Genomic DNA, 72089 nt, shown 5'->3' on the forward strand with positions numbered 1-72089 from the left:
TAGTTTTTTCCAAAGATCTACCCCTCCCTGTATCCATCTCCACCACAACTTTGCTCCCATTACCTGATTTAGGATGTAGGGGTCTCAGAGTCCAAGGCCTCCTTCTTTTAGGGATCTGCTGAGCTAGCTCTAGGATAGGAGCACCCATTTCTTTGTTGTGTTGGGTCCTTTCCATAAGATTTTTTTGAACATGTCTACCATTTTCTAGCAGACTGTTTTAGGGGTCGCTTGGCTGGTTAGCTGGTATATCGGAATGGACTGTAGTACTGATTTTAGCAGTATTATGCGGCTTGGGATGTTCAGCGTTCTGAATGTCTAGTTTTGCATTTTCCGTTGGATCTTTCCCAACAAGGTTTTCCAATTGGCCACTCCATTCTGCTGATCATTTAGCTAAATAACTAAGTACTTTGTGGGGAAATTACTGATTCTGAATCCCATGGATCTTGCTAGGAAAGCTTGGGAGGGTGTTGGGGTGTTGAAGAAATATATATCCGACTTCTCTTTGTTTATCTCTGTCCCAGAGGCACTTGTGAAGTCTGTGAGAATTTCCATTATTTTTCTGGCTTCCTTGAGCGTTGCCTATCCGTATAACATTACATTGTCTACAAATTGTTGGTGGGTTAGTGGAAGATCATTCCCCCAGAGTCTTAGGCCCGTATATTTTTTGTTGTAGACTTTTTCTTTGATGTATCTTCCTAGACCTTTTGCTGCAAGGATAAACAAGAAGGGCGATAACCGGTCACCTTGCATGAGCCCTCTGGTAGCATTGAAAGCCTCTGTAGGGGATCTGTTAAGCAAAATTAACAAAACTGGAGTGGTTACCATTGAGATTACCCAACTTATCCACCTTTCATCGAAGCCAAATGCCTTTAGTATCTTTTGGAGATACTCCTAGTTCAGTCTGTCATAGGCTTTGGCCAAATCTAATTTACCAGCATCCCTTTGGTTTTTGATTTTTTTAAGGAGTGGATTGCTTCTTATGCCACCACTATTTCGTCTGTTATTTGTCTGCCTTTGACAAACCCTGTTTACTCTTGGGATATCAAGCCAGATAGTATGGGTTTCAGTCAGTTAACCATTATTGCAGCTAAGATTTTATATATGACATTGCAGAGAGCTATTGGTTAGAACCCTTATGGTTCTTCCGAGTGCTCTGTCTTTGGGATCAGGGCTAGAAATGTTGAGTTCAGGGCCGGTGCATTCTTTTGGTGCATCTGGATTCCTCAACTAATTTCACTAAGTCTTCACTCATGAAGGTCCAAGTTGCTTGGAAGAATTTTGTAGTAAATACATCAGGCCCTGGTGCTTTGTTCTTCGCCATATTTTTAATTACCTCTTCCACCTCCACTTTAGTTATTACTCTTAGTAGCGCCAGGTTCTAATCTCTACTTACTAAATTAGGGATATGTTGACCAAGGAAAATTTTAAGGATAGAAATTTATCTTAAAGTTTAAAAACCTTGGCGAATCCCACTAGTCCATAATATAAAATCTGTAAAATGTTTGGAGATATTTTTGTAAAAATATTCAAATTTATAATATTTTTATATAGTCTATATATAATTTTTTGGCGATTTTTAGGGTAAAATAATTTCATTCTAGAAAATTTGGACGAATCATTTTTACAAAAAAATGGAAATTAGCGAATCCTTTTTTTGGAAAAAGTATAGAAAATTAGCCCATGGGCGAATATTAGCCCCTAAAAGTTTCCTTGATGTTGACTAATTTTGTGAATGTTATCCTCCCTTCTAATATTTGGTTCTATCAAAAGCCCTTTGAAATGCTGAACTAGCAGATTCTCCATTTCTTCCTTTTGAGTTAGCCGATTGCCTTGCTGATCCATTAGGGAGAATATTCTATTCTGCTGTCTATGTTGTACCATTGCTTTATGGAAGAACTTCGTGTTTCTTTCTCCTTCTTTTAACCATTGGATTTTTATTTTTGTTTCCAAAGGATTTCCTCTTTTTTTCTTCTTTCCTCCAATTTGTTTATCACCCATCCCTCTTCTTCTACAAGCTCTTCACTTCTTCCCTCCTCAATAATTTTCTGTTGTATGTGCTTCATCTTTATCTGAAGTATCTCTTGTTCCTTCTGTATGTTCCCAAATTCTTCTTTGTTCCACTTCTTGATCCTCCCTTTTAGGTCTTTTAGTCTGAGTTGAAAGGTGTGCATTTGGTTTCTTCCTTCTATCACATTCTTAGTCCCTTTCCACCATTCCTTCATTTTATCTATAAAGGTAGTTTCTCTTAGCAAGAAAGCCTCAAACCTAAAGGGTTTGTTCTGGTTCTTTTGGTTCATAGCGATTTCAAGTTTAATAGGCCAATGATCTGACCCTAAACATGGAAGGATTGTTGCTTCATAGAATATATCTTTGCCAATGAAGTGTTCTGTTGCTAAGAATCTGTCTAGCCTAGAGGCTATATGTCTGCTTCCTCCCCTTCTATTGTTCCACGTATATTTTCCATTTATGGTTGGGATATCTACCAATTTTAGTTCTTCTTGAAGATCCCTGAACCTCTCCATCTTCGACTCTTCTCTTTGAAAACCTCCTTTTTTCTCCTCTATTGATGTTGTCAAATTGAAGTCCTCTACTATCAGCCAGAGTTTCTCCTCATAAAGTTTTCCTGGCTATTGTATTTGAAGGAGGAAATTTCCTTTTTCCACTGGAATATGAGGACCATATACTGTAGAGACTAGAAACCATTCTCTGTTTCTAATTAACCAGAATCTCCACGTGAGGATTCTTTTCATGCCCATCGAGTAATCTACTGTAATCTCTGTTGGGTTCCATAGTATTGCTATGCCTCCCGCACTTCCTTTCACATCTATAGTCATGCATTCGTACTTTGGTTTTATTTTATTTAGGATTTCCTCCATCCTCCCTCCTGTGATTTTTTTTTCTTGTATCAGCATGAGTTGAGGTTTTTCTTTTCTTAGCCTATCTACTAAGTGTCTCTATTTGCCTTTACTATTAAGGCCTCTTATATTCTAGGATGTAATTATCATTGGGTTGCTTGGTTAATTTCTGGGAATACAGCTGATAGCGGTACTACCCTCCCTGTATTTACTAGCATTTCTCCCATAATCTGTATAGATTCCTATAGGTTTCTTCAGCCTCTTTTCTTTCTGCCTTTCGTTATTTTAGGGTAGTCTTGGGTGTTGTCCTGTTGGAGGCCCAGTTTTCTGCCATCTCCACCTTCCCCTGCCCCTGTTTCGCTTGATACTGCTGGAATGTTTCTTTGTATAGTCATTTTTGGTCTTCTGGAATGAATCGTTCATCTAGATGTCTCCATTCATTTAGTAGTTTTCTCAACACCTCTTCTTCCATGCTTAGTTCTTCTCCCCTACTTGTATCTATTTCCATTGTAGTGTTATCCATCTTCTCCCTGTCTTCCTTCTCCTCCTTCTCTGTCGGCTCGCTTTGGGCTTTCCTCTTAGGTTTTAGTTTACCTTGGCTCAAGCTGCTTTCCTTTCCTTTTCCCCCCTGATAGTCCATTGTTTGGGTCTCGTTGTTATCTTCTTCTTCTTCTTGTAGTAATTCGAAGTTGTTTGTTCTGCTTGGCTGGGCTTGTTGTTCTTTTCCCCCCCACTGGTATTCTCTCTTGCTTGTCTTCTTTTGCTTTTTACTTCTTGAAACCCATCCTTGTCTTCTTGGTTTTTCCTCTGTTGTTTATGCCTGTACTCTTCCTCTTCTATATTTAGTGGGCACTCCTTAAATAGGTGGCCATACTCATGACATCTGAATGGAATATGTTCGTAGTCTAGGGTTTGTTGCTAGACCTCTTCATGATATTCTAGTTCTACTATGTCTGGGATGGGGTCAACTATATTCATGTAAACACATATTCTAGCATATGAGGTGTATCTTCCTTTTTTTGTCGTTTCTGTATTTTGACAAATCTTCCTATCGTGTTTCCTATGCCCTCTAGAATCTCTGGGTCTCAGAAGTCCATTGGGAGGCCAAATAATCTAATCCACGCCGGGGCTGCCAGAAATTTTTCCTTGTTTGGGTCATAGCATTCTTCCCAGTTTCTCATAAACAATCCAACATTATAATGAAAGTAAGGACCATTTTCAAATGCTTTTTCTTTGTCTTTCAGGTTCGAGAATATTACCGTGAAGAAGCCTCTTACTCCCAGCTTTAGCTCGATATGGCCTCGGGGTTGCCATTTTTGTGAATCCATTTGGTGAGGTCCTTTTCTGTCGGCCACACTCCAATGAACTTTGATGAAAGGAGATTTTTGGGTATAGCCAATTTCCCCTTTCTTAACAAAATTCGATCCTGAAGCCTGTGGTTATGACCCACAAACCTATCGGAAGTGCTACTGACAGGCTTTAAGCCTTTAAACACTCGGCAACACATAAAATGGGGACCATCCAACTATCGGAATAACATAGGATTACACGGGAACAACGCGCCCGAACACATAAACCTGACCTCAAAAACTATCCGCACGCATCTATAATTACCGTCGGGTCCCCTCATCCTTCGTTTTTCAATTGCGCTCCTCCTCCGATCTTCGATCGTCGATCGACACTTATCACTATCGGCATATCACAATGTCACACATCTTTGTTCCACTGCCCACTGTCATTTGACTTTTCGATTTGTGATCAACGATTAGATCGCGACCGTCGACCCTGACTCTCGATTTGACGGTTGAAGATTAATCGTAGGATCGCAATCGCATTGTTTCAAGGGTTGGTTCCGATAACTCAGGAAGGTTTCTGCCGATGCAATAAAGTGCGATCGCTCATTGCGATTAGATTTGGACCGTTGATCTTCCAGATCCAACGGATCCTGTGCATCGTTTCTCCAACCTCCTCTTGGACTTGATCTCTGTTGCAATTGATGGATTGACTCCTTTCTCAGGTTTCCTGCCATACTCTGTTCTAAACACACGACACACATATATCGATATCGTTTGATCGTCATCAATCCTACAGTGATCGATGGTCGATCAACACACTTACAAATGGGATTTAAGCCATCCACGTAGATATATATACAACAAAACTGAAAAGGACATAACATAGACACGCGGAAATCCGCAGAACACATAATCTATTCATTATACACAATATTGAATACACGCTAAGGCATTTCAGCCTGAGAACAGACTCCCTCTCGACTACATTGTATCTATTTCTGTTACATAATTTCTACTATTCGCTCTCTGTCCCTCTGAACACACAGGTTCATCATATATATATATATATATATATATATATATATATATATATATATATATATATATATATATATATAAGGAAACATTGGATCAGATCACTGTGAAGGATCCGATCACATCCTTTCCTCAAATCTCTTAACTAAACACATACATGGAAAATTACATTTAATTAAGTCTTCTAGAGACTTATTCGTTCCATCAAACTAGCTCTATTTTAAACAAAATTTCCCCTGTTTTGCTCCGATGGTCCATGTCCTCTTGTTCTCCACTTTGGATTCCTTTTTTGATTAAGGGGGGTCAGATGCTCCTGCGTCAGACTCCTGAGGCACAAAAATTTATGACCTCCTGGTCATATGCTTCTCCTTATCCTTAGCAATTCTACCCACATCCCAGTGTAATTGCCTTTATGATCTTTTGTGAGCTGTAACCAAACCTCTGCAGTAGCAGTCTTCTCTGCTACACGATACCTCACCGAGCTTTCTCCTCTGAGCTTAGTCTTTTTGCATCCTTCTGGTTCTCTCCACTAAAACCAATTGAGCACACCTTGCTCTAGGTTGCTGCAATCTTCTCACCTTCTACTGCCATTCGCTACACGATAGTAAAGACCATAACTCTCTAGTCTTCAACACAACTGTACCTCTTCTCCTTCTTCTTGCACTCTTCTTCCTTCTCGCAGGAAATCCTTTCCCTTAACCTTTCCCTGCTGTGATACCAAATGATGAAAGGAGATTTTGGGGTATAGCCAGTTTCCCCTTTCTTAACAAACTTCGATCCTGAGGCCTGTGGTTATGACCCACAAACCTATTGGAAGCACTATTGAGAGGCTTTAAGCCTTTAAACACCTGGGCAGCACATAAAATGGGGACCATTCAACTATCGGAATAACACAGGATTACACAGGAACAACGCGCCCAAACACATAAACCGGACATCAAAAACTATCTGCCCGCATCTATAATTATCGTCAGGTCCACTCATCCTTCGCTTTTTTAGCTGCGCTCCTCCTCCGATCTCCGATCGCCGATCGACGCTTATCGCTATCGGCATATCACAATGTCGCACATCGTCGTTCCATTGCCCATTGTCATTTGACTTTTCGATTTTCGATCAGCGATTAGATCGCGACCTGATCCTGACTCTCGATCCGACGGTTGACAATTAATCGCAAGATCATAATCGCATTGTTTCAAGGGTCGGTTCCGATAACTCTGGAAGGTTTCTACCAATGCGATAAAGTGTGATCGCTCATCGTGATTAGATCTAGACCGTTGATCTTCCAGATCCAACGTGTATCATTTCTCCAACCTCCTATTGGACTTGATCTCTGTTGCAATTGATGGATTTACGCCTTTCTCAGGTTTCCTGCCATACTTTGTTCTAAACACATGACACTCATATATCGATATCTTTTGATCACCATCGATCCTACAGTGATCGATGGTCGATCAACACACTTACAAATGGGATTTAAGCCATCCACGCAGATATATATACAACAGAACTGAAAAGGACATAACATAGACACACGGAAATCCACAGAACACATAATATATTCATTATACACAGTATTGAATACAGGCTAAGGCATTTCAGCCTTAGAACAGACTCCCTCTCGACTACATTGTATCTATCTCTGTTGCACAATTTCTACTATTCGCTCTTTGTCCCTCTGAACACGCAGGTTCATCATCATCATCATCATATATATATATATATATATATATATATATATATATATATATATATATATAAGAAAACATTGGATCGGATCACTGTGAAGGATCCGATCACATCCTTTCCTCAAATCTCTCAACTAAACGCATACATGGTAAATTACATTCAATTAAGTCTTCTAAAGACTTATCCGTTCCACCAAACTAGCTCTATTTTAAACAGAATTTCCCTTGTTTTGCTCCGATGGTCCACGTCCTCTCGTTCTCCACTTTGGATTCCTCTTTTGATTAAGGGGGGTCAGATGCTCCTGCATCAAACTTGCATATAAGCGCATGGTCTTTCATATAACTTCTGTATTGCTCTAGTTTGTTCATCGGTATGATGAATCTTGGTTTCTTCGTCGCACATAGCAAAAATTTACCTCTGTTGCCGGCCTGCCATCTCGCTCTGAGGACTGGCCCTGGCTTTCTTGTTTCTCTTGCATGCTTTTGGCTATTGGTATTCTAGCATTCCTCTGCCGCCGCATCTTGATAGGAGGGGATCTCTCCCCCCCTTTCCTCCTCTGTCATTCTCCTCTAATTCCTAGTGTCTAGGTCTGTTTCTTTTCAGCAGTCTACAGTTTTTTGGGGCAAAGTACTACCTAGCTCATGGCCGCCTAGCCATTAGGTTTGCAAAGCGTTTTTTCCGTAGTATCCTAATTATGTCTATTATTTATGTGTGGGTTTAAGAGTTTTTTTTAAGGAATTCATGAGATTTTCAAATCCCAAGAATTTCAAAAAATTTGTTATCCGAACCCATTCTATTGGCATTTGGTGGAACAAGCATATCTGTAGTGATTCTAAATGCATAATTGACTTGTTATTTACAAACCCACAGATATTAGACTCGTCTCGCCAGAAGGATAAAGTTATATACATGAAATAATATTTCAATATCTCTTTTTTTAACACATAGACACCTTATTTAAAAGAGCTTTGCCATGGAAAACTACTATATATTTTTTAAAGAACAATAATGCATAAATTTGATAGAAAAATGAAAATTTCCGTTTATGTCATATATTTACCTTGTTATTGATAGAGCCAAATCTACAACAATCCTACACTCCTCTTAGTTAGGAAAACATGTTAAAACAGTTAATGTATTTTTTTTGGATTATGATTTCTGAGTTTACTAAGTGTAAGTGCAATTTGGAATAGGAATGTTTCTTTTGTTTTTACTGGGATAATAAGCAGAATCACTATAACTATTTACATCAATCTTGTCTTGTTGAGTATTTTCTTTATATCAACATTGTTAGTTTTGTTTTGATATTTGGATTAGATATTTTGTGTTTTTTTATTATCGGTGAAGCGCCTTTGTAAACTTTTACAAAGATGTTATAGGGGAGAGATTCCTAATGTTGCGCAGGGACCAGTAATTGATATAGTACTGGTCCCACCAAACCACCATAGATTAAGACTTTTGATACCAATATTTAAACAAAAATAAATAACATTATGTATAAATAAGTATTAATTTATGTCCAAAATTTCCCCATACATTGACTGGGCCCACAATTGTCCATAAATAGTATCTTATTACTTAAGACTGCAAACCATATTGACCCAACTAGAAAACAACTAAAACCATAAATGCCTCCAAAATGGTCTATTTCAAAAGTACAAAGTAATAGTTACTTCAACCCCCACTCATCAAAATTGAAGCTTTGTATCCCAAATCAATATCCCTACTTGCACATAATAAAAGGGAATGTATGTCAGCCATAAATGTTGTGTTGTTCAACAACTAAACCCCTTATGTTCAATAAATGACACCCAACCCAATAACATTTAAACGCACTTTGTTCAATAAATGACACCCAGACCCAATAACTGCAATAAATGACACCCAACTCACTCTATTTCTCATTAAAATAGATCAAAGCACATGGATCAACAAATAACTAATCCCCAACCATTAGATCACATCAAATTGAATCCATACCACACATTCAAAATGAAGCCATTGCAATCCACGTCCACCAATTAAATTCAAGTGCCAAAAACTATAAAAGAAGTCCACCCACTATTGAAGTTGCATCTTATGCTTTCAAACTATTCAGCAAACTTGAAGACAACATCACAAAACAGTTGCGAGTATATCCAGGTTAGTTATATCAATTACAACTCATTCTTCTTACAATTCTGTTTTCATTGTTTTCATTTATCAGAGTTCTTACATAATTTGTCTGACCATAACTGCTAAAAGGATAGTTGGATGGTTTCACAAACAACCATTGAAACTCATTCTTCTTACAGTTCTGTTTTCATTGTTTTCATTTATCAGAGTTCTTACATGATCTGTTTGGCCATACCTGCTAAAAGGATAGTTGGATGGTTTCACAAACATCCATTGAATAAAAAGTAGGTTCTAAATATAGCTATTTAGAAAAGTTAAAACCATTCCTTAAAATAAAAAAAATGAATGCCTTCAACATACTTAATTTTTTTCAGTTCAATTTTTCTAAAACTTTTTATGACTGATAATAAAAATTGGAAACCATATAACCACACAACTGCTTTTTATAGAGTTTTTGTAGAGTTTCTTATTTCAAACTCTAATTTCTCCATTCAATGAGATAAATGTTTTAAAAACCTGAGATCTTTTCTCACGCGTCTTCAGTTAAGTTTTCATTGTCCAACATGGGAATCTTGATTTACGTGAAAGTCTATCATAATGGGAATGAACGAAACCTTTCAACTGCACTGCAACTTCTATCGTAGAATCCTACTTGGAGCCCACTAGCAGATATCCATATAAAAGTTGCTAAACTGATTAACAGGCAAGCAATTGACTTAATTTCCATGTTGTTAGGAAAAGCAAGCTCCAACAATGTGATCATCAGGTGATCTAAACTTATACTTATGGGTCAACCACTTAAAATATTGTGGATATAACGTGGTAGTTTAAAAGATATTGTTTTGTATAATGTTGAAAGTGACGGTAAGTCCATTCCAAGGTTGATCACAGCTGCAAGTTGTTCCCAACATAGAATTTATGCCCAGCCTTACTGTGATTATGACAGGCATAGCACTCTTCTGGAGCATATGACCATATTTTGTTTGAGTTTCCACACTAATTACTATGCATGGAATGGTGGCCATGGATTGCAATGGAGAAGTTGCAGTATTGAGACATTTTTGGCAATGCCAAACAACGAAAAAATGGAGAATGATATTTGAAACAAAATATATGTGCACATTTCACTTGCTTATGCCTTAGCTAAAACATTGTGAGTTTTCAGTATTTTTGCAGATGGAAAGCATGCCAACAAGAAAACTGATGGCAATGGAATGTAAGCCTATGGACTACTACCTACCTTAATTTAAAACAACAGGTTTTTATTAAAAATGCTAGTGAAATGTCAAAATTCTTGAGCTATCATACTCTTAAAAAAACAATCACTACACAGATGATCTTACCAAGAGAGTAGTTCTAAGCCTAAAGCACATCACAACAGATATAACCTTGAAAGAAGAGTAATTCTATGCCTAAAGGCCAACTAAAAAGCATCAAATATCAAGATACCTTCTATAGCTTGGGTGAGTTTACCAATTCTACAGGAACACTATTTGAGATCTTTTACAACTTGGATGAGTTTATCAATTCTAATTAAACACTATCCATCTGGCTAAGCAGAATTGAACACTATGAGAGTGGTCTGTAAACTTTCTAATTGAACACTATGAGAGTGGTCTGTAAACTGTCTAATTTGAATAGATGGTAGATCTGATGGTCCAGACTCCATACACCACTGACAGCAGCATTCAATGCTGTGTAACTGAGTGGATAGTGTTCACTATCAACTATATACAATAATGCATTAAAATAGACAATATTTGGATCCATTTATAAATTAGATACTGACAACTTGAATTTATAGCAGCAATGCATTAAATTTAGACAATACTTTGGGTGCATTTATAACTAGAAACATGCAACTTGGATATACATGGTTGTATGCTAGTTCCTATCCTTACATTAAGGAAGCAGTCATGGAAATGCATCCTTATAAGCCCAGCTTGCTATAAGGGAATTCTGAGCAAAAGCCTTGGAAACTGATTGCTGAATAATGCCTTCAACTGCACTGCAACTTCTATCATGGAATCCTACTTGAAGCCCATTAGCAGATATCCATATAAAAGTTGCTAAACTGATGAACAGGCAGGCAATTGAGAGACTACGAAGTAATTTGCAATGAGAGACTACGAAGTAATGCAATTCGATTTCCTGTAACATACATGTTGATAATTTCCTGTAATAAAGCAGAAGTATTTTTGCCTTGTATGAAAGCATAATTTACAAATATTCTAATGTCTAAATGCATGCAATAATTTTACAGGTTGTTGCATCTATGGAAAAAGGAAGTTATACTGCTCGTACAAAGAGAAGTGGCAGAAGAGTGACAAGGGGTGCGTAGCTGCGTTGCACATCGTCTGATGAGGACAGGACTGCTGATGTCAATGCCAACAATGCACCAGGGAACATTGTTGAGGATGACCATGTGACAGCAGCTGATGTTAACACACCATCAGCCACAGAGCCACCGTCAACAACAGTCCAAGGAGCAAGCTCAACTAAAAAGATCAGTGCTATAAGAGGATGGACAAAAGAACAAATGTTGGTTGCAATTGACGACATAGAGTTTAATGGATACTCAGTTCAGGCATCTGCAAAAAAACATGGTATTCCTCCCTCATCAATACATTATTGGATAAATGGACTGACTCATACAAAACGTAGAGGGCCTCTTACAGTTATGACTGAGGAGGAGGAGGCTGAGGTGGTTGAGTGGTGTAAAGAGATGGCCCAATTGGGACATGGGCTAGAGTTGATACAATTCATATCAACAGTTGCTCAAATCTGTCAAGGGAGGCCAAACCCATTCAAATATGGGTTTCCTGGTAAATCATGGTGGTTTGGGTTTAAAAAAAGGCATCGAGAACTTGTATTGCGTACTGTTGAGGGCCTTGACAGAGATAGAGCATTAAATTTGCGCCCTGCAGTTGTGCAAAATTTCTATGACACACTTTCTAGTGTTTACGATAAACATTCTTATGGAGCAGACCATATATGGAACTGTGATGAAACAGGTTTACAGGCATGGAGGAATTGTGGCACACGGGTAATTTCCAAGAGAGGGAGCCAAAATGTGCCAAAGATTTTGCCTAAGAGTAGGGAGTGGATAACTATTTTATGTTGTGTCAATGCAATTGGTACTTCAATCCCAGGATTTTATCTATTCAAAGGTAAAATCAACTGAAAAACTATATACAGAACTGTGAACCGGGTGCATGCATGGCTGCACATCCCCATGCATGGATGACTAAAGAACTGTTTCTAAGTTGGCTTTTTCACTTTGCTGCATTGGTACTAGGTGGCGTATCGCCTAATAACAGACACCTATTGATATTAGATGGCCATGGAAGCCACATGGTTGTACAAACAATTGAGGAAGCAAACAATTTAGGCATCGACCCGTTGACATTGCCCGCTCATACCACTCACAGACTGCAACCCCTTGATGTTAGTGTGTTTGGCCCTTTCAAGAACTATTTCAGGTCGGAGCGCGTTGCATTGATGGCAAAGAATCCAGGGGTTGAGGTGAAAAGGTTAGAGCTAGCAGAACTTGCAAGTAAAGCTTTTAAAAGGGCTTTAACACCATCAAATATCAAGGTTGGCTTTAGGAGGACAGGAATCTGGCCACTGAACTATGATGCTCTTATGCATGATACTGGTTGTAGCCAAGCGTTTCATGTGGATGGTCAGGAAGAAGGGAATGCCCAAACAGGTGTTGAAGTGCAAGAAGTAGTTGACCAAGATGATGTTGTTGCCGCTGGTAATATGGTTTCCCTATCTCAAGGACACTTATATGCTGAAGATGATGAAACTATATGTGTAACACAATATAACCATGAACAAATTCGCAGTAACATGGAGATCGTTCCACCAACTCAAGAACATGAAATTCCTGTTGCTGATATTATTAATGACATTGTTGAACATGCAGTTGACAATGACCAATTGACATTGCCAAGCCAAGTAACCCCACCTTCATGGCTAGCAGAAGCAATGATCAATATGAATGCACATAGTGTCTCAGCAACCAATGAAGAAAGCATGAACATGCCCTCACAACCAGCATAATTGAATAGTGAAATTGTTCATTTTTTTGTGGACAATAGATCAATGGAAGAAGATGAAGGACATAATGAGGCATCAAATGAAGATAATGATATAGTTCAATCAGTTCCAACATATACTGAAAGGGAAGTACCAAGCAATGACATGCAGGTGGGAGGGGTGGAGAAGACACTTGGACGGTTCCTAAAGCTACCAGTAGAGAGAGTATCAATGAAAAAAAAGCAAGGTGCACCGGGTAGTCTTCGTCTAGGCCGAAGCTCACAGTTACTCACCTCAGAGGACTATATAAACATGTTAATTGAGTCTGAAAAAAAAAAAAAAAAACAAAACAAAAAAAAAAAAAAAAAAAAAAAAATAATAATAATAATAATAATAATAATAATAATAATAAATAAAATAAAAATAAATAAATAAATTTGAAATGCAAGAATTAAAACAGCAAAAGAAGGATCTAGTCAAGGAGAAGAAGGCAGCAAGGATTGTTGCAGTGCAACGTCAAGCAGATTGAAAGAGATAAAGCAAGGCAAGTTAAGGACCAACAAAAGCAAATGGCAAGACAGGAAAAGGAAAAACGAAAGGCACAACAAATGCATGAAAAGGAACAAGGGATGATCAATGATACAAGAATAGCTGATGAAACCAGGATTATTTCAAACTCATTGGACTCCATTGTAGATAATACACCATTATTCCAAGATCTCATAAACATTCAAGTGCCTCACTATCAAACTAAGGGTTTACCCATTTGCCTTGTTCCTACCAGAGTTGGTGTCAATTCTCTGTATGCTCATTACACACCTCCACTTAATGCAGGGGTCAGTAGTGCAAATGTGAGGTATGGGTACTTAGTACCTCCATGGTTGGAAGCTGCAAATTGGAATCAATCATATGGCAGCAATCAACCATTTCCTAATCAACCCTTGATTGGTAGGCCAACCTACCTGGCTCAAGAAGGTAACTCGGGGAGTTTTGGCACTCAAGATTCTCAGGGCCATAAAGAATAGGGGTGTCACATGTTTTTGGTTCTAACCACATTATGATGTGGATTTTGGATGGATTGTATCTTTTTCTTGTCACATAAACATTTTGGCTTACAACCTAGGTTGTTTTATTTCATAATGTGTGTGACATTGTAGCCAACATCCATTTTAGAAGAAACATCTATAGTCTATTAAATGAATAAGTCATGAGAACTGAGGTATATCTTATATACATTGTATAAAACAACTTTTCAATTTGACTAGCCTTTGTGACCAGTGCTCTTTTTATTAGCAAATCTATCTCTAATCTTATGCTACGACTTAAATCAGTTTATTGTAGTTTATATAATATAGAAAAATACAGAAAATATGAAAGTTTGAATGAAAATTATACGTGTACATCAATGTAAATCCAAGATTCCAAACCATTAGAGACAGTTGCTCAAGTTGAACTCTTTGCTTAACTGAATTTATATCCCAAGATGGAATCCTTAACTCATGTTGACCTAGACTAAAATATTCTCCGATGGTTTTATGTAAGAACATTCTGTAGTCATCTCTCTGGTTGATGTTCACAATATTCTAAAACGTGGCTATAGTTGTCCATAGCTTTCAAGTCTATTCCATTGAATCCATGTATGCTAAGCTCTGACACCAAATACTTGGAAGATATGTCAAATATATTCACAGCCAATATTAATAATTCAAGTTGGTTGTTCCATCAACAAAGATAGAGTATTTTGGCCTTATAGAAACATTAGGGATAACATGTAGCTCAATAGACAATTGAATCAAAACAACACCGTAAGATAATCAGTGGCAGGGTCATCAGGCTCTATCCAAAATTCCAAGTCTGGATAGGATATCTAGTCAGCTCATAGAAAAAGGATGAATTGGAGAAAAAACTTACTGAAATATAATTCAAATCAACAGCTAGTTTTAAGAAATTGGTGAGGTTTCGAGGAAAAGCCAGGACCATTATTTGGTAACTCAACCCAGCAGAAGTAAAGATCCTTCAGGAAGCTCTTAACCAAAGGAAAGTTCTTCATATGCCAAAGCTTGAATAAACTGTGCTGGATTGACAAATACAAATGCTCTTTCTTAGTTAAGGACCGTTACATCCAAGCATTGCTCAGGGGCTACCAGTGAAGAAAAAGATTCCTTCTAGACCAGATTTTGGAAAAAGGGGATTTGATCAGAGATAGCACATTTATTGGATTATGCTAATTAGGCTGAGACTTTAAGAGGACGAAGTGATTTCCCAAGAAGATGGACAGGTTAAGGAGCCATAGGGAAAACATCTATTGGAGCTATGCAATCAAGGATAGCTGACAGGTCCCCAGGAGAACAATGGAAACCTCCTTGGAAGAAATCTATAGCCTGAACTTTGATGCAACTGCAAAAGGAAATCTAGAAAAGGTTGCCATTGAAGGGGTATAAGAGACAGTAATGTACAATGGGTGTAAGGAAAAAATAGTAAGGAGGGAATCCATCTTATCAATTGGCTAGCACTATCTATCCCCAAACACCTTAGAGGATGGGGATTTAAAAACCTATCATGGTTTGCAAAATATTTATCTCTAAAAAACATGTGGAGAGCCATGTTCGGTGGGGGTCTATGGAGTCATATTATAAAAGGAAAGTATTTAAATCACAAGTCTATAGTGGACTAGATCAAAGGATATGCAAAAAATCTGGTCAAAGGAGGCTCCATTGTCTGGAAAGATCTCACTACATCTTTTCCCATTCTCTTTAACTAGCTTGCTTGGAAAGTTGGGGATGACAAACAAAGAGTCCTGGGTAAGGACCCTTTCATTGGAGAAGGTCGCGCCTACAAGTTTTCTCTAGAATTAATTAACTATGTTAATCCCAAAGGAATTGTCCATTTACATAATATCAAAACAAGTGGCTCCTCTTTGTCCTCCGGAAACTACTAGCTAACCTCATTAGAGTTGGGAATGGAAGGAATCCCAGCAGAGGAATGGAAGAATTTTATATTAGAGATAAACCTAAATGGAATTAGAGTAAACAATTCTAAGGACCATCTGATTTGGAGTTGGGATACATCCTTTCGGGAGGTAAAAGCCCGATTGACATATGAAGCAATTCTATATTCAAAGGTGGAGCCAAATCGCAGATGGTGGAACTATTGTATTTGGAAATGGCCCATCCTAGCCAAATTAAAATGCTTCACCTAGCTAGCCCTACACAATAATATATTAACCTAGGAGAATCTACAAAAAAGAGATTTTGTAGGTCCTAATAGTTGTAACCTGTGTAGACAACAACAAGAAACAGTGGATCATAGATTTACACTGCAGAAGGAATCTGGACCACACTTTTACAGGATTTGGGCATCCACACAATTCAAAGATATTCTTTTGAGGAATCTCTTATTTTCTAAAACAAGCACTATAAAAGACACATTAACCATCACTCTGAAAGACATTAAAAGTGAACACCATTGCTACACATTTATCCACAAATCAACCATTCTTCGTGATCCCCTGAAAATTGAACAATCACAAAAAACTGAACACCATTGCTACACATGTATCCATAAAGCAACCATTCTTCATGATCCCCTTCAACCTGATGTACAACCTAAAACAATCACCATGAAAGACTCCAAAAATTGAACACCCTACCTGCACATTTATCCATAAATCAACCATTCTTCGTGAACTTTTTCAACCTAACCTACAACCTAAAAAACATTACCATGAAAGACAATAAAAATTGAACCACCATAGCTACACATTTATCCATAAATCAACCATTCATCATGATCCCTGTAATCTAAAAACAGTCGCCATGAAAGACACTAAAAAATTGCTGCACATTTATCCATAAATCAACCATTCTTCATGAACTTCTTCAACTTGACCTACAACCTAAAAACAATTAGCATAAATGACTAAAAATTGAACACCATTGATGCACATTTATTCACAAATCAGTCATTCTCCATGATATTCTTCAGACTGACCTACAACCTAAAAACAATCACCATGAAAGACACCAATGTTGGGCATTTATGTATAAATCAACCATTCTTCATGATCCTATTTAAACTAGCCTAAAACCTTAGATTATTAACTGCAATAAATCATTTTCATAAAAATAATAAATTAGAGGCATGCAAGAAACCAAAACTTTGCATTTATCCACAAACCAACAGTTTTTCATTATCCCCTGAAAAGTTATATACAACCCTTATAAGATTTTAAGGTTGTAGGAAATACAATCGTCCATTATCCCAAACTGTTACAAACTTGCTGTAGGAAATACAGTCATCCATAATCCCAAGCAGTTACAACTCATTTTATTTTCCTTCTCTGCACCAAAAGGATACATTCTAGCTCTACACTGCAAAGATTCAACAAAACCCACATTGCAGAGACTTGTTGTTGCTATAACTCTAAGGATTTCAGATGTAAAGAGATATAAAAGAGGACAAATTTGATTCAAAGATATAATAAAATAAAACAAATTGGATATACACTAATTTCAGCACCTACAAAGAATAACAGGGTATTATGAATGGGTTTGTGGCTTTGGCTGCAGGACTTTGAACCTGCTGAGGACATTGAAATAAGATTTTTCCTTGGATGCAAAGTTAGTTAGCCCAACAAGTTGCATTAGTATGTAGGCCTCTTCTTCTGCTTTTCTGTTTTGAATGGACATGGGGGTTGAATGGGAAGCAGCATGTAGTTGTAATGAATGCACAGAGAGCTTGTGACAGGCAGCATGGTGGAGGGCTTGAGAGTAATGTTAGTAAGATAGTTTAGTTGAAGGTACAGGACTTGAATATTTGCCGAGACAAGCCTGTTGGTGAATTCTTCAGGAACTGCCCCTGTAAAAAGGCTATCGTTGAGGTACAGACTCTGGATGTAGGGTTTCGAGGGTTTGTTTGGGGTCATTGTTGCGATGTTCCATTTTCCCTTTGTCTTTCTGCTCGGGGCCGGTTGTTGGGCGAAGCCCTCCGCCGAAGAAACTGGATGTTCCAAGTGAAACCTAATGACTAAGCCATTTTGGAGGATGATTCAAGAAAAATACTTGACAATGGAGCAGAATTTTAGAGCTATGTACACAGACAACATCGAATAAGCACGCTAATAGCGAAAATTTCACAAATACCAGCATGAAAAGCCACAAACAACATCAAAATATCCAAAAAAGGGATGAAAGATCCCTGTAACCCTAAACCCTCAAAACCTGCCATAGAAAGTTTACAAAAATTCCAAATAGGGTTGTTTGTGTTGAAAAACACAAAGAAATCGCTGGTAGGATCAAAATCCTACTGGTTAGAGGCCATGGATGGTCGCCGACCTTCTCCGGAGCGTGCCACACCTTCGCCAAACCTTCTCCACACCCGCAACGAGAAGAAATAAGCCATTAGACAATAGAAAACAACAAAAAAAACCAACACAGAACAACAAATTAAGCAATTACCTCTTAAAAAAAACCTTTGACCTCGAACTCGGTAAAACTGCAACCGGCTCCTCCCCAAACAACAAAAACTGCGAATAAGACCACCACCAAAGAAACCCTAAACAACTGGCGGTCCAGAACGACCAACAAATCCAGGCGGAAAACCACAAGAAAGCCAGAAGTGATGTTCCAACCTATTGTGTTGTACAACAACCCCCCCATTTCATAAAGTTTTTCTTTGAAATCATAATAGAAAATGGGTCCCTTTTTAAACATAGATATGTGAATAAATTGGTATTTACTTATTACTAGAAAAACCCTCATAGAAAGTCCAATTGAAATATGATTACCCTTTTGAAAACAATGAGAAAAAGGCATTGTTAAAACAAATTATAAAGCTTTTATTATTGCGATAAAGCGATCGCAAGATCGCATATCGCAATAATAAAAGGAACATAAGAAAAGACACATTGAATAACTCCGATCCGAAAAGGGAAATTGCTATCGGATATCGGGGAAAGACAAAGCGTATCATTTATAAAGCATTCTCCCTTTCTCCGATGCGATAAAGGCATCGCTATCGGCAATCGGCAGTGGTAAAACGATGTGTTAATTGTGCCACCTTCAAATCCCCCGATGCGATAAGGCGTATCGCCATCGGCCATCGGCGATTTGCAATGGCATAAATAAAGTGACCCAAGCCCTGCCCCGATTGCGACACATTAAATCAGGGCGCGTGTTTCTAAGCATAATAAAGATTGGCATGCATTGTATCACCTTCGGTGATTGAACGATATTTTGGATTATTATTTAAATCCTCCCTTTCACGACGCCAATCATCAAATGCGATTAACCACCAAAATATAAGCCACGCTTGAATCAATATATGTTATGATGGATGATTTAAAAGCCTCCTTATCATCACTGACAGATGAAGCGGCCAATTAATGAAGGAGTTATGCCGAGATTTTCCACTTAAATTTTATCTACAACAATTTTTATCACGATCTTTTATTATTCATACCTCTTTCATATTAGCTCTTGCTATCTGTTTCTCTGTATCACGCTGGTCTTCCTTCCTTGTGCAGAATTCCGTCAAAGTTTCAAGTTTTAAGCAAATGGGGAAGAAATCTAAGAGGTCTGCTGCGGCAGCGGCTCCTGCAGTTACTATTCAGCCCAGTAGCGACCCAGGACCAAGCAAGAAGGGATTGATTTCAGACACTACATGTCTCGGCCTGGGAAATACCAGTTGGCAAAGCATTTATAATCTGATTGAGGCGGAAGAACCAGAGGAAACAGAAGAAGAAGCTACTGCAGACTCAACCAGCAAATCAGAAGCCTCGCTGAAGGATTTGGCCGACTCGTTTTTACATAGGATAGCAGCTCGGGAGAAAATTCTCCCTTACACTGATGTGGTCAGATGGGTGGTCGAACAAATTCCTGTTTCTAATAGGACCTTTTGCACAGTTGATGGAAGAGTTTTCGGCTCGTTTTAGCCTAACGACTTGAGAAAAATGTACCATTTGCCTAAGCCGGAGAAGAAATACAACAAAGCTTTTCTAAAGAAATTCGCAGATGAGAATGAGACAGAATCAACCCCGATTAGACAGTGGCGACAGAATCCAGCAAAGCATAAACATGAGTCATCGGGTAAGTACTCCGTGGATTCCTTAGCATCTCCTTACTGTTACGCTGGGGCAATGATGTGTAGGATATGGGGGATGCATGATTCTGCAAAATTTGATATCGAAATGGTTCCTTTAATGGAAGCGGCAACTAGTAGTTATATCATGGATTGGGCCAATATATTGTCTGATAAGTTAGCCTCTGCAATTCTTGATTTTAGATTCAATTCACGCAAAACTACCCGGACTATCCCTCCCTTCTATTATAGTGCTTATGTTATGGATATGCTTTGTTTTAATTCTGAATACCCGATACTCGGGTGGAGGTGGACGCCACAGGACCCCAAACCAATTCACATCTACCATCAGATGTTATGGAAGGCACATTATAAAGACCACTTATATCAAATCTGTAATGGTTTTATGTTGCCCATCTATTATGCTATCTTTGATAGGCCTGCCCCAAGGATTTCCGAGGAGGCCGAAATTGATTTGACTACAGTGGGGAATTGGTTCGGGGAAGATAAATTCACGTATATACGGGTGTTTGGCAGTGCCACAAAACCCCATGTTCTCCCATTATATGTGCCCGATAAACTGTTGGCACGTGAATTAGCCTACCAAATCACAACCGCTGGAACGTCCAAAACTCTTAGGACTTCCAAAAAGCAGCTATGGCCCGTATTCCCTTTAAGATGTGGTGTTTACACCATACTTGATTGGAAACATGCTGAGAAGGAGGCAGGCAAAATTAATATGCTCAACCTTGCGACCATCCCTAGTAGGCAATTCGATCCCCGGAAGGTTGCCTACAATGTGCTTGAACAGGCCAAACTCACCAAGTTTGACCATGAAAAAGATCAATTTGATGATTTATTTTCTTCAGCAGAATCTTTGTCTCAGGTTAAAACATTGGCCAGAATGAAATATAATGATGAAGCACTGGTGGAATTCAATAGGCTCAGAGAGCAGAGGTTGCAAACTCTGCCTCTGGACTTGTTGGCCACTACACCAACAACTAAGTCAAGCGAGCCTGGGCAGAAGAGTACTGACGAGTCTCCCGCTACAGAGGAAATTCCCGAAAAAGAAACAGAGCAGGAGAAAGGAAAGGAGCAGGAAAAAGGGAAGAAGCATGACAGTGAAGTCATTGATTTGGAGACTCAAATTGATCCCAAACTTCTCCAAGAGTGGCAGCAATTTGACTCTATTATTAATAATCCCGAGACTCGACCAGGATTCGGCATGCCTCAAGTGATAGTCAGCCAAGAAACAACCACAACTACGATTCCGACAGAAGGAATCAGCGGCCTACCCAGTAGTAAGGATGCAGAAATAATCCCCAGAGATCCATCCGATCAAATTGTTTTACAGGTAGAAGGCATACCACCACTAGACGTCTTTTACAGTCCTAAACACAGGGTTGTGGTGAAAATACAGAGGAAAAGGAAAAGACTTGATCAATCTTCCATTTTGCCAGATCAAACAGGATGGCTAACGTGGTGTGAAAGGAGGAACTGAACCCTTCCGACGACCTTACGAAACTCTCCCAGTATGCCGGAGCATATTCGGCAACCACCATGGATAAAGCGTCGGAGGTAAGCAGTCTCCTCAAGGAAAAAGATCAAATGATTGATTCATTGCAGTCGCATGTGTTCGAAGCACAACGGAAAATAGAACAATTGGAACAACAACTATCAACACAGCGGCAGATAAACAACCAATTAACAGAGCAATTACACAAAGAAAAACGGAGGATAGATTCAAGTGCAGTGCAAAAACAGAAGGAATTGTCTGAAGCAGTAGCCAAATTAAAGGCGATGAACGAACAAATGAGCAAGACTAAGGATGAGCAAATCGCTCAATTGTCACAAGAAGTGAAAAAGTTCAGGAGCCTTCCTCAAATAGCAGAATTCAGAACAGAAGCTCTACAAATCAATAAGGCATTGGTTACACAGCTGAAACTGCTATGTCATAAAATTTCTTTGGCTGAACCTCTTTGTGAAATTACTACATCTATAGTTGATAAGTCAGTGGAAACTAGACAGGAATTGGAACAAGCCAATGAGACCTTAACCAATTTTCTCGCTTGGCAAGACTCCCTTGAAGGACAGGCTTCGGATCTGCCCAAAATTATTGAAGCACACAAAGACATCATGTTCCTAGAGTGGCAGACCCAATTAATGAAGGCAGAAAGAGAAACCTTGAGATGTCGGTTATCTACTAGCAATTTAATTGAATTTGTCAACGACACTCTTTATCTGTCTAATATGATTTCACAGTGTAATCCAGGAAAATTAACATCAGCCAAAGCCTTGGAACAAACATGCAACCAGGAGCTGGAAAAGAAAGGAAGATTAATCGCTGGCATCCAAAGTCTAACTTGGGATACCTTTTGGTTTTTCCTAATCAAGCCATACAGTCAGAGGGCCGCGCTCAAGTGTTTAATTGATGCTATCAGTTGCATGATCCCCGAGATACAAGATGCCACATACTCAGCTCAACTGAATTCTCGCCTAAGCCGCCCCCCAGAGTTGCAACCGATGTTAGAAATCTGCCAGCTCAAGCCGAAGGGAGATCATTCGAAGCAATGAATCATGCTGCCGACTGAAGACAAGCCGATTTTGAGGAGATCTTCATAGCATAGTTGTACCAGCAGTTTTATTTTGTAATTAGTTAGCTTAATTAGTATTTATAGGCTCTTTCATGCATTTGGAAAGGGTCCTCAGTTTTTGTATAAACTCAAATCAGGAAGTTACACTATTGTGCTTCTGATCTATTTTTATAAACACTGGGCCAGTATTCTGATTTTTGACAAAGAAAGCTTTGATGATCTGTGCACTATTGCCTTTTGTGAAAGTGTTTCTAAGTTGGAAAAAGGAATGTGAATGCAATTTATATTTGGAGTGACTCGAATAAACGTATGGTACTATTATCTATGATTTTCTGTCATTTTTACGTGAATCTGCATTCGTTTAAATTTTGCTATCATTGAATATATATATATGTGCTTTAACAGCAAGCCTTGTACTTTTCACTATTGGATGCCCAAGGATTGTTATTCTTCCACTCATGTCTATGTCTATGATATAAATGAGAAATAGTGTAATAATGTTTGCTTGATTGCTTTGTTCAACTATTTGGGCTTAGTAATTATCATATGAATAAACATCTTTGCTTACCAACAAGAGGCATCTATATGCCTGTTTTTGAATGAAAACCATCCAAAGTTACACTAAAAGCAGCAATTTCTCGGGATAGAATAGTTGTTTATATTTTACTTTTAGATTAGATCATTCATCCATTATCGTTAGATATTAGAAAATCAATAATTTATCCATCCCATTTACCAATTATTGGGAAACTAGTCCCATTATATCCAGTCGGAGCCACCATACCAAACGGAAAAGGAGCTGCCTTTAAGGTCCGGACCGGGTGGTTATCCCTGATGTTGATGCAACGATTTTCGAGGCATCAACACAACCATAAACCCTAAACCTCGAACAAACATGGACATCAACACCTGCATACTAGACGAAGCGCGCAGGTTTTGGGGCCGTCCCGCGCCATATTAGGCGGAGGGCTTCGCCCAACAACCGGCCCTGAGCAAAAAGACAAAGGGAAAATGGAACATCGCAGCAATAACCCCAAACGAACCCTGGAAACGACGCGAAAAGTAAACCTAAATACATGACACGATGCCCAACACATGGACCTCCACGATGAACATGTGTCGTACGGGTTTCACGAACGTTCACCTGGCGTTTGGCAATGTGGTGGGGAGGGGGCACAGGTAATGGTGTGTCCCTCCCCTAGGTAACTTTTGCTTGGATTGAATATAAAAAGTAAAAATACAGAAATTTACACCGAGGGAAAAAAGAAAGCAACGAAGATGTTGTATGTAACTTTTACTTGAATAGAAAAAGTACAGATTTCAAGAAAATTAAAAAACATCATTCTCTTATCACATTTTAACGTCACTGAATGCTTTTCTGGGCGCTTCCGTTAAGAAAAGATAAAAATTTAAGATGGGATTAACCCGACAGTTCTGACAGAATGATTCAGAAATTCAGCTTGGCAACGCGGGTACCGTGTGGAAGTCGTGATACGCATTCATGGGATCATATGAACCGTCCGATCATCTGAAACAATCGAATTTTAAGCTTGAATTCCTCCCCGTGAGCATCGATAATGGTGCTTTGAAGCGACAGTTGCTGTGGGCTTAGGGTTTCGTGCAGTCTAAGATCTGTCTGGCTTCCCGCTATGTGTACTTATGGCTTGGGCGGAGTACAGTAAATTACAGTGGAGAGTCGCAAAGCTTGAGGTGCTCTGAAAGAGGGCTCTTAACCAGTAAATTGATGCAGTTTTTCTTCCTATACTATTTGCTGTCTAGCAGTTTAGTTGTTAAGATAATCCTCTGCAACGGTTCTTCTCCCAAAACACATTTTTCCCCGATTTTACAGTGACAATCATGGCTGAGACTGACGTAATTTGAAAAGAATATGGGTGGGAGAATTAAAATAACAAGGTAATTATTGTCCTTAGTTTGATCTTTGGTACAGTATGGCTATTTTTGAGTATTTTGGTGTGTGGAATCGGCACGAGATTCTTCATGTTTGGAACAGAAAATGCAGAATCGCCCACTGTTTTGCATCTTGGAACAGTACTTTAGGAAAATAAAAGTAAGAGATTGACAAACAAACTGGGGTAGCTGAAGGTTCTTGTGGTTCTTTACTTCCTCCAATCTTCATTTTCATCGACTTAGCATTATATCTTTTGAAAGGAGAAAATTATTATCCTGATTCTCTTCCGATTTCTTTATTCCGCTAAATTATTTTTTCCTTACATCGGTTTACAAATGTTCACATGCTCTGCCTTTCTCCGAAAATCAAATACGACATGAAAAGCCGAGCAGAGAAAAATGAGCAGGGTGTTATAAAGCCTGGAACAGATGAGGTTAGCTTTGAATAGAAAAGCCTTGAATGGCCCAGCTTTACCAGATTTTGTAGAGAAACGAATGCTGTAGGATTTTGTATTCAGAAACGAAGATCTTTGGTTTTCTTTCATTGATTTCAGTCCCACCGTATCAAGATTTTACACGATGGCGTTCACAGGATTAGTTTATATCTTGCCACTCGCTGTTATACTAGCGGGCTTTGCCCTTCTAAATGGGAGAACAGTCTCCGCAGGCGTTCCTTCTCAGTACTTTGATTGGACGGTTTCCTACGATAATATTGCGCCTCTGGGAGTAAATAAGCAAGTGAGATTCCTTCAACTCAACTCTAAACTGCATATTTTCATTCGCTGCTTGTTAAATTCATTATCATAAGTGTTCCGGCCGTTCTTTGCGTGATCTTGCAGGTTATAGTCATCAACAATCAGTTCCCAGGTCCCGAGCTCGAGACCGTGACAAACAACATTATCTCAGTAAATGTTCACAATAACCTGGACGAGCCATTTCTTATTACATGGTACATTCATACTGGGAATTTCAAGAAAACTGTGAATAGTGCTTCAATAAATAGATCAATTATTGTGCGTTTCATTCTGAATTAGGATCGGCTAAGCAATCGTCGATTCGATTAATTTATGGATTCGTAGGCACGGTATACAGCAACGACGAACATCATGGCAAGACGGAGTGCAGGGCACAAATTGCCCCATTTTTCCGGGCCAAAATTGGACATACGCGTTTCAGGCCAAGGACCAGATCGGCAGTTTCTTCTATTACCCCTCCCTGCTTTTGCAGAGACTGGCCGGAGGCTACGGAGGCATCAGGGTTCTCAATCGTGACGTCATTGCAGTCCCCTTTGCTCCACCGACAGACGACTTCACTCTTCTCATTAGTGACTTCTACAACAGGAACCACAGGGTATGCGATTCGAAACTCCGCCATATCTTAGCTCATTATTTGATTTGTGTCTGCTAGTGCACGGCTGGACTCGATCTTGAAACCTTTCATTGGGGATATACAGGACATTAGAACTTCAGTAGACGCGGGCGTTCTCCTTGGGCAACCCGATGGAGTTGTAATCAACGGCAGAGGACCCTATCAGACTGTCTTCACCGTGCAGCCCGGTAATTTTTTATGAAACTTTAATGTCGAATACCATGAAAGTATTGCCAATTCCATCCATTGTTAAAAAAAAGAGAAGAATATTCAATGCAGGTGCTACATACAGATTTCGGATCTCCAATGTAGGAATGCAAACGACACTGAATTTCAGAATTCAAAATCATCGAATGCTCTTGGTGGAGACGGAAGGATCGTACACTCTGCAAGAGTACTATGCAACACTCGATATTCATGTTGGGCAATCTTACTCTGTACTAGTCACTGCAGATCAAAGTCCCGCTTCATTCTACATTGTAGCCTCATCTCGCTTTACGGATCCTGTGATTACTGGGATCGCAATTCTTCAGTACGCCAACTCTGCAACGGCCCCTTCAACATCCCCTCTTCCAGACGGACCCAGTCCAATGGATTACAATTATTCCCTCAACCAAGCCAGATCTATAAGGTCATCACAAGTGATCATTTTTTTTTATCAATATTAACATTTTTACAATTGAAAGATTTGTATTAATATTTACATGATGTCGATGCAGATGGAATTTGACGGCAGGTGCAGCCAGGCCTAATCCGCAGGGTTCCTTCCACTATGGAAATATAAATGTGTCCAGGACTATTCAGTTACAGAGCACGGCACCGATTATTGGGGGTAAACAACGATTCGCCGTGAACAATGTGTCGTTTATCTATCCGGACACTCCTCTGAAGCTAGCTGACTACTTTCAGATTAACGATGTATTCACCCTTGGCGGTATCCCGGATTCTCCATCGGTGGTGTCGCCGCCCCGCTACGGGACTCCTGTCATCGATGCGATTAACAAAGCGTTTATTGAGATAATATTTCAGAACACAGAGAATGCTATTCAGACCTGGCATGTGGATGGTTACGCTTTCTTCGTCGTTGGGTAAGCATAAAAGCCTCGGATTGATTCTATCTATCATGGTCTTATACATTTTTGAATATTCATTCCGATCCGATTGTGGTTGAATGGCTAGAATGGATAGCGGCGTGTGGGACAGCACCAAGCAATCCACATACAACCTGAATGATGCAGTTGCTCGCTCCACAACGCAGGTACGATTAGTATTATGAAAAAGTGTAGTGTATGTTTTTTAAGTTGTAAGTAGTTAGTGCAGTGTAGCGTGTTTTTTTAAGTTGTAAGTAGGGGCCGGAACGGGAATAGCACCCACTATCGTGGGTTGTTGACCTTTGAAAGGTGCAGGTGTATCCGTACTCGTGGACAGCTGTGTTGATGGAACTGGACAACGTGGGCATGTGGAATCTGAGGTGTGAGGATGCCGTGAGACGATATCTGGGTCAAGAATTGTACATGCGTGTCAGGGACTTAGACGACCCCGCCCAAAGCCAAGATCCAATGCCGGCCAATGAGCTCCTTTGCGGTAAAGGCCACCCACCTCCACTCAGCGAAAAAATGAATATTATATTATCAGTAATAATGAAATTTTATTTACTTTCTCTAATGGTATTTTGACGGTGCATCTTGCCCCGTCAGAACCCTGACATATTTTATTTCCGTCCATCAATCTCTGGAATGTTTAGGGTTGCACCATATATTTGTTATATTAGATTCATTTTCGTTTCACGACTTTATTAAACTGTCTATACCTCTATTTAATCACCTTAATTACATTTTCGTTTTTTAAATTTTATCTCTATATATATTTCTAAACTAGGTGAGTATAGATTAGTTCAGTCTTAATGTCGTATTAGTGGAATATTATCACAAAAATAGTGTAAAACTTAGTGAAACTTGAATGCAACTCCCAACCTCAACCCCTCCCCTCTCCCCTCACTTGATGGGGAATAAACCCCACCCAAATCAAATTATTTACACCTAGGTAAGATAACGTTTCTGTACCTTATTAAACTATCGATACGCGTATATTTAACGACCTTTATTACATTTTTGTTTTTGTATTTTTCTAAATTTTTAGTGTGGGTCACGCATGTTGAAAAGAAAATAAACGATAACGATACACATGCTGGACCAACACATTTTGGAGGTGGGAACATTAAACAACTATAGGACATCCGTACGAAGTAAATGCGTGCAGGTCATCTTCCACAGCCACGCTCTTTTAGCCCTCTGAAGCAACGCCTCTTAAGTCGTACTGCCCACGACTGCACCAAGGGCTGCCGAATCCTAAATCGTGTAATTCTAAATTTTAAGATAACGAGCACTTGCGAAATCGTGAATTCACAACCATATTTTTCCATTTGATTTGCCTCTAAACCTTAATGTTCAAGATTGCATATTTATCCTAATGCTTTTTTAGGATAGGAGACTTTAAATTAATGTTAAAGATTGCCTATATATCTTAATGGTTTTAGAAGGGACTTTAAATTAATATGTATGTCTGTGTATGAAATCTCTGAAGTAAAGGAGTACAAGTATTTTGAGATTGATTTCAACAACAAACTCAATTGGGAGGACTGCAGAGAGGAGAATTTTAGAAGGGTGGAAAACATTATATGCTGTTCAAAACAAATGTAGAGAGGCAGAGTTATGGGATTGGAAAACGATTAAAGTGCTTTTTGGACTCTTAGTTTGTCAGTGATGCTATATGTGTGAATTGTGGGCTAGCAGCACTCCCGTCTCAAAATGGAAACAAATTGAGAAAATCCTTGGACTCTTAGTTTGTCAGTGATGCTATATGTGTGAATTGTGGGCTAGCAGCACTCCCGTCTCAAAATGGAAACAAATTGAGAAAATCCAAAAGCTCTTGATCATGAGGGAGTTAAAAGTAAAAAGTTTCGTACCTTATGAGATAATGTTGACTGAAACAGGAGCAACTTCCATTGAAGCAATTGCTATGGTGTGGCTCATAAGATACTAAGATACCTAAAAAGAATTGAACAAATGAGAGTAGGTAGATGGCCTAATGTTATCTTCAATGAAGGCATCACTGAAACAAAGAAAAAATGGATGAAACAAAACTACACATGGATGCAAAAATGGGATATCTACCTCAATGCCTGCCCCACAAATAGCAAGAAACTAAAGGATTTTGTTATGGCGAGGTTTCCTAAAAAGGTATGGAAAAAAGAGTTGGGTAGAAAGAAGAAATATTACATTGAGGAATTCAACCCTACTTGTGATTTACAACAAAAAGAGTTCATTGGAGCTAGCATTTCGTGGAGGGCAAAAGTTCTTATTGATCAATTAAAGACCAACTCACATCAACTTACGTGTGAAACAGGACAGTAGAAAAGGCCTAAAGAAGCTTGGGAATACAGGGTGTGCACATTTTGCAGGTCTGGGGCTGTGGAATCTGAAAAACATTTCATTTTGGAATGTGATACATTCAAAGACATCAAAGAAAGTAATGAGAACATGTTGGCATTAGTTTCTTGACATTTTCTTTTTAGCAAGGAGATTGTTGGAAGGTTGGGTCAGCGCATCATCAATTTGAATCAGAAAAACACTAAATTGCAAAGAGCGAAAAACAGGGAACTAATGGTCTCATAAACTATTTTTAGTCTAGTAGACCTTAAAATTTCATTTCATTTCTCATCAAGAAAAAAAACATACAATAAAAAAAAATAAAAAATAAAACTTAAAAAATAGAACTCTCTATTAGAGAGCCATTCAATGGTTTTCGTTCGTGTACCAGAAACCGCTATAGGCATAATGACCCGACTACAGTAGAACAGGCTGCCTTAATAAACGTGAAATCAACTGTGAGTTCTACGCGCTTGCGTTAAAAAAGGTATTTCTGGAATTTAAACAGTAGGCCTACATTGTGTACATTGAAACATTCACACAATTAAATCATTTCTCCAACAATACTTACAAAAGGAATCGCGTCCAATGTTTCGCAGGCAGACTCTTTCCCCTAGATGATACCTGTATGTAAATTATTATCGTGAATTGCAACCCCTTCCCTCCATTCCCATTCTGGCGATCTGCTATGATTTTATGATGGGCTTACATCAAAATCTCGAGTATATCTCTTTTGTGTTTGTCTAAGTGTATTATTTGTTGATGGGGAGGAGCCCATCCAAGAATCGAGGAGCGATAGCGGAATCAAGTGGAGTTAACCGTTGGTGTATTATTTGTTGTGGGTGAGGGACTTGAGCTGCAGCCTGCACCTCAATGAGTATTACGGGAATTCGCCATTTGTAGTCATTGTTACAAGTTTCAGAGGTGGAGCTTACTCTACAATTAACGGAGCCTCAAATTGTTTTATCATACGCAGCGTCCAAGGAACTTGGTATAAGCTACCTTTCCATACATTCCCCGGTAGGTGCAGCAACGTCGCCTTGCAAGTAGCAGGTGTTGAAGGGATCGCGTGACTAGTCTCGCCAAAACGATGGCAATGATAATGAAAAGGACAATAATTTGCGTGGATCCACAAGTAACGTTATTAGACGTAAGGACCAAATACATGACATTGCTGTTTCTCCGTCAATGTGGACAAATCCAGATGTAAAACCAGAAAGGAGTATAAGTGGACAAAGGTCAATGAGGTACAAGTGGGCGACCAATTTTTTTTCTGGAAAGCCATGGTCTGGGTTGATAGGTTTCACCAAAACGACCACGCCTTATTTCACGGTGGAATTCTCTGTAGTGATATTATTTCATTTGTATTTCTTTTCATTTACATACACAAACACGTATGTGAAAGATACAACATTTCGAAAACATATCTATCAATAGTGAAATACTGCCTTAAGACTAAGATAACGCATGCTGCATTTAAGTCTAAGATAATGCTTGCTCATCTTTTTGATAGTTAAGAGTTATAACCTTTTTCTTCCTCGGCTTCCCAACCTAAGCCACGTGAGAAAATATTCTTTTATCCTTTTAACTTATAGTTAGAGTTATAACCTTTTTTATCCTCGGCATCCCAACCTAAGCCACTTGACAAAATATTCTTTTATTCTCTTAACTTAAATGTGTATATGGAGGCATTTTTTTTATATATTACTAGTTATATTAGCGTGTATTTGGAGGTAATTATCTATAACATATTAATAATAGATGTAATAACTTAAAATTAACTTAGTCATATAAATTATGGCTAATAAACATCTATAGGCATCAATCCTTGATAAGCATCAAATGCACATTTTATTATGCACCTCACATTGATATGGATTTATGAAGGAACGAAATGAAATAATGATTTAGACAAAAAACATAGAGATACAACGAAATTGAACTTTAATTACTAAATAGCAAATGCTAAAAACTGTTTACATGCAGAATGAAAGCAAATTAGCTTGAACAGTGATAGCTTATTTCTGGGAAGAGATATGATGCAAAGGCCTTTTTATCATGAATAAACAATGAGAAACCCTAAACATTCAAAGCCCTAACCCTAGGAGATGAAGCACTAATGGCTTATGAGCCTGTGGTAAGTTGGAACGTCAACTTCTCAGGGTTGTAACTTTGACGTATGTTTGACACGCACGATAGATAGCCCGTTAGAAAGGTCTATCCTAGGATAACAACTTTTGACTATGAGCGTCAGTGTTCGACTAACGTTTGCTCGTTTCCCAAAAAAACGTCGTTTAGGGTCTCAAAACGGATTCAGAAATCCAAGACCTAAAAGCTGCCAAAAACATAACACTGTCACAATATGAAACTGTGTTAAAAAATAGGAAATTGATCAGAAACACTGCTGGGAGCCAAGTGGAATAGGTGGGTGACCACCAATATCCACTTGGATCACACATTGCTCAAATAAAAAGAACCATAAAACTTAAGTAAGTGATAACTTTATTTTAAATTATTAGTATCATTAATTATAAAAAAGAATTAATATATTAGTTAAGCATATATACATTTAAAAAAATATGGAACAACATTCTTAACTATGAGATTCACCACACTTTACGATGGAAATTCTTAACTTGTAAGTAACTATTCTTACAATATCATGGACCAATACCATGGCTTACCAATACCACATGTCTTGATATGACATTTTCTTTAATTAAATAATTAAAGATAAATTAATTAAAAGAACATAACTAACTTGGAAATAAATCTTAACCCTTGATATGTGAATATTACTATAAATATTCTAGAGTATTCTATAGAGGTTAAGACTCCACCATCCACCCAATAATTATTGATAATTAAATTATAATTGTAGAAGGCCTATGAAATTAAACTTGGCTAATATTAAAATAAGTTAAGAACGTAAGTATATGTAATAGACAAAGCTTTGATAGATGAAACATAGTTATAATTAAGGTTGAACATTGATATTAGGCAATATAAATGAGCCTAGCATCAAGGATTGAGTCATCATGGTCATTTGGGAAGGTTTCCATCTAGTGACAAGTGATACGCTTGTCTTGAATCATGATTAGCTGTCAACCCTCAATGCTAGTTTTAGGTCATTTTAGTTCCTAGTTGTGTCAAGAACAACACGGGTGGGACTCTTTGCAAATCGATTTCAAACACCAAAACTCCAGAGGTCGGAGTTGGTGATGGGACTTGCTTTTTTATTACTTGTATCTTTTTACACTACAGGTGTATGGGTGACGCCTCTAGAGATTTGAACACGGGTGGGACTCTTTGCAAATCGATTCCAAACACCAAAACTCTAGAGGCCGGAGTTGGTGATGGGACTTGCTTTTTTATTGCTTGTATCTTCCTACACTATGGGCGTATGGGTGACGCCTCCAGAGATTTGAACACGGGTGGGACTCTTTGCAAATCGATTCCAAACACCAAAACTCCAGAGGCCGGAGTTGGTGATGGGACTTGCTTTTTTATTGCTTGTATCTTCCTACACTATGGGCGTATGGGTGACACCTCCAAAGATTTGAACATGGGTGGGACTCTCTGCAAATCGATTCCAAATACCAAAACTCCAGAGGTCGGAGTTGGTGATGGGACTTGCTTTTTTATTGCTTGTATCTTCCTACACTACGGGCGTATGGGTGATGCCTCTAGAGATTTGAACACGGGTGGGACTCTTTGCAAATCGATTCCAAACACCAAAACTCCAGAGGCCGGAGTTGGTGATGGGACTTGCTTTTTTATTGCTTGTATCTTCCTACACTACCAACGTATGGGTGACGCCTCCAGAGATTTGAACATGGGTGGGACTCTTTGCAAATCAATTCCAAACACCAAAACTCGAGAGGCCGGAGTTGTTGATGGGGCTTTCTTTTTTATTGCTTGTATCTTCTTACACTACAGGCATATGGGTGACGCCTCTAGAGATTTAAACACAGGTGGTGGTGAGCTTCAGTATTGTAGCAATAATGCTGCAACTCCTGGGGCTTCCTTCTTTACTTTTATCAACTCGGTAGTTCGTAACAGACTTAGAAGCGACGGTGCTGTATGCACGAGTACTAGCTTTTACTGCAGGTTGTCACTTGATCAACTGACACAAGTTCGCTAGGAGCCTAAGCCAACTTCTATGAGTTCTCAGAAGAAGTTTGTGATGGAAGAAAGCTAACTCTACAGGGGCTATTCTACTTGCAGAAAGAGAAGGAAAACTGAAATGAAACGCAAACCCTAGCAAACCCTAGTTTACCTACTAACCCTACTTTTGCAAGAAAAGAGATGGAAACTAATGAAATGAGTGCCATTGACTATTGAAAAGGTAAATTGCATTTATTTAGGCTACTTCTGAAAATAAATGAGCAGAAATCATCTTTTTGTACTTTTGAGTGTTTTTATGTGAAATTATTATGCTTGTGATTTATCTGGTTATGACTGTGCAGAGGTTTGGTGGCAAAGGAAGATGGAGTTGGCTTTTGCAGAGGGTGAGGAAGGTGTGGAGAGGTCCTAAGAAGCCCCTAGTACCCTTCTGAAGACTTCCATTGCGATCAGACTTCGAAAAATCACTCACAGAAAATTCTACAAGAGGCTGCAAGGGATCTATAGGAGGAGGCCGAAAGCTGTTTTTAGGGTTTTGAAGGCGGAAAAATGATGGAAAAGGGGAAATGAAGGCTAGATGAAGGTGTTGAGGTGTCTAGAACTTGTCAAGGAAGATTAGGGACAAATGTGATGGTTGGATTTGTTCAAATGGCAAGAAAGCAACTTTATGGAAAAAACGCAAAAATTAGGGCAGATTGGCGAAATGTTGCGAATGAGCTAGGAAATCTATGAGAAGTGAGCTGGTGCTGGCTGTTTTATGGAGGGATGGTGAGCTGAGATGTCCTGCAAGAGATCTGCACACTTACTTATCAAAATTGACCAACGAAAGAACTAAAAACAGAATTTTGTCTAGCTTGACCTAATTTCTGACCTATAAACAGAAAATGCTGAACACAACCTTATGAACAGAAAAACATGCGAGAGAGCTATGGTAGAAGAACGGTAAATGATCTAAGCAAATGAATCTGAACCAATATCAACTTTTCCAAGTCAATTTATCACACTAGCAGTTGCATGGAAGAGCAAAAACTGTGTTTTTGGTGGCAGCGGTAGTGCCTTGACCTCAGATCATAGTCCCAGGAAGGGAGAAAGGAGATCAAGACCTACTGTTGGCCTTTTTGAATCTTATTCTATAACTGCAACAACCTACTTGAGCAACTGATACAAAAACAACTATGCTAATCATCAAAAGCAACGTAATTTAACAAAGTGAAATGAATTTATGCAACATAAATTATCTCATGAATGGAAGCAAAAACATATAAATACACAGAAGGAGGTGCTAGGCAGCTTGGGTTGGGCCCTAACCCAGGAGCTTCAGCTCGCTGAAAGAGATCAGTGCTGGCTCAAGAACTGTTTCATCTTCATTATAAAAAATAGCTATTACATTACATAAAATGTTCTAAAAAAGGAACTCAAAAATGAGCTGAACACAATGTTGCACAAAAGTGCGAAAATAAACTAATAACTAGCTAACCTACTGAGGCTCGAAGCCTTCTTATTTATACAAATGGGGACTTCCAATAGTCCTCATAAAATCAAGGAACTCGACTTCCTAGAACTGAAGATAAACAACAGTCCTACTTGACTTGCTCGGCTGCCCCTTGGAATCATCAATGTGGGCTTTTGTGCTCCGAGTTGCTGATGGAGGATTCGAGGAAAGGGGTCATTAATGAAGGAGACAACCCCCTACAAGTCCTTTTCCCCATTTTCCTCAAGTTTTGGCTGCCATTCGCTCATAAATTCCTTGTCTTTGTCCAAAATTGTCCAAAAAATCTGCAATAAACACTCATTAGACTGCATGGCAAAGTGACTAACCCAGTTCACTCTATTAGCATAAATATATTCAAAAACATGCAACAAACTAATGAGAATGGTGGCTTAAGTCGAAATAAGAGGCAGAATGAGCCCATATAGTTACCCATTTCTGGGGCTCATCATCACCCCCTTGCTGAATGGGTTGTTCATCCTCTAAGCAACTAATTTAACTCTTCATCTTTAATGGCTCTGACAAATTCCCTGACATCCCAAGCCTCTGATGTGATGTCTTCTTCTCTATCGTGGAAACCTGCTTTCCTATCCACTTCTTCCCATTGTTTCTGTTATTCTTCCTCCTTAACTCCTTCCAACAGTCCTAGCAGCAGTGGAGGAATGAATTTAAGACCAATCCAGTTGGCTTTCAAATTTTGCATTGAGTGCTTATACAGGGGCACTCTCCTCATGGCTTCCCTCATTTTGTTTGGGGAGTGATACTCCCTGATCCTTAGGCTATGTGGCAATGTATTCCACCTTCTCATGCAGGCATGAAGGCATTCATCGCCAAACAATCTCTCCATATCCTCGAAATGAGCAATAGCCTGTGCTTGCTTGTCAACATAGTCAGGGAGAACTTGAGGATTAGCTGCAAGGTGTTGGTGGGCATAGATGAGAGCCAAGGGTTCTGTTGGTTCTGCTCTAATCATCAGGGGCTCACTTAGCTCTTTTGCCATTATTTTTTGAATTTCCACTGCTCTCTTTTCTTCATGGCTCATCCACGAAGCCATAGCCATTAGTTGCAAGTCTCTTAATGCAGCATTTGGATCCCATAAATTCATGTCGGTAAGTGCCATGTTGTATAGGTAAAATTTTGCTAGCTTTGCTTTATCCTCAGCTGAGCTGTGATCACATAAATGCATAAATTGGCCATAATCTTGAAATGGTATTATGCCCCTCTGGGCCAGTGTCTTAATATGGAATTGGAGCCACTGATCTTTGAGGTACAGTGCATATGATTTGGCTGGCTGTCTGCACTGCAATGCCTCCATTGCCCAGCTGGCCATGCAGGCTAACTGGGCTTCTTTTTCTTGTAGTTGCCTTTTCAAAATCAGCACTTCAGTTTCTGCCTGGGATTCTTTTTCTTGCTACTGTTTCATCAGTGTCTCACTATCTGTCTGGGGTTCCTCTTCTTGTTGCTGTTTCTCTGTTGCCTCACTATCTGCCTAGGGTCCCTCTTTCTGTTGCTGTCCTTTCAAGATTGACAGCTCATTTCCTCCTTGAGGTTCCCTTTCTTGTAGCTGCTTTTTCAACAATTCATTTTCTTCCTGCAGTTGAGCTCTTTTGATGCTCTCTGTATGCCTTACCATGCTCAATTCTCTGCTCATCTCTCTCAACTTGTTTTCCATGTGCCCTATGTCTTTGACCCCTTTGGATTTTGCAATCTGCATCCAGGTGTGGGTCCTGACTCTTTCCTTTTCCAGTTCGAAGAAAAGAGGCACTGCAAATTTTTGTGGGATGATCTTCCCACCTTCCAGAAGGTTGTAGTAGGAGCCTAAGTTAGGCTGAGGTCCAGGCTCTGGTATCTCTTTTGCCTTACCTTCATCTTGGGACTGTTCTTCTGCCTTCTTTTCCAGTTTTTCAGTTTCTTTGAGCTTAGCCAATGTCTCCTGTAGAGAGGTTTGTGCCTCCTATAGGACTGCTTTAGAGTCCATTAATTTGATCCTTTCCTTCTAGGTGGAGGTCTTAGGACTCCCTCTCTCGTAAGTGATGGAGATTTTGGAGGGAGATTCCTCCTTTGTTACAGTAGGTGCATCCTCAATGATAATGGGTTCTTTCGAAGGTGGCTGGGGCTTTCCCACCTTGATTCTGGTGCTCCTCCGAGCTTTGAAATACATAGATGTCTGTCTTTTCCTTTTCCTTTTTTGCTTAGCTGGAGTGCTAAGTGCAACAAGAACAACTGTTGCTTCTCTTGCTAGTGTCTCAGGAGACACTTCTTCTTGCTGTTTTTCTTCTTCATCCTCTGTAGTTTTGCCTGTCTGTTGTTTCTGATTTTGTTTCTGCTGTCTCTGGTGTTGTTTTCTCCTTTTCTTGCTGAGTTTTTGCCTTTCTTGTGGCAGTTTTTTTCTGAGCTATCTTGGGCTTCTTCTTCTTAGTTCTTGTCCTCTTCCTTTTCTCTGCTTTTGATGTTGTTTTCTTCTCTGCTTTAGGTTCAACTGTGGCTGTATCATGTTTCTCCTCTTCTCTCCGTTTTTCTTCTTTTTCTTCTTCTAATTGAACATTCTGTGCTTCCTCATGGATTTCCTTCTCAAGTTCCTCTTTCTGCTCCTCCTCTTCACTGCCAGATGGACTAAGGTCATCAGTGAGAGTTTTTATGTCATCTTCTCTAGTCATGTTCCTGAAAATTTCCCAGGCTATAGGGATTGTGTATGTGTGGAGGACATCCTCTACCAGCAATTTAATGAGCCCATGGTGGGCCAGTTGATCTGGAACCTCTGCATTTAATTTGGTGCCACACTCTATCAAAGAATGGAGGAGGAAATATGGAAGACTGAGTTTCCTAGATGCAGGTAGGTCCATTCCATATCTTAGTTCATGCAATAACCTGAAATGATAACCATAGACTATACTGTATTTTCCTTCACGGGAGATATATTTCATGATCTGGTAGCTGACCTCACCCCATGGATAAGGTATACTTGTCCTTCTGATCCCATTCTAATCCTCTACAAGATGTTCATCATACTGGAAAAAGGTCTTTTTAGCAACCTGTCCTAGTGGTTTTTCTTCTTTGCTCCAGGGGAGCCCAAGTGGAAGACCTGTAATTCTGCTGATGAATTCTGGTGTAAGTTCTATGGTTAGACCCCTGAAACTGATTGTAGCATGGGTTTTTGAATGGGGTCTTAAAGACATTAAAAATTCCTCTGTCACTTCCTCATCATACCCATGAATTCTCTCAAAGAAAGGCATCCAATTTGCCCTGGTAAAGAGGGCTAACACTTTTGGGTGTTCATGCAATTTGGTGGAATTCAGAGGCTCTTTTCTCATAAAACCCCCTGTCATGATGTTCAGTGACTGCTAGAAATTCTCAGGTGAGGAGGAAGGCAGCAAATTTTCAAACCCGAAAACAGAGGAACAACTGAGGTTTTTTCTGGAACCAGAGAGAGTTTTTTGTGTTTCTTCTTTTCAAAAACAAATTTTAATTTTCCTGCCCTTCAAACTCTGTTCTCAACCTTACTTTACTTCTCGGGCTGTTGGAGGAAATCAATAGTTTTTCTTTTAAAAAACACAACACAGAGAGAAAGACAGTGTTTTTCTTTGACAGACCACCCAATGCAAATTCAGTGCTTTACAGGCTTAATTTCCTATGGTTGCATCACTTCTTCATATAGGAGAATACCACGGAGGAGAAAGAGACAGAACTTCAGTGCAGAGAGTAAAAATGGAGAGATTGTATATATATTTCAAAACACAGGCAGGCTTTTGTTTTCACTTTCCCTTTCTTTTTCAACCCAGTACTTTGCTTCAAATCCCACCACCTTTTATAGATATATAACATGCAGAGTGGGTTTTCTGAGCCTACCTCTTTCAAGCTCGAATTTGGCAAAAATTTTGAATTTTTCCTCTGCAGAGCTGCTTTCTGGCCTTCCTGTAGAAAGGCTTCTGTAGACTGTGTTTCCGCTCCTGTAGAGTGCGATAATGCTCCTGTAGAGCCCGATAAGCGGAAGGGTTTTGGAAACTGGTAGAGAGCGACTGTTTCGAGGTTCTGAAGGTGGTAGGTAAGTTGTTGCAGTCGAGAACTCGTCGATGCAAATGAAAACAAAAGGTGGTGGAGGCTTCTACTGCAGTGGACTTAAGCTTATGGCGTGTTCTGCGATGACGAGGTGAGGTGGCAGGAAGGGTACGTTATCCCCATCCAGACCGTTGGTCCTGTTGTCGCGCAGATTGACACGACAACGCTCAGACCGGGGGCTGTCACTCTGATCCCTGATCCCTCCGTTTAAGCCTGTCTCCCGCGACTAAGGGGGGTAGTCCCTGTGAGATGATGAGACCAACTGTCGACCAGTTGGTTGGGAGACACGAGATACGATATAAAAAGCACTCGATGGATTTGATTAATTTAGCAGACCAGTGCCTTATAAGATTGTGTAGAAACGATTACTTGTTAAACGGTATAGAAACATGAACCATGAACAGCAATCATTTATCGTCAGCTAAATCATAATGCTCTTAGAATGACCAAAGCGATATCCAGCAATCTAGAATTTTCAAAAAAATGAATGCTTTAAACCACCATGAATCATAACCATTAACCAGATATCAATTTCGCATCTCGACTTGAAAATTTAGATCTCAGCATGAAAGATGATAAACCCCGAAAATCACTGGATCTCACGAAGAGAATTTTCCACAAATTTTTTTTATATTTTTTCAAAATTTTTTAAATCTTTTTTAATTTTTTTTATTTTTCAATATTATAAAAAAAAAAGAAAATTAAAAAATCTAAAAATTTAAAATTTAAAATCTATTTAAAACTAAAATCTAAAACACTAAACCTAAGCCTAAATTTTTTTAAATAAAATCTTTTATTATATTTTTTTATTTTTTTATATCTTTGAAATTTTTTAAAATAAGAATTAAAATCAAAAGAATGAAATACGTGACCAAAACAAAACCAAAATGAAATCTAATTAAGATCTAATTTACAAATAAAAATTAAATCGAAATTAAAATTACAATCTAAACTAAAGGAAAATTAACATAATCCTAAAATTATAAAACTGTAAAATCTAACAAAATCAAAATTTTAACCAGAACTATACGCTAATTCCTTTTCATTTTTATTTGAAATATAATAAAAAATCTAAAGTAATTAAAATAAAAAAAATTAAAAAAAAAAGCGCATACAATCCTAACCTAAACGTGAAACGGGACTACATACAAATCTAATAAAACAAAATTACTGTGCATCGAATCACTGTAAAAATATATCGTGTAAAACCGCCGACTGCAACAGGATCGAAAACAGGCAGCAATACGCATATCGACAACGCATAACACAAATCCAGATAGAGCACGATATTTCGATGGCGGGTATACTTACCTGAAACACAAAAAATTTTACCTGCTCCGTCCGCGTGAGGAAGGGAATAGGCTTGCTGCCGGAATAAGGTTTGATGCCCACGCAGATATACGCCGACGGGTTCGATGGAAGCTGTGGCACTTTAAACAACCAAAATGACACCTCCCACAGTCGACAGACAGAGCAGTGTTGAGGCAGCACCCGCGCGGAAGGATGAAATGTTCATGAAACGTGAGTGATAGATGACGGCTGCGTTTATGGGTCGGTCCTCCGTTTCTTTTTTTTTATGCAGATAAATCCTCTGAGAAAGAGACGATGGACCACCGCATTAGATAACAAACTGTCAGCGGCTGGCATCTGGTGCTGAGGAATCCAGCATTGGATGATCTTTCCAGTAAATTGATTTGAAAACTGATTGCACCCTCAACGCAGAATTATATCAAGTAAAAAATTCAAGCGAGCTTCCTCTGGCCCTATGGCGGTAAATGCTTTGCTGCTTGGACCTGGCTTGGCCCTCAGATCGATATCTGGTGTTTGCTTCTGCCACCTGAAATCACCCAAAATATGTACATAAAACCAAAATCAAAACCCTAAATAAACCTGTCCTAAGCGAAACTGAAAATGAAACCCTAGATCAGAAAATTTTGAAACCCTGAAACAACTGATTAATGTACAGATTTGGCCCCTTTAACAGCCAGATTTAGCAATAAGCACGGAAAACATTTTAAAGAACAGAAATTTCAGATCGTCACTGTGAAGAACTTCAGAAAATCTCTCATGCAAACTTAGAAAAATAAACCGAATGATAGACCCAGGATCAAATCCAACTGGGCTCAGCAAAAAATGCTTGCGGGAGTTGGCTGGTTCAGCCGAGAACTTCCCCGAACGCCCACAAATTTCCTTCAATGATGTTTTCTGCACAGCTCAAAACAATTGTCAATAAAGAGGGCAAAATGCTGCTAGATCTCAGGAAGTAATGGAGATACCTGCCATTACTTCAAAAACCCTAACAGCACCCAAACCCCAGCAAGTGAACAAGATACCTGTGCTCACAATACTCTACAAAAAAGCTATTATTAACGGCTGAAAATAACATATGCAGAAAATGAAACAATCTCACAGCATTTTAAGAGAGTAACACCAGCAAGATATGGACCCCAAAGTCTTCTTTTATTAACCAGAAAAAGATTTACAAGAGAGCTTCTTCAGTCTTAGACTCACAGATCGAATCCATCTGAAATGACCCCTAGAACCCTATTTAAAGGAAATGATCCCAACGGCTAGTTCGAGTGATCCATGTAGAAATGATCTCGACTGTTGATGAGGATCAAGATATCTCTTGATCTCATCCGTCGATTTATTCACTTAAAATATTATTATTTTATTAGTTAGGGTTTTTGCTTTATTTTTTTAATTTTTTATTATTTTATTATTTTTATTCATTTTTTAATTTTTTAATTCATTTTAAAATGGATCATCGAACTAAGCCTTCGGAAACATCACCTAGGACCTAAGACTTAGGACTCATGAGGGGATTTAAAACATTTTTCGACCCTCAGGACACATTACATCATGACTTTTACAATTTACATCTTAAGGGGACAAACCCATTTAATACAGACCCTCACAAATCACCCAGTTCTGCGACACAACTATAATCTAGCAGATCAACATACTAGGATTCTCCTAAAATTCCAATGACAAAATCCATCCCGGCTTTGGGGTCAGGTTTGAAGGAAAACTCTGTCGATCATAGATCGGTGAGACAAAAAACCTTCCGGGACATAGATTATCATAGAAAGTTAGGTCCACCTAGGCAATTTTACATACATGACTCTGATCTGCTTAGATTATTTACAATTCATACATGCAGACTGGGTTTACAACTGAAATGATCAAGCTGCTGATGACTGTAGGATGGCACGGACACGCTGATCAGGTGCTGCCCCTTTCTTGCAAAGAAAAAGAAGGGGGTGTACTGCATGGGTAGTTGACCGGTAGTGGTCAACAGGTCCCTACTCCAGTGCCATTATGGTATTTCATGTCGCCTGCTTGCAATCACTTCCATCATTCCCATTATACGCCGCCACCACTACCTGTTTTGAGTTTTTCTTCCCAAGTTGACGGACCACACGTGCTGATTGCACCTTTTGAACGCTGTTTGAATTGGACGAGGGTGGCCAGTTAGCTGGCCACCGATTTCGTTTAATCGTGACCATCTCAATGGTTCATGCAGTTTCTAAATAATATTCATGCAACAGAGGAACGGGTTTAGCCACTTACCTGTTAGTCGCTACCGTGCTCTGCATGCTCAGACTTTGACACTTTGTTTTTTGATTACTGCGCAGTTGGTGCTCATGGCCTTTGAATTGGTGGCTTGTCTACTTTATGCTGGTGTTTTTCGATCAGGAACGACTTCTTGCACGCTGTATACATCTTGGCTGCACTGACCCTGCCTCTGGAGCTTGTTTTTTAAAGGGATCAGCTGTTACAAGAATCCTGCAGTTTCTGGCTGAGGTTTGAGCAGGGACTGAAGAGACAGCTGAGGATGGTTCTGGAGGAAAGGAAAAGCAGCTGGAATGCATCAGGTAAGAAACAAGTGAAGAATGTCGTTGTTTTATTCATCATTTAAAAAAAAACAAAAGGAACATAATTTCTGTCTTCTGTGCAGGGAAGAAAAAGCGAGTGGAAATGTAGTGGTGCAAGGATGGAATGGAGAGTTAGGAGGATGAATGGTGGTAGGGAGGCCCACAGGCCTTTTGGACAAATTTCCAACCCTTAGATTCTTTTTTGAACTTGATTTTTAACTCTCTGTGGTTTCTACAGGAGCCTTCTGTAGAATGCACAGAGTTTCCTGTAGGATGCAAAATTTCCAGAACAAGTGAGACCAAGGCTTGGGAAAAGACAATGGCGATGGAGAAATGAGCTATCAAGGGTGTATGCAGCTTGGCCATGTCCTTTTTTCTTCTGTGACCCTCCTGCAATCTGCAATGCATTCAAAAGAAGTTAGTTTTTTTTGTTTTTTCTTTTTTTTCTCTGTTTTTTTGTTTTTTCCTTTTCATATTTTCCCTTTTTTTTTTTAATGAGACAGCTGGGGCGTCTCCAGGAGGTTTTCACCCTTACTGTCTGCCCTGGGCGCCTCCAAGAGGTTTTCACCCAGGGATCTTTTATTCTCTTTTTTTTTTTTAAGGTGTGGGTGGAGTGGAGGTAGAGACCTGCTCCACTACCAACACTGTTTTACTCAGATTCTCAATGAATTCCTACTTGGAGAGGGGCTTCCTGTTGAGCTTCAACCTATGCCTATTGACGAGCATGGGGATGGCTTCTTCATCGATGGTCGGATTAGAGCTGAACCATTGTCATTGCATTTTTCTACTGTGTATGGTCCCAGCCATCTTGTCCTCAGTTTGCCCTTGAAATCCTTATATCTTGAATCATACAGCAACGCCCAGTCTCCTTCCTGGAATTGTTTCTCTTTGAGGTGTCTGTCATGCCATATTTTCCTTTGAAGTTGGACTACCTTTGAGTGGAGAAGGGCCTGCAATCTCTGTTCATCCAATCCATTTAGCTGAAGTAACCTTTCCTTTTGTGCATGGCTGAGATCTAGGTCCAGCTGAGCTGCCATCCTTAATGTGTTATATTCAAATTCTATTGACAGCAAAGCCTTCTTCCCATAGACTAGCTCATAGGGTGTGAACCCTGTGGTGGTTTTAGGTGGTGTTATAGGCCCAAGTGGCCTCAACCAATCGATCTGCCCAATCTTTTCTGTTGCTACTCACTACCTTGGTCAAAATCCCTTCCAAAGCTCTGTTAGTGACTTCCACCTGTCCATTTGCTTGCGGATGATAAGGGGTGGAAGTTCTGTGCTTAATTTTGTGATGTGTGAGCAGGTCTTCAATCAGATTGGAGGTAAACTGACTCCCTTGATCTGTGACTAATTCTCTTGGATAGCCAAACTTGTAGAAGATATTTTCTCTCAAAAACTCAGCTACTTTTTCTTCTGTTGCTGCCTTGATCGCCTTTGTTTCTGCCCATTTTGTCAGATAATCAGTACACACAATGATGTAATATTTCTGTTTTGAAGGAGGGTTGATAGGACCCACAAAGTCCATGCCCCACTTCTCAAATGGCTCGAAAGTCACTTGAGGTTGCAGGGGCATCTCATCCCTTGGAGTAGGTTTCCCCATCCTTTGACATCGGTCACATTGGCTGATATATCTTCTGACATCTTGATGAAGAGTGGGCCAATAGTAACCTGCTTGCAGAATTTTGAAGGCAGTGCCCATCATGACAGGTTAGGAGAATGTCAAAAACTTCCTCCTCCTTGACACATCGCCTCAAAATCTGATCTGGGCCAAGTTTGAAGAGATTGCCCCCAATCCAGGTGAATGGGGCACTTTTCCTCACGATCTTGCTCCTCTTTTGAGAATAAGTGTGGTAGAAACTGTGCTGAAACCAAGTAATTTGCTATATCAGCGAACCATGGAGAGAGTACTGAGATAGCAAATAGGTGTTCATCTGGCATTTGATCATCCACCATTCCTTCTTCATCTGCAGGCAGATCTAATCTAGACAGAAAATCAACAACAACATTTTCCTTACCCGATTTATCAACAATGGTTAAATCAAATTGCTGCAATAAAAGTAACCATCTAATAATACGAGCATTTACATCTGGTTTATTCATCAAATACCTAATTGCAGCATGATCAGTGTGTACGAATGTTTGATAGTCGGTGATGTAGTGTCTGAACTTATTTAGGGAATGGACTATAGCTAGGAGCTCTTTTTCGGTTACAGTGTAGTTTAATTCTGCCTTGGACAAGTTTTTACTTATAAAATATGTGGCATAAGGCAGCTTCTCGTCAATTTTCCCTAAGGCTGCTCCTATCGCTTTGTTCGAGGCATCTATATGAATGTGGAAAGGTAGGGCCCAGTTTGGACCTCTCAAAATTGGGGCAGTTACCAGTTTACCTTTCAAGGTGTCCAGAGCCTCTTGACAGTTGTTAGTCCATATGAACTCAACATCTTTTCCCAAAAGACCAAACAATGGAGAGGCTAGCTTACTAAAATCCTTAATGAATCTTCTATAATACCCTGATAAGCCTAGGAAACTCCGAACATCTCTTACCTTTTGAGGAGGTGGGACCCTTTGGATGATGGCAATTTTGTTGGGATCCACCTGTAATCCTTGTTGAGAAATTGTATGACCTAGCACGGTCCCTTCAGTCATCAGGAATTCGCATTTTTCAGGACTGAGGGACAGGTTCATTTCAATGCACTTGGCTAAAACTTTTCCCAGGTTAGTCAAAGCTTCCTGGAAGTTAGAACCATAAGGGGTAAAGTCATCCATATAGATTTCCATTGAATCATGAACCAGTTCAGCAAATATGCTCAGTACTGCTCTCTGGAAAGTGGCGGGAGCATTGCACAACCCAAAAGGAAGGACCCGATATGCAAAAGTACCCCAAGGACAAGTGAAAGTGGTCTTATCTTGGTCTTCCGGGCTGATTTGGATCTGGTTGTACCCGCTAAACCCATCTAGGAAGGAGAAGAACTTCTTCCCTGCCAGGCCATCTAACACTTGATCTATGAAAGGCAAAAGGAAATAGTTCTTCTTGGTGGCCTTGTTTAGTTCCTGATAATCGACAAAGATTCTCCACTTCCCATTTTTCTTTGGCACTATCACCAAAGGAGAGACCCATTCGGTGTCAGAGATGGAGTAGATGAATCCTGCATCCAACAACTTTTGCAGTTCTTCTTTGACAATGTCCTTAAGGGCTGGATTCATCCTCCTTTGAGGCTGCCTGACTGGTTTACAATCTTCTTTAATGTACATGTGATGAATACCATTGTTTTACAACCCGGCCGAGTCAACTCCGAAACGGCCGTTTCGAACCGAGCCATTACCAAAATCTCTGACCCGGCCAGCAACCCGGCTCGGTTGACCGAGTCAACTATGACTCGGCCGAGTCATACAATGACTCGGCCGAGTCATAGTTGACTCGGTCAACCCGGCCGGGTCATGTATTGACTCGGCCGAGTCAATGAAACTACAGCTGGGCAGCGTAAAACATTAAATTTATTCATTTTTTTGTGATTTTATTGATTTTTTTGTGATTTTTGAGACAATATTTCAGGATTATGAGAGTTGAGACATAAGATCTTGATAAATTACACCTCAGATTTGAAAGAAGCTTAAAGTCTGTACATAAAATGTTTGTATTACCACCAATATTATATTGAGGGCAATAAGAACCACTACAATTACATATTGAAATTCAGATCCTCATTATTCCTTAAGGTGATTTGATTACTCGTTTTCTAATTGCCTCCCTTTAAGAAATGAGTGGATACTATCAATGCCTGTGACTCTGTTCACTGCTTGGCTTAGCATGATGACAGTGAAGTGTATTTCTTGCCTATTTGACTCATATTTCAATAGTGAGCACTAGGAAAAGTCTGTTTGAAACTTTTATCTATATGTCACCTCAAGAGATTGAAATTCTTTTATCGTTCAATAAATTTTGGTAAATATCGAAGGAACCATTTCAATTACATGCTGCACTCAAATACTGCCTTGATGCATCTTTCCATGCACTCTGCAACAAATGATATTGATGCAATTTGGATTAGAATTCCAAGGTTCAGGGAGACACTGATAAAGAATTGAAGTTTATCTTTATAGTTTATAGTTCACACCCATTTATTGGAGACCAAGGCCTGATTACACTATCAAGATATTAATGAAGACTAAAAGTATCAGTCCTCTTCCTCTTAACTTCATCGACAATTCATATATACAATTATATTAATTTCCTAATGACTCATCCCCTTCCTACTTGCTGCTTGCCCAGCACCAGAATAATTGTCCATCCCCATCAATATTTAAAATTATGTTTTTTTATAAAAAAAATAAATATTTAATGTATTTTTTACAACGACCGAGTCATTGAAATCGAGCCGGCCGAGTCATTACCGAGTCCGAGTCCGAGTCCGAGTCGATCCTCGGCCGAGTCCGAGTCCGAGTCCGAGTTGTAAAACATTGATGAATACAGATTGAAGGGTGGACTCCCTTCATCTCCTTATAGCTCCAAGCAAAAGCATCCAAGTGGTTTTTCAATAAGCTTCTTTCTCCTGAGAGGTGGATATGGATGAGTTGATCTTCAAGGTTGTTTCTGGGCTGAATTCCACATTCTGAACTCGGAGAGAGGTCGGATCAGCCTCACAGAGATCAACTAAAGGATTGGCTTGGGTTTCTTCCACCAGCTCTTCTAACGACAACATCCTAGGGGATGGATTTTGAATCAAGTTTTCAATAAGATCATCCTCGGTTTGTAGGCCCCCCATGGTAGCTTCTACTGTACACAATGGTGCAGAATAGACTTCATCCTCATCTTCCTCCTCCAACCAGAGAGGTAAATCATGTTCTAATAGAGGTTGGGCAGGAGGATATAGGACTAGCTGTTTGGACATATGCCCATTCTTGATTGTCATGTTCCCAGCTCGACAACTGATGTAGGCATCTGCAGTAGCCAACCAAGGTCTTCCCAGGATGAGAGGATACCCAGTGAGCTTTGCCTTTGGCTGGAGAACCAGGAAATCAGCAGGGTACTCCCAGGAATCAATAGAGACCATTACATCTTCCATAATCCCCTTAGGGGTCATAGTGGAGCGGTCTGCTAGCTGCAGTACTGTTGTGGTCTTTCTCAGGGAGGGCAGAAGGTTGAGCTTGAGCATAGTGTCCTTGGTCATCACATTAATGGCAACCCCTAGATCAATCAGGGTATGGGGGATTATGGTGCCATTGATGTGGACATCGACTACAGGACTCCCAGGGTCTAGATATTTCGGATAGATTACCTGCCCCAACATCAGGTCAGACAGTTGTCCTATGACATTGATAGTTGGAGCATCTCTCTTGCGCCTGCCTGGGTGCCTGAAGCACTTCTCCTTGATCATCTTGTTGTATATAGGTACATCTTTTATGGCTTGGGGAAGTGGTATCCTTACACAACTGTTTCAATTCTCCCAGAAGTTCAGTTTCTTCCGGGGTCGGTGTGTGGTTCCAGTTAGTCTCTCAAGAAAGGGTGGAATGGCTTTTGGTTCACTTTCCTGTTTTTCTTCCTCATCCTCCTTAGGAGGAGGTTGGCTATCTGGGAGAACCTTCCCAGATCGTAGGTTAATCTCCTGAATCTCCACAACATAGGTCGGGCATGATGTTTCTCCAGTATATACCTGCTGGGCCTGTCTGTTATTGGGGTTCGGGTTCGGTTGAGCAGGTATTTGGGGTTGCCTTGGTGGAGCAGGAGGCAATGGTTGAGGTTGAGCAGGTGGTGGAGGCAAAAGAGCGGGAGGAGAGTTGTACTAGGGCCTCCACCCCTGATGAGGTGCATTCCACTGAGGCTGTGGTTGAGCATAAGAGTGAAACGAATGAGCAACTAGAGGAGCATGGTATTGCGATGGATATGACCAAGGAGGGGGTGTGGACAAGGAAGGATGAGCAGGGGTACCCCAAGAAGGCATGAAAGTGGCTTGATTGGGGTTGTAATAGGTCTGGGATGTCCCCTGCATTCCCTGCTGGTAAGGTCTGGGCCCATGTGGCCTACTTTGGTTCATGAAATAGAGTGGTTTAGTGGCTCCTTCAACCCCCTGATATGCAGCGTTAAGTCTGGGCAAGGAAGGGCATTGATTCGTAAGATGGTCTTCTTCACAGATTGAACACATTTCTATAGAGTTCAATGGACACTTGTTCCTAGGATGCTTTCTAGTGCACCTGGGACAAAATATGGCCAAAGCCCTCTCGGCTTCCTCTTGTTTCCTTTTGATATACAAGGTATCCATTTGCATGGCAAGAGTCTGCCTCATCTCGCTCTTGAAATCTTCTAGCTGATTCTCAAGTTTGCTTCTAAGGGATGAACTGGATGAGGATGTATTGGCTAAAGGTTGACTTCCCCTACCTCTCTTTCTGGCTGCCCTAGAATGGTTTCTAAACACAGTCTTTATGTCATCATAAGGTAGTTGGTAGATGTCTCCCTTAGCCAGCAAATGGAGGGTATCTAGAAGGTCTTCAGGGACTCCTCTGAGCAGGACCAACTTCAGAGATTCGGGGTTAAGTGTGCACCTAGCCCTTTTATAACTGAGCTGAAACCTCTCTTCATAGTCTTCTAAGGATTCATCACTTCCCATGGTCATTCGAAAGATTTCTTTCTTGGTATCCTTTGACTGACAGTAGTCCCGGTATTTGTTGTTAAAGTCTTGCTGCATCTCAGCCCAAGTTGTGATGTTGTTTCTAGGTAACCCCATGAACGAGCGCAATGCTGCATCCTTGAGGGTAGAAGGAAACAGTTTCAACTTTTGCTCGTCTTCTGCATAATCATAAGTTCGACAAAGAACAACAAATTCAAACAAGAAGGTATCAGGATCTTCGGTAGTCAATCCATGGAAGTGGGGTAAGGCTGAAGGACTTATTTTTTTCATTTTTGTGTCCCCATTGGTCTCTCGGATAGGAAAGGTACCCTCTATTCTTTCCCCATTTCCTCTAACGTTTCTGTTTTCAGCCATGGTCTCAGGAGGAATGGTTTTTTGCTCTTCTTCTGTTATAGGATCTTCGTATATCTTTGGAGGTTCACCCATAGGTTCTTCTGGATCATTGCCACCAAAGAAGAGAGAAGGGTGACTTAGTGATGTGGTGGGGGTGTTGGATAGGAATTTTCCTGAATTGTCTCTGTTCCTATGAGGCATGAAAGAAAATCTCTTTTTCGGTGATTTTTGTTTTTTTCTGCTTATACCTGCAAAACTGAAATGGATTGAACAAAAAATTGCAACTAACTGAAATGAATCTTGCTGAAATGAAATTGCAGAATTGAAATGAAAGCAGGAAATGACTAATCTATTCTTGCTGAAATGGAAATTGCACAATTGAAATGCAAACAGGAAATGCCTAATCTACGCTTGCTGAAATGAAATTGCAGAATGGAAATGAAAACAAGAAATGCCTAATCTACGCTTGCTGAAATGAAATTGCAGAATGGAAATGAAAGCAAGAAATGCCTAATCTACTTTTGCAGAATTGAAATTGAAACAACTACTCTACTTTTGCTGAAATAAACTACTTAGCAGATGTTGCAGTAGAAAATAGAAGAAAAGCAGTAATCACAAAATACTCTGACGCTTCCCCGGCAACGGCGCCAAAAAGATGGTGGGCTCCAGTATTGCAGCAATAATGCTGCAACTCCTGGGGCTTCCTTCTTTACTTTTATCAACCCGGTTGTTCGTAACAAACTTGGAAGAGACGGTGCTGAATGCACAAGTACTAGCTCTTACTACAAGCTGTCATTTGATCAGCTGGCGCAAATTCGCTAGGAGCCTAACCCAACTTTTATGAGTTCTCAAAAGAAGCTTTTACTGTGATGGAAGAAAGCTAACTCTACATGGGCTATTCTACTTGTAGAAAGAGAAGGAAAACTAAAATGAAACGCAAACCCTAGTTTACCTACTAACCCTACTTTTGCAAGAAAAGAGATGGAAACTAATGAAATGAGTGCCATTGACTACTGAACAGGTAAATTGCATCTATTCAGGCTCTTTTGAAAAGAAATGAGAAGAAATCATCTTTTTGTACTTTTGAATGTTTTTATGTGAAATTATTATGCTTGTGATTTATCTGGTTATGACTGTGCAGAGGTTTGGTGGCAAAGGAAAATGGAGTTGTCTTTTGCAGAGGGGGAGGAAGGTGTGGAGAGGTCCTAAGAAGCCCCTAGTACCCTTCTGAAGACTTCCATTGTGATCAGACTTCGAAAAATCACTCACAGGAAATTCTACAGGAGGCTGCAGGGGATCTACAGGAGGAGGCCGAAAGCTGTTTTTAGGGTTTTGAAGGTGGAAAAATGATGGGAAAGGGGAAATGAAGGCTAGATGAAGGTGTTGAGGTGTCTAGAACTTGTCAAGGAAGATCAGGGACGAATGTGATGGTTGGATTTGTTCAAATGGCAAGAAAGCAACTTTATGGAAAAAAACGCAGAAATTAGGGCAGATTGGCGAAATGTTGTGAATGAGCTAGGAAATCTATGAGAAGTGAGCTAGTGCTGGTTGTTTTATGGAGGGATGGTGAGCTGAGATGTCTTGCAAGAGATCTGCACACTTACTTATCAAAACTGACCAAAGAAAGAACTAAAAACAAAATTTTGTCTAGCTTGACCTAATTTCTGACCTATAAACAGAAAATGCTGAACAATACCTTATGAACAGAAAAGCATGCGAGAGAACTATGGTAAAAGAACGGGAAATGATCTAAGCAAATGAATCTGAACCAATATCAACTTTTCCAAGTCAAGTTATCACACTAGCAGTTGCATGGAAGAGCAAAAACTGTGTTTTTGGTGGCAACAGTAATGCCTTGACTTCAGATCATAGTCCCAAGAAGGGAGAAAGGAGATTAAGACTTGCTGTTGGCCTTTTTGAATCTTATTCTGTCACTGCAGCAACCTACTTGAGCAACTGATACAAAAACAACTATGCTAATCATCAAAAGCAACCTAATTTAACAAAGTAAAATGAACCTATGCAACATAAATTATCTCATGAATGGAAGCAAAAACATATAAATACACAGAAGGAGGTGCTGGGCAGCTTGGGTTGGGCCCTAACCCAAGAGCTTCAGCCCTGTGAAAGAGATCAGTGCTGGCTCAAGAATTGTTCATCTTCATTATCAAAAATAGCAGTTACATTACATAAATTGTTCTAAAAAAGGAACTCGAAAATGAGTTGAACACAATGCTGCACAAAAGTGCGAAAATATACTAATAACTAGCTAACCTACTGAGGCTCGAAGCCTTCTTATTTATACAAATGGGGACTTCCAACAGTCCTCCTAAAATCAAGGAACTCGGCTTCCTAGAACTGAAGATAAACAACAGTCCTACTTGACTTGCTCGGTTGCCCCTTGGAATCATCAATGTGGGCCTTTGTGCTCCAAGTTGCTGATGGAGGATTCGAGGAAAGGGGTCATTAATGAAGGAGACACCCCCCCTACAAGTCCTCTTCCCTGTTTTCCTCGAGTTTTGGCTGCCATTTGCTCATAAATTCCTTGTCTTTGTCCAAAATTGTCCAAAAAATCTGCAATAAACACTCATTAGACTACATGGCAAAGTGACTAACCCAATTCACTCTATTAGCATAAATATATTCAAAAACATGCAACAAACTAATGAGAATGGTGGATTAAGTCGAAATAAGAGGCAGAATGAGCCCATATAGTTACCCATTTCTGGGGCTCATCAGGTGGGACTCTTTGCAAATCGATTCCAAACACCAAGACTTCAGAGACCGGAGTTGGTGATGGGACTTGCTTTTTTATTGCTTGTATCTTCCTACACTACGGGCATATGTGTGACACCTCCAGAGATTTGAACCGTTAGAAATTGATAATTTTACATGTTTGTTCCCATTGCTCTTTGATAGCTCAACCCACACAATGCTTAGGCCTATGTTACCAAAAATGCCCCTCTCAACCCTCAAAAACGTCGTTGAGTGTTTCTGAAACAAAAACTTGTGCAATTTGGCTTGGAAACGTCATTGATATGTTTCCTGGGCCTTTATTTTTTTGAAAATGACGGATCTCGGTTCGGAAACATTTCAGACCATTTTTTAATCTTTTTGGGTGTTTCCTGGCCATTTCCTTGGCGTTTTCTGGTTGTTTCCTGGGCGTTTCCTGGATGGACCTCAGTTCAAAATCGTTGCACTGCCTTGCTCCTTGTGCAATAATAATCATGTTCCCCAGCATTGCCTTTCCACTGTTTGGGAACTTGTTTATGGAACTTGTGTTAGGAACCATTGATGATTACAGTCGGACAATTATTTGTTTATGTTTTCCATAGTTTGGAAAACTATGTTGGAATATTATAATTACTATTGCTAGTTGTAGAAAGTTCACTGTCTTAGTTCACTGTCAAATACGGTTAAGATTTGACGTACCAACCTTCCTTTCCTAAACAAAAACAAATATGACCGTTGATGAGTCTCACCAGTGATGATTACAATCAGACAATTACTTGTTTATGTTTTGTTGGAATATTGTAATTACTACTGCTAGTGGTAGAAAGTTCACTGTCTTAGTTAGATTTAAAGTTAATCCAACTTCTTTTACTACAGAAAGCTTTAGAAGAGCTTAGTTGTACAGAATGTCTATTATTAATGAATCATGTTTTAGAAAGATTTCTCTAGATGATGATGATGATTTGTTTATGTTGAATTCATAATGATGATTATGTATTTTACTATTTTTAAATATAGAATCTAGATTCTAAGATATATATATATATATATATATATATATACCCTGTTTCAAATCCCGTATCTGTATCTGTTTCAATGCAACTTAGGCTTAGGCCTATCATCACTTCCCTAAGACAACCAAGATTGAAGATGCTGGGAAGTGAAGAATTACGTGGCTCCTTACTCATGTTTGCAAGGCACATTGCTTATCACCCTAAAAGAGAGTGTAAGTGGACCATTTCAATTTTCATCTTTTGTATCTACACCATGATCTCCAAGGCTTGTCACATTAAAAAAGGCATCTAGCAAATTCCTTGTTATTAAATAACACCTTATTTCCCTTGGTCCATATCCAAAATAATAAGTCAACTTACATAAGTAACCATATTAATTGAAACTATAATGCCAAAGGCTACTTATCTCTTAGAAGGCTTCCTTCCAAGATAGGGAAACGTGAATGGATTAACCTCAAAATGACTTTGCCCAATCCCATGTACAGTTCGTTAAAGGACATAACCAAAATAGGTGATTAAGGGTTCTGGGTCACCCATAATAAAGATAACCAGGTACTTTGAACTCCCATGTGAGTTAATCTCTCACATATTAGTAAACTACCCATGAATGAGGACAAAACGAAAATGTGTTTCTTAGACTCCATCTTGAGCTTTTACATAGGCTTCTCATCTTCAAAAGCTAGGTATTTTGCTTGGATTTAAGCCTCTACAACTTGTTCAATTAGTTTGGCTAGGGCAAGCTTGCCACACAATTGCTTGTACATGTCAAATGACTTGTACTTAATCAACCTTTAGATTTATTCCATCTCCAGTCCCTTAACAAGGATTTAGGTCTTTGCAAATCCAACTTAATGAGAAGAGAGTTAGGGACTAGGCTTTGAACTTTGTTTAGAGTGATTATGTATGAATTAATAAGATTATATATATGGCCTTTAATTTTGGCTAGGGTAAGTAGTCCTTTGTTTGGTTATAATAGAGGTCATTGATTAAAACAACGTTTAAAAAAAAATTAAATCTCAACAATCCTTAACTTACATATTTCTTTTATGATCCAAATAGGGAGCCACCAAAGACAATGGTTAAAATAAAATCTAGATCTCAATGACTTCTCTAAAGAAGAAAAGGGCTAAAGTTATAATGCTTTCCAAATGCTCTATATACATAAGACCCTTTAATTTGGGCATGTACATAATCAAGAACAAGTAGTTGAAAGTTTTTCATTTACTTTAAAAACTCCTGAGCAGCACCAAAGGAGTTATCGTGTCTTCTAGGATTAATTTCTCATCAAATGCCTAAATCACCCATTTAGCATAAAAGGCCTGGGCATCAATGTGAGGCCTAATGATTCTCCATGTCTCCCAATTGTTTACAGGTACAACATAGGGACCAATTGACTATATCAAAACCTTTGTTGTCAAAATATTTAGCCTAGAGAAAGCTTCCTAAGAACCTCCCAAGCCTTTGATAATGTTGATTTTTCCATGACACTTTAGCTACAGGTTTATGTCTAAGATCACGATGATAAACACACTAAAATACCTGAACACACTTTGCACAACGGAAAACTTATAGTAGTGAATCAACTCAGTGCACAAGACAATTTTTAACCCAAAACTTGTTATATAACAAATCTTAATACAACAAACATAGGGCTCTTGTACCAAGAATCATGGCCCTTACAATCAACCTTGATGCAAGAATGAATAGGGCTTGGTGTCAACAACCTACGACTACCAATCTGTCCTTGAACAAAGTACAATTGACTTTCTTGTTGAAGGTGCGCACTACTCAGCCCTTTTGGTCCACATACCTTGAACATTTTTGGCAGGTCCTTTGCCTCCTCTTCTGCTGCTCACAAGACTTCCGCAGCTTCATAATGCTTGCATCTTCAACTGCTCAAACTGCAACTATCAATCCTCTTGGTTGCTCCCAAGATGACTGAACATAGGCTCAACCAAACAACCCTCTAGTTGCTCTCCTGCTCCTCCAAGATAGCCAACTCTTCGGGTCTTCACCAAAATGCCCTCTAGCATACATAAGGCTGCTCCAATATATTTGAGTTTAGGGACTTCTAGATTTTCCTCTATCAATAGTTTGACTCTTCAAACATACTAAACATAAGGACTTCACCAAGCAATCCTCTTATCACAAATTTGACTTTCCAAACCTCTAAACTAGGGCACGTGAATTACTGTTCTAAACTTCATGTAGGACAGACCTCCTTCTCATCCACTTCAACACCTCTTTCCAATGATTCTACCCACTTCAATGCTTCTTCCTTCATGCCAAGTACAATTCTCACTTCTATCCAACTTGCTCACACTTCTGTTCACAATTTAGAGCATATACAACCCTCTTTAGGTTTTGTCAACACTTAGAAACCCCTGTACATTTACACTCAGGTTTGCGGCCCTCATTGTAGGGATAAACTAGACTTGTCAACACCATCTTAGGGTCTCGACCCTTCCTTCCATGACCAGATCTTGAGCGAGTTGTTTCAGACTCCTAGACAAACCAAAACAAGGGCAACATATACTTAGGAGGAAGCCCTAACTAGGGCACAAATACACAAAAGTTAAAAACCTTGCTCAATAGACTTACATAAGACATAAAATAACATGAGGAATCCTTCCTCAAACCTGAGTAAAACTCGACCTTCCCACAAACTAGAGAAGACCACACTTGCTTCAAAATTCGTCCTTTATTAGGTGTTGAGACTTCCTGAGGTACTTGGACTTCCTTTTAGGGCAGATTCACATGAGATAATACTTCTTAGGATGCGTGTACAAATGATCTCTCATCTTCCCTATTTTCCATAAGGGTAACGACTAGCCCTCAAGGTGCACCACTCAAGCCTAACTGAGTTCTCTTTCTTTGGAAAACCCCAACTAATACAAGAAAATAGATTTCTTTCATTTGTTTAAGACACCTCATTGTTGCCTTAGGTGCCCTCATGCAAACAATGAATAAAATATCATTTTCTCCACTTAGTTTCACGCCCACAACTTTGGGTGAAAAACCCACTGCTTGGGTACACCGCCCACAAACCACTTTTGTGGGTCAACTCCTCACAAACCCAGTACCCCAGGGTTGTGGGAGTACCTCCCAACCTACACAAAATAAACATATAAGCCATCAAAGGAGAGACTGACATTAATAACATTAGACATAAGAACCTTTAATCTTGTCCTATACACAATCAACAAGAAGTAGTTTAAAGTTTTGCATTTGGTTTAAGAAAATCCTTGGGGGCACCTAAAGAGTTATCGCTTTTTCCAGGCATGATTATCATCAAATGCCTAAATCACCCATTTAGCATAGAAGGTCTATAGAGACTTTTAGGTCCTGTAGCCCCGCTTGGTTTCAATTTGTTTTGGATATCAAGTTTAATGCCCAAACCCCATGTTCATTACTAATTTAAACTTGAATATAAAATTCAATAGAAACACTAGAAGCTACCAACTACTTTTTCACATTCAGCTGATAAAAAACTTCACAAGCATGAACAATTTAAACACTTGATTTTTGGTCAATTAGATGCTAGAAAAACCCAGAGGTAGGAAGAGAATTTTACTTGCTTTTCTCAGAGAAATTTTACAACATCAAATACAACATAGAAGTACTTATCTCCCTCCTTGGAATTCGGGCCAGCTCCGAGAAAATTGTGCCACTGCTTGGAAATTCGTGCCACAGTGCGACAATCTATGACTTGGAATTCGAGCATCTGTCCAGGCTTTCCAGCCCTGAAAAGCATGCCACTGCTGAGCACACATGCCCTCGATTTTCGGGCCTATCAGAATTGCAAATATTCCTTGAAATTTGGGTTTGTCAGACTTGCAGTAAATGCGCTAACCCCCTTGAAATTTGTGCTAAGATTTGCCTCGAAAATCATGCTGATTTTCTCCTAGAACTTCGGGTTGTTGTACTTGTTGTGCCTCCTCGGTTTGCATGCCATAGTTATGCCTAGAAGTGCATGCCTATAGCTGCCTTCTCGTTGATGCATATAAGTCTCTCCTTGAGCGAATGCTTGCTATCTCAGCCCTCTCCTCTTCTCCTAAAGCTTCACATGATGAATAAGCCTCATCTTGCCTTTTTCATCCCTTTTAGTCTCCATAAGGATGAAAATACCTATCCTTAAGATCAAGCGCTAAGATTAGGTCTTAGCTTCACTTGATTAAGGGTGGAGACCTAATCTTGCACTGACCCCCTCTCTTGTCTCCCCTTTCATTAATGACCCCCTCTAGTCACTTTAATAACTTGTTGTACCATGTACGTTTTTTGCCTCATAAAGTCACTTTAATATTATAAAATACAATTTTCTTTTTCACCTCATAAAGTGACTAAAAAGTCACATAACTTTAGTGATCTCATAAAGTCACACTAAAAGGGTGGGTTCACTTGTTTTCCTAGGCTTAGGCAAAAAGCATTAGGAAACACCTCCTTGGTAACTTTTTCAACACGCTCTCTTATCGAGGAAGGTGTTTCTCACCACTCCCAACTTATCCTTGAAGTAAACATACTTTCCCCTGTTGATTTTTGATAGCATTGGATGTGCTCTAAGCCTCAAAATTCGCAGGGAGGCTAGGACACATGTATTCCAGAATATCCAGAAATTGTTTGGGAAATTCTACTTGGAGATAGTTTTATTAAAATAATTAATTATTTTTAATGGATGCCTAAGTATAAACTTAAGAAATTAAAATAATTAAAGGGTATTAATAAAATTGGGTGTGAATCTTCTAGAAGAAGATGGAGATCGAGTCAATATGATTTGAGCCATTGATTAGAATTTAATCTAGGCCGTTGATTACTCAACGAGAAGATTATAAGAAGGACTTCGATGGGCATTTGGAAAATACATCGAGTGGGATCAAGAGATCGATTTCTCAAGAGAGTAGCACAAAGCAGTCAGAGAGATCATCAAGGAGATTCTTGTAGTGAGGGGCGGGGATAGTTTTCCAGAGGATTTTTTTTTTTGGTTATAGTTTTTTTGATTCAGAGATTGGAAAGTAGAGAGGGCAGAGAATAGTCTGGAGAGGCAACACAATGCCACGTAGAGCTTCAGAGGGAGTCCGTATTTTTGCTGGGGAACATTCGAGATCTAGTGCCAGAGTCGGGGTGTGAGACTGAGAGGCTAGAGGGCTGATGTTTCTAGCTAGTAGGAGATGAAGATGAGTTTCAACACAATCCTAACAACAATGACGCAGTGCTGCGTAGTTACTGTGCATAGAGAGCGCAAAGGCTCATCTCCAGTGCAGACCAGTGCCAGATTTTCCAGTGATAGGGTGAGATCATCTCACTATCTTTTGTCCAATTAGATCTCTGTATAAAATTACTAGTTTGGGCATCCGAAGAATTGTACCCAGAAACATCCGCATAATAATAAAACCCTCAGCCGCTGCATCGGTTCTCCCACATTGGGTTTTTTCGGGGACATTTGTCCAAAAACAACGGTGTCAATTGTGTGTGTGGTTATTTCTTCTTGCTCAGTTCTTGTTTTCGCATATAATTTAATTAGTGAAGGTTGTAGTCTTATTTACTTAGATATTTATAGTGTAACACAGTAAATGACTTTCATGAATTAACAAGTAGGAGAAGTAATATCAGTGTGTTGTAGTAGGGATTTGGGTCTCCAAATTTTTATGTGCCCTTGGCAAGAACTTGGTGAGAATGTCTACAACCTGTTCATCAATGGATATGTACTCTAGCTTTAGTTTCCCTCTCTGAACACAATCCATGATAAAGTGGTATTTGATCTCAATATGCTTTGACTTGTCATGAAATATTGGATTCTCTGTGAGTTTAATACAATGATTATCACAATAAATTATAGTTGGTCTCAACTCCAGACCAAATAAGCCACACAACATCTTGCGAAGCCAAATGGCCTTGCAAGTCGCCTCACTTGCTGCAATTTACTCAGCCTTTGCCTAACTCAGTGCCATTGATCTCTATTTCCTGCAGAACAACAACACCACTGTCAAATCTAACATGAAACAAAATTTAGATGTGCTCTTCTTGTCACTAGCATTGCCTGCCCAATCTAAGTTTGTACAACTTGTCAACTTGATTCCATCCCTTGGACATAGTCTAGACCATAATCCACTGTGCCCTGTAGGTATTGTAACACATATTTCCTAGCCACCTAATGCACCCTCCTTGGATCCATCATACACAGACGCAACGTGTTGATTGCGAAACATATATCTAGTCTAGTGTTTGACCAGATACATCAATGACCGGTTCATAATACAAAGTGGGGTCTACCAACTCTGGATCAGAAGCATGCTTCTTCTAGTTGGTATTCATTGGTGTGGCCATAGGCCTACAGGCCTCCATACAAAATCTCCTTAGTATGTTCCTTGCGTACCTGCCTTGGCCCAAGAAAATATGCCCATCCTCATGCCAAACCTCCAACCTTAGGATAGAGTGCATCAGTTGTATATCAGTCATCTCAAACTCTGAAGCAAGATCTATTTTGCAATGCTCAATGAGTATCTCTTCTCTTGTAATGACTAAATCATCCACATACATTACAAGACTGAGCGAATCCTTGCTAAACACAATGTAATATAGGTTCGGATTTGCATCGCTCTACTTGAAACCCATGTGTTGCAAGTAAGAGTCAATCCTCGAGTACCATCCTCTTGGTGCTTGCTTCAGACCATATAAGGCCTTCTTAAGCCTGCATACATGAGAATCTCTCCCATGCACCTCAAAGCCTTGTGGATGCTCAATATAAACCTACCCCTGTATGACTCCATTGAGAAAGGCGGTTGTCACATCCATCTGATGAACCTTCCAACCCATCTTTGTTGCAATGGAGATTATTGCTCTAAGTGAGGTTTATTGAGCCATTAGTACGAAGGTCTCCTTATAATCAACTCCCTCTATCTGTGTAAACTCCCGTGCCATAAATCGAGCTTTGAACTAAACTACGCTGACATTCGCTGCATGTTTGATCTCATAAAGCGACTTGGAAATTGCCATTGACTTCCCTCAAGTCTCAACACTATGTTGATGGTGCTGGACCCGCCAACATGTCAGGGGATCTCCTCGGTAAGAAGTCCCAACTAGACCTCAAACCGTTTGGTGTAGGAGTCCCAGTAGTGGGTCATACGGTATCGCCTTGACCGCGGTTTCGCACAGAGGCAAGTAAGATGTCCTTGTTGGTAGCAAGGGTGTGACATATGCAACAAGTCAAGGAAGGTGCATGAGCGGTTCTAACACACAGAGGGTGAGGTGAGTGCACCCCTTGGAAACCTGTGAAAGCACGGAGTTAAGAAGGGAACACATGAGCAAAGATGCATCACAACATGGAAGGAAAGTAAGCTAGCAATCCAAAGTGATGGTTAAACCAACAACACATTTCAGTAAGATTCATACATACATATATAGAAAATAGCTACACATGCATGCGTAAGCAAACAGATACATATATCATTTAAAGTAAACAAGTTAGCTTAGATACAATACGACATATGCATGAAACGTGCTGGCTCTGTTATATTAAGAAGTGAAAGTTCCAGTCAAACAATACAACCATGACCAACCACTAGTGCCGACAGCGGAACGTTAAAGTCATTGTCGCATGCTCCTCCAAAGAGATATATTAGCTCTTGACAGTGGAGAAGCCAAGGCTCGTTACAATACTCTCCAAACTTTCTCTAAGATACTCCTATCGGAAGCCTGGCTGACCAAAAGCCTCTACAATGAGTTTGAGGGACTCTCTATAGCAAAGGGTGGGGTGGCCCTTGAAATTCCCCTTTGTGACTATTCATCTATCCTCATGACTCTTCATCTACTCTATGACTGTTAGATCCAACTATCGACACTTGAACTTCCACTTGACAAGACATTACATACAATTTGCACATGTACCCATGTGAGACAGAATAGGCTTGAACAAGCCATGCAAGACATCACTATAACTTGGACAATTGTGGGAAGACCAACTCTTCGACATCCTGGCGATGGTTGATAGTGGGGAACTGATGCCAAGCTTGGTAGACTGCGATGGTGTCCGTGTACTTTGTGGTGACATCTTTCTGGAAACGAACTCTTGTCTCCATAGCATCCAGGAACACTGCTCGGGCTCCTCTGTTCAACTCGTCTGATAACATGCACATCATTGTCTTGAGTGCGGCCGGACCAACGACAAACTGATGCATGGTCTCTGCACTGATCACCAAGTCTGCGCTGGTGGCTATGTGCATCCACTCGTCAAAGTAAGAGTCAAGCTCCAGTAGGACTTGTGCCTTTGTCTTTGTCTCGGTGAGTGTCCCAATAAATGGGATTGTGTGTGCGTGCACAACAACATCAATACTCCTGAATACCCGTGCATGGGAAGCCTGTAGCCTAGTGATGAGCTGCGGTAGATCTTCATAGTTCCGGATCTGACTCTGGATGTGAGCCTTCAGCGCTAACACTCTGGGCTTCATCATCTTGGGCAAGTGTAACGAGCTTCCCTTGTATCTCATTGTCCATGTTTGCCTGTAATCAACAACAACATGCACATTCGACAAGATACGTGCTCTCCTAGCACATCGCTGCTGCCAATCGTTGAGATGGACAACTGCTTTATGCACGGTACCAAAATTGGAATACAATGCCCGCATGACTGTCTCAAGGGACAATACTTCATCCAGTATTGCCTTCTTCAACTCTGCTCGGGCAGATGCTGTAACCAGTTCTCCTCCCTGCTTGGCTGTTTGTAACTCCTTAGCCATTCACTCGTTCTTTGCTATCAAGAAGCAAACACTCAAGCTAGTGGCTTCGACATATGCTCTGGTAGCATCGGCCAATGCTGTTGGATGCTTGCGCACGTCAGACACGATCACTCGTTCCTCAAACTGTGTAGGAGATGTGTGATCATCCGGAGTTGACACTTTGCGAGATTACACAACTCTATGTTGTGACTCATCGAATGAGATGTTGTGCATCTCTCCCTTCGGATTGTCTCCAAGGATTTCAGTGTCTCCTTGGTCGCTTGGGACTTGCTCCGCTTCTGGATCCGGTGAAGCTAGTGGGTCGACCTCTTGGTGGTGAGGCATGAGGTCGATGTCTTGCTCTAACTTCTGCTGCTCCATATCCGTATCCATTTACTCAAGTGCTTGTTCAACCTCTTGAGCGAAGTCCTGCTCCTGCAATTGCTCACCTTGACTGCTTGGTGCCAGCTATTCGGATGAGTCGACTACCTGTATGGGCGCAGTTTCATCTGTCTGTACATGTTGCGCCCCCTGCTGTACCTGTTCTTGCTACGCTTCCTTCTCTTGGCTGTGCAACTCTTGTTCCTTCCGGAATCCGGAGTTGTTCCTTCTTTGTTTCCTCCATTCTTCGTTTTTCTCTCTTCCTTTGCGCGTTCCTCCTATCGCGTTATTGCCTCTTTGCCTCTATTGCCAAAGCTTCTTTCTGCACAAGTGAGTTTGCTCGGAACTTGCAGTTTTGTTCCTCCTCTGTGCTGTCGACAAGGTTCCTCTTGCCTTTGTCGCGTGCTGGTATGTTTACCTCTGCTGCTGGTTCTCTCCTGGATGCTGCTTCACGTTGCTTCGCTAACCATTCCACAACGATGCCGATTGGTTCATTTTACAATAAGTGTTCACATAGGTCTCCGCTGATGTCCATGCCCACTTCAAGCCCGAGAACTCCTGACGGGCACAGATTGCATCCAAGATGTAAGCGGACATGTAGATTTCTGCTTGCTAACCTTTGGGCGGCTGTCGAACTCTTGTTACCTGTTCCTTCAGCCTGTGAGCCAACATGTCAGACCAGTTGCATGCTTTGCCTTCACTGGCCAGTTGGTCCAACACAATAACCCAAATCTGTGGGAAGGTTTTTGTGCTCTCTTCAAGCCTGAGAACTCCTGACGGGCACAGATTGCATCCAAGATGTAAGCGGCCATGTAGATTTCTACTTGTTGACCTTTGGGCGACTGTCGAGCTCTTGTTACATGTTCCTTCAGCCTATGAGCCAACATGTCGGACCAGTTGCATGCTTTTCCTTCACTAGCCAGTTGGTCCAATGTGATCACCCAACTCTGCGGGAAGGTTTCCGTGCTCTCTTGGCCATACAAGTGACATGCAAAGATGACCAAGTATTGATACGCCTTCCGCAGTATCTTTGTCTTGTAAACCTGGTTGGGTGTCATCTTGAATTTGGCCGGCTCCTTTACCTAGTTCTTCAAGATATCCTTGGAGTTGGCATTGCTGCTAGGTATGCTGAAGGGTGTCTCCATGGTGATCATTGGCTTCAACATATGGTACATCTGTTCATAATCATGTGCCCTGAAGGTAGCATATTAGCAATCTCTGTCCCGCTAACGCTACTCAATGTCATTGCGTTAGGATCAGTGTGCGAGACGATCCAATGTATCATGTCCGCGCATGGGAACATGGGATACCTGCATGCAATCTGGTACAAGCTAGACTTGTGAATGTTAACATAGACTTGGCGATCTGAAAGGTCTTCCCCAAATGTGCCTGCAAATGCATCATTGACCTCTTGCCATTTCAACTTGATGTCCTTGTCTACAATTAGCTTGGTGTCTTCATAGATCGACAAACTTGTAGACACTCGCTCAACTGTTGCTCTAGTTGCGCTTCCGTCGGTGTCCTTTGATCCTGCTCTCTTGGAGGCCATTGATCTTGAACTGCTGAGAGGTGGACAAACACCTGCTAGATTTGGAGACATAGCGACATGCATGACAAGAAATCTGTCAGCTAGAACCAAAGCAAACTTGAGGAACTACATGCAACATACATGGGGATTGACTGGTAAGGATTGCACAATTTTTCCTGGGAGGCCAGGAGACGGGCTGCCGGAACTACACAAAAGGCAATCAGGACTGCTGGGAGGCTGGTTGGCTGCTAGAATTGCACAATGCGCAATCCAGACTGGACTGTTGGCTGTTGGGATTGCACAGTGCGCAATTTCAGCTGGCAGGGGTTGTAGGCCCAGTGACTGCATTGCACAATTTTCTGGGCCAGCATTCACTGTCTCTCAGAATTGCACAATGCAAGATTGGAGGACAGTCACTGGGCAGAAATGCGCATTTCCTGGGAGGAAGGCAGAGCCTTCCATCTCTAGATTGCGCAATGCTGTCTTGGTGAGGTAGAGTCTGGGCCAAGGTTTCCCAGACCTGCCGACGGGCAATTGAAAGCAAATGGGGATGTGAATGCATGGCGATACTGAGTGTAAGCAGGAGTGAATGATCGTGCATGCAAACAATGAATGCAAGATTCAGAAAACAAAACAACATGCATGTGTGTGAAGCGAGTCGCCGAATTGGCGACCGTTCGTGCAAAACAGTGTCATGCATGCGACAATAGTGAGATGCTAGCGAAAACTGAAATGGTGTTAGTACAAGCTAATGAGCATGAAAATGACATCAAACGTTCACAGAAATCAAGCAGACAACACTCATACAAGCCAAAACACAAAAAGCGACAGAAATGCTGCACAAGACAAGTTAAGCAGACTTACCCGGAAATAGGTTAGTTGGATGCGCTGTGGGATGTCAAAGCTCCAAGATGGATGTGAAGAAGTGAGCTCTGAAGCGTCGAATAAATAAGTTTGAAGCTCATGACGCGCACGCCACAAATCTAGGAAAAAGCGACACTTGGAGGAAAGATTTTAAAACGATTTTTGCATGTAACATCCAATTGCTAAAAATAGCTCCCTAAAATCAAGGTATGCTTTTGCATGTGGCTTTTTGCTATTTCAGGAAAAAGCAGCCCATGCATGCAAGTTAGGTTTTCTCGGTCCCGGGTGGAACCGGTCAACCTGATGGCACATGCAACAACCTGCTTGCCTGAGGGAGAAATTTGTGCATTTCTGGGATGGAGCTAGGCTGGCTGCCCAGAGGGATTGCGCAATTTCTGGGAGGAGCAGTTGGCTGCTGCCTAGAATTGCGCAATTTCTAGGTTGAGCAGTCTTGCTGGGCCAGATTGCGCAGTTTTCATTGGGAAAGTTGACTGACAGGATTGCTCATTTTCTGAGCCTAGCAGGTTGCCAGTTAGGATTGCACAATTTCTGGAGGGAAGACTAGTTCCCCTCCAGAATTGCACAATTTCTTGAGGGAGCTGCTTAGCCCGCAGCTGGACCAAGTCCAGAGAAACGACTTGTGAGGGGAGTGAAGCAAGCTATCATACACACGCTGGAAATATGTTAGAAAACCACTAAAGCTCATGTACTTGACAGTGCAAGACATGTTGCTGAGGATGGTTGGTAGGGAGGCTCCAAAATGAAGCTAAGGTAAAATTTGGAGGGTGGTTGTAGCCGCTACAACACACTATCTCCCAAAAATCATTCATCATGATGGAAGCATATTCTTAAATCATGGCATCCCTCCAGACCTGTTGACTCACAACCTCCTCGTAGCTAGATGGCTTGGTCTCCAAAACACTAGCCACATAGCCATCAAGTCGGTTTGGTGGTCTGCACTCCCTAACTAACCACATGGGTCTTCCCGCTAACTCCTGTGATGCCTTTAGGGTCTCATAAAGCCACCTTGGCTGCTTCTTCCTGAAGCAACCTCCTGAACTGGTGTCTCAGGAGGGGTTCCTATAGAGCAACTGTTAGGTCAAGTAGCAACAATGGAGCAATAGCTCACTGTCACCTCAACTAAAGCTCCCTGCTCTTTACGGGTTTTCATTTATGGGAGGAGTTTCGGTATTAAGGAAATCACTAGGAGAAATATATCAATCGTGTAAAGGTAGTGATTTGATGGGTATTGCTTTCTTTAGAAGCAAGATGAATGGCTCTCCAAGAAGGGCTAGAGGAGATCTAGACCTAGGGATGAGGGGTATTTCTTGATGCTAAGTGCCCAAGACCAAAGAATCCTCAAAAAATAGGGCTTCCAAGCAATCCTTGTGAAATTTGAGTGACAAGGTTAGGGGGCCACAAAGAAGCCCCAATGGACCCAAACAAGGTCAAGGGTTTGGGATGAAACTTCAAACAAAGGGGCTTGACCAAGTGAGGGAGAAGAAAAGGATCAAGGTGATAAAATTTGACTTTCATGTCTAATGTAATGATCCTTGATGAAGCCACTAACCAAAGGCAAACTAGGGAAATGGTTTTCGAGCTAGGGCTTGGGATATCTCAAGATTCCACTGTCGGAATGGCCTCAAATTTTGAGGACCTCTTGAGGACTCATCAACGCAGCTCTAGAATAGGTTTCATCAAATTTTGATGGCTACAAAAGATTTTGTTTGATGCCCTAGATGGCCTACTAGGGTTAGGGCATAAAAAGAGAATAAATGAGGTGCGAATGATTTTCGTTTTGTGATCACCTAGGACAAGACTAGTGCCTAGCCTATTGGGAGAAATGGAGTCAATGAGATTCAATGTTAAAGATCTTTATACCCAACCAATAAGTTCCCCAACAACTTCACATGGCCCTAGAGGAAACAACTAGGTCACTAGGAAAATTTACAGTTTGATGCTGCAATTGATGACTTACCAAGGTAACTATGAATATTCATATACCCCTAGGATATTTATTCACTATACTTTGCATGAAACATATGAAAAATCCCTCACAAAGACAAGATTAACAAATTTGCATTTCACTAAGGCAACTTCACCAATTTCATGAGCGAAAATCTTGATACACTACATAAGTTACAAAACACGAGTAACCGTGAAAATACACTTACAAGTATAGCGAAAATCTTCCAATCATCAATAGACAAGAAAATCAAAGCTCCAAGATCAAACACAAGCTCTTCCAAACATCGAAATGCATCAAGATCCAAAATCTTCCATCAATAAGGCTAGCTAAATTCTCAAGAAGAGATACAAGTTCAAATCCATGTGATGATCAAATGAAATGATCATCACAACAATATATATCCTCCCTAAGGAGTTTGATTTGCCTAATATGGCCTAAGAATGCCCCAACTAATAAAATAATGTCCAAACATAACACTCCTTGGTGAGAATCCCTCCAAAATAACTCCAAAATAGAAAATAAGCCTCCCAAGAGGGCAAAATAATAGATACAATAGGTTGAAAGGCCATTGAGGAGGCCTAGTGGAGTCTAATGTATGCCAAGATGAATGAATGAGCTCCAAACATAGTGATAAAGGGGGTGACCCCTTGATATCCAAACAAACAACCTGTGGTGTACCCAAGTGGGTATGGGGGCACAAAACATCCTCATGGATCTCCAAATGGATCGAACAAGCCTATATCTCATCTCCAAGAGTCGAAAGAATGACGCAAGCCCTCCCACTGTCTCCCATGACGAGACACATCCTCATTGGGCCCTGGATCAGGTACCAAGTGTGTGGTGCAGGAGTGGAGCCGGTTGGGCAAGGTGGTTTAGGTGCATCATCATCGTCTAATAGGTGGAAGACGAGCAAGTCATGACTGAAGCTAAAGGATCCCACGGAGTGTTAATATGCTCTTTGCTATGGTGAAGACTCGTGGCTCTTAATGCTTACCCTACAAATGCCAATATGACCCTTTGAAGGGCTTGGACCTCGTATATGGAGACCAAACCCTAGATGAAGACCCACTTGTAATCTTGTATAAGATCCATTGCGTCCCCTCGCCTCCTAGTACAACAAAACATTAGTGCAATTGAGTAAATGAGCTTACAAATCATGGAACCAAGTGGACACTTCATAGCGGCATGCCTTTCCATAATGAGCTTCAAAACGTACAAGTGTCTCCAAGTTCAAGAAGAAGGTTAACCAAGAACCATATTAGGTGCTTTCAACCTCTAAGGAGGTGGCACACCCATGGTACATCCATCAAATGACAGGCGGTTTGTGAAATAATGTGATAGAATGGACTGGGGAATTAGGGGAAGGCTCCAAGCACAGACCACAGTACAAGGGTAGCTAAAATACCCTTTGCCTTTTATAGATTTCTCTTTCGTGACTGCTCGGGGCTCTAGGGGATGAGAGCATGATATATAAGATATAATAGTGAATACTCTCTCAAGGTGGGGCAGTTCATCACCCACCAGGGGTTGGGACAATCATGGGTTCCTTAATGATGTAAGGGGCCAATATGAGGGGCCCTAGGAACCAGGGTGGTGGCCATGATGATAAGGGTAGAGCTCATATTTGGCATTTGGCCACTCGCTAAATTTGTATGTCCCAACCATCTTTTGCGTTTTATGGTACATTTCTTGTTTAGAGTGGCCAAATTATGTTTTTTTCTTTTAGCTGCATCAACCTCCGAGGCATCGTCCCTGGCCCAATCCAAGGTGTGGACAAGGGGAGGGGGAGGCTAACTCCTTGTGAACCCAATGGACAAATGTGGACTCGGATGAGAAATACGGTGAATGGGGTTATAATAAGCATAGGGGAGTATATGGTGTTGGGAAGTGGGACCACGCAACCAAATTGGGGTTTCCCATGTAGTGCCACCCCTAAAGCTAGTAGCCAATATAGGAGATCCCATGGGACTAGGATACATGTTTAACCATCAATTTGGATAGAGGAGATGAGAGTACAAACCGAGCGCACCCTTTCCGTTGCATCTCCTCACGAATCCATGCCCAAAAGTGTGCATGATAAGTAAACAAAAATACCCAACTACAAAATGAAAAGCCATACCTTAGGGTTTGGAAGGCCCACCTCCAAACATATGATCATAACAGATGGGCGAGGGAGCATATAGCCAGCACAAACGACGAAGATAATGGCACATCGAGCTATCTGGTCGCTGCAACGGGCCGCTTGCTGTCGGCTGAGGACCATCTATGGGAAAATTTTTCTCCTATGCATACCAGCGTATTCATGTTGAATAGGAGCAACAAGAGGAGGAGGTGACACAACCTACCCAGGCTACCCCTGTCACTAGTAGAGGACGTGGTCTACCTTCTGTAGCTCCTAGTTCTTCAACTTCTAGAGCACAACAGAGTCCACTGCCAACTCCAGCGACATCTACATCTAGAGGGGCAAAGGAATCAGTAGTATTAGACTTTAGTTATTTGGTTCATTTCATTGTATATGACATTATGGCTCATGATATGAGATACATTATTATATTTTTTGTTGATATTTTTAGGCTGAGTTGGGACTCAGGAGTCAGGGCTTACTATTCAGGACATGATTCACTATTATGTGTGATGTAGCACTAGAAATGATATTACACATCTTATATATTAATTCTTTTATCATATTTATGTGTCAATGTATTTATTTTATGTTGTAGATGCTTTAGATATTAAAAAAAATGAAAAAAAAGAATATTTTTGTATGTTACGATTTTTTCCCGATTTTATTTATTTATTTTATTTTTTCTGATTTTTACGATTTTTTTTCCGATTTTTTCCCCTCGCCGATAATATCCCAATAACGATTACTCCAACATTGATGCATACTATCCACGGGTGGTGGTTAACACCTAGTTGTTGATTTGGGGTAGTGTCGGATGTGCTCTAGGCCTCAAATTTTGCAAGGAGGCTTGGGCACATGTATTCCAAAGAACCCAGAAAGTGTTTTGGGAAATTCCACCCAAAGACAATTTTATTAAAATAATTAATATTTTTTAATGGGACCCTAAGTCTAAGCTTAGGAAATTAAAAATATTAATGGGTATTAATTTCATTGTGGGTATAACTTCTAGAAGAAGACAAGGATTAAGCTAAAATGATCTTTAGCCATTGATTAGGTGACATAAGATAAGTCCATTTGGAGTTGACCACCCACAATAGCACCCATTTCCTAGACAATATCTTTCCTCATACATCGAGAATATCTATGACCACAACATCCAGGAGTAATGATATATCGGGGTTCATAGCTAAGGAAACCTTTAGATGTTTTATGAGTCCCTCTACTTCAACAGGATGGGAATTGAAACCATAGATGACCTTATATTTTCAGGTAATGCTAAGATTTAGTTGCTTAATGAATTTTATTGGCATGATATTCATGGAAGACCCTGAATCCAACATACAATTATGCAAGTTGAGGTCATTGATAGCTAAGGTGAGCAAGAATGGCTCATGTCCTAGATTTGAATCGGAAAGGTGAATGTTCTGCAATGTTATTGGTGTATCCTTTTCTTCTTCAAACCCAAGGGCTTTCTTAACTTGCCATTGTTGTCATGGGAGCTTCACAATTTCCTTCAAGGGAATTTGCACAGTCATCTTTCCTATAGCAGTATCTAGATCAACATCAAGCTCAACCTCCTTACCCTTGGGCTTATTTTTGGGCTCTCCCTTTGGAGGATTCCTTTTAGAATTTTCTTTCTTAGGCGGGTCTTTCCTGGGAAGTAATTTGGGAGGAGGTTCTTTAGGAAGGAGTTGCGTAGGATGAGACTCTTTCTTGTTGGGCTCCTTTGAGGTTGTGGAAGGGTCTTTATCATTCTTTCTTGAATATTGAATCCCTTTAAATCTCCCACTATCATCAACACTAAGGATTGGCTCATTCTTCTCTTCCTTGATGGTCACTTCACTAATGGGAGGATGAGTGTATGTGCCACCTAATAAAATGTTGAAGGCGTGGGAATCCACAATATTAGCTTGCTCCTCACCCTCTTCATCTTCACTTTCTTCTTCATCACTTTGTTCACTTTCAGAGGATGACTCTTGTTCCACAACATTAGTTGGGGCCAATGTGTTAGGAACTTGAGATGAGCTTTGCTTGCCTTCATCATTTGTCTTCCTAGGAAAAGGCTTGTTTTTAGGAATGAAGCTTGATTTTTGAGCCTTTTCTAAGGTGGTGAACTTATTCATGTAAAGTTTGTCCCTCGAGTTCATTTCCTCAGATAACTTATCAACCTTCTTGAGGAGGACTAAAAGGGTTTCCGCATTTTGGTCTTTGGATTTACTTTTCTTGACCTCAACCTTAGCCTTAAGTTACTCATCTACATCCATTTTGGAAATTCTCAGGTTTTGTTCAACTTCCATAACTATCTTCTTAGCCTAAGCCAGGCTCTTATATTTCTTATCTCTCAATGCATATGTCATGTTAGGGTCCTATGTTATAGGGATCTTGGTCATGTTAGTCTTACTATTTCATTTGAGGTCATGTTTGTAAATATTAGTCTTTTTTTCATGACTATCATGGTCTAAAGGGGCTTTTGTACAAAGAGGTCAAATTTGTCAAAGAGTCATTGTAAATATGTTGAGTAAAAAGGAGTCTTTTTGCCATAATTTGAACTATAAGGTCACAAGGAGTCATGATTTCAATTGGCAATCATGAGGGGTCATTTGTCATTATAGAAGAGTCTAGGGATCATGTCATCAAACCTTGGTTATCATAATCTAAATATGGAGATCGAGTCTGCATCAAAATAATCATGACAAAGGAGTCGGCACAAATTTGGAGGTTCTATCAGGTCAATCTAGATGTCATTTCAAGAGTCGTTATGACCTCAGCAAGAGTACAACGGTTATGAGGACAGTTAGGTGCCTTTTCCTCAAGCATTGTGTTTCCCAAGAGATGTTGCGCATTCATCATCGCAATTTCA

General features: G+C 40.2%; 1 protein-coding gene across 1 annotated transcript; it reads left to right on the forward strand.

Moving 5' to 3' along the window:
- The first annotated feature begins 24094 nt into the window (after nucleotides 1-24094).
- On the forward strand, nucleotides 24095-43290 carry LOC149180402 (L-ascorbate oxidase homolog). Its single transcript, XM_089413867.1, has 10 exons — nucleotides 24095-25347; nucleotides 25449-25558; nucleotides 25689-25959; nucleotides 26063-26165; nucleotides 26257-26608; nucleotides 26697-27065; nucleotides 27157-27235; nucleotides 27384-27611; nucleotides 42775-42882; nucleotides 43192-43290. The coding sequence occupies exons 1-10, from the start codon at nucleotides 25189-25191 to the stop codon at nucleotides 43288-43290; spliced, it is 1878 nt and encodes a 625-aa protein (XP_089269993.1). The 5' UTR covers nucleotides 24095-25188.
- Nucleotides 43291-72089: the final 28799 nt, after the last annotated feature.

The sequence above is a fragment of the Pinus tabuliformis genome, chromosome 3_2 (genome assembly GCF_031772625.1).
Source record: "Pinus tabuliformis cultivar Carrire ecotype Pingquan chromosome 3_2, CPIR1, whole genome shotgun sequence".
Classification (NCBI taxonomy): Eukaryota; Viridiplantae; Streptophyta; class Pinopsida; order Pinales; family Pinaceae; genus Pinus; species Pinus tabuliformis.

Bases quoted from the DNA above. Each gene is read 5' to 3' on its own strand.
- LOC149180402 (XM_089413867.1), top strand. From the start codon at position 25,189: ATGGCGTTCACAGGATTAGTTTATATCTTGCCACTCGCTGTTATACTA. The intron at 26,166-26,256 runs GTAATTTTTTAT...TATTCAATGCAG, and splicing joins TGTCTTCACCGTGCAGCCCG to GTGCTACATACAGATTTCGG. The intron at 26,609-26,696 runs GTCATCACAAGT...ATGTCGATGCAG, and splicing joins AACCAAGCCAGATCTATAAG to ATGGAATTTGACGGCAGGTG.